Consider the following 54420-nt stretch of genomic DNA (forward strand, 5'->3'; position numbering starts at 1 on the left):
GAAGGAACTGGGATTTGGATGCAAGCAGTCTGGCTCCAAGGAACCTGCTCTTAACCACCACACACTCAGCCAACGTCTGTGAAACTGAACTGCACCTCGGGACTGTGCTGGCCAGAGACACCTCGTGGACCCGCTACCCAGTGGGCCAGCTGCACTCCCATCAGCCTCCCAGAGAGCCCTCCTCACTCGCAGGACACAGGGGTGTACGAGCCCAGTAATTATGTCCTCCCCAGAGAGAAGGGCGAGACTGCGGCGCTGAGGTGGTGCCCTCTTCCCCATGCTAGCGACTAAGACCAGAGGACCAGCTATTTCTAGACCTTTATTTCTCTGTGAAAAGGGAAAAGAAAGGAATAAAATAAAAACGACACAGTTGACACAAAGAAAACCACTGAGGGGAAGGAAGGGAGGTGGAGAAGTAGATGGCGGAGGGGGTCCCCATTACAGCAGCAGAAGCCAGTGACCTGGGATGCTCACATCTCTCCCCGAGTGTGGGCGGCAGTGGCCCCTTCCTCCCAAGGTCTCTGCCCTGTCCCACCTTGTGCTCCCCTCAGCCCCTCGGGAGGTGGATGGTGAGAAGTCGGATTCCCGGGCTGGGGAGGGGAGAATCCGTGCTGGGGGAGGGGCCTGGGGTCAGACCATGCACAGGGAGTGACAGCCAAAGGCCCCCCAATGTCTCCCTGAGGGAGGGACTGGGGGGGGAGGGTGGACACCAGAGGCCGGCGTTGGCTCCTCTTCCAGCATCAGGCAAGAGACAGAACTGGGGGAACAGGAACAGTTGGGAGTCAGAACAGCAGCTAGCCCTCTGCCCACAGCTGCTCCTGCGTCTCCCCGCCTGGAGCGGCTGCTCCCAGGCCTAGCGCCATCCTTGCAGACCACCTTGCTGCCGGGGTCTCGGAGCTCTCAATGCCTTACCAGTCAGAGCCTCCTGGGCAAAGTACTTGACGTCCACGTCCTGGTCCTGGGTCAGCTTCTCTAGGATGGGCTTGACTTCGCTCTGCAGTGTGCTGGGAAGAGAAGAGGAGGGCAAGGGGTCAGCCAGGTGGGGCCGGGGGCACAAGGTGTACACAAACAGACACACAACTGAATTAAGAGTCTCAGGGGCCAGAGAAACAGTTACTTTGAAGGTTGGAAGTCTGACAAACCAGGACAGAGGCCTCTGGGGCCCAGAAGAGGTACAGGGAGGTCAGACAGTGTGGAAAAGTGGAATCCAGAACCCACAAGTCTCTGAGCCTTGGCAGTCGGTACCTTCCATTCATTTAACATACTTATTGAGGCCTACTGCGTATTAGGTGTGAACACAGTGGAAAATCCAACCCTCTTGATTCTCACCCACGTGGAGCTTGGGCTGGGAGGAAGGCACAGACCAAACTGATGATGAGAAACAGAAGAGGCAAGTGCCAAAATGGAGGGACTTGGCCCTACAGGAGCCCAGGGAGGTAAGGGGCCCAGGGAAATGCATCTGCACCGACACTCAGTTGTTTGGGGAAACGAAGGTGGACTTCAGAGAGAAACTAAAGGTATGAAGCTATGTCGTGGACAGAGACAGAAGTCAGAGGTGCAGGTATCACATGTCCCCTTCCAGTTGACAGAGCTCCCCCTCCCCCCCAATATAACCACTATTCTCATTTCCATCACCTACATGCCCCTTTATCCATTTTTGAAGTTGATATGAATGGAATCCCAGGATAGGTTTTCTTGGGCCTGGTTTCTCATGCAGGTGAGTCTCTGAGAGTCACCTAGGTTGCTGCACACAGCAGGAAGGAGTCTTTTTATTGCTAAATACAGTCTCCTACCATATGAATAAACCACAACTTATCCACTATACTGTCGATGGGCACTTGCGCTGTTTCCACTTCATGGCTAATATGAATAAAGCTACCATGAACGTTCTTTTGTTAGAAACAGGCACTCCTTTCTCTCGGATATACACCCGGGAGAGGATATAGCCGGGAGAGAACACGCCAGCTCATGGGGTGTACGTCTAATTAGCTTCACTCAACTCTACCAATTTTCAATGATTAGGCCCATTTATTATTTACAGCCCCACCGGCAAGATATGAGAGTTCCAGCCATCTACCAACACCAGAGTGTTCTTCACCAACACTTGCGCCACTGAGCTTTTTCAGTTTAGTCATTCTGACATAGCGATCCATTTCCCCCACTGAACTGGTACACACGAGGGTCTGTTTCTGTGCCCTCAATTCTGTGCCATTGAGCTATTTGAATATTATTGTGCCAACACCTCACTTTTTAATTACTGTGGCATCGTAGTTAAGTCTTGGTATCTGGTAGGATAAGTCTTCCAACTCTGTTATTCTTTAGGATCAACTTGCTTATTCCAGATCTTTGCATTTTCATGTTAATTCCAGAATCTACTTGTCAACTTTTCAAGAAAGGACCTGCTGAGATTAACTGAGATTATACTAAACTTATGAGTCTGGGGAACCATCCCATCCATGAACATTATGTACGTCTCCTTTAATTTCCCAAAGCAACATTTCATAGTTTTCACTAGAGGTATTATACATCTTTCATTAAATTTATTACTTGGTATTTGATGGTTTTGGTGCAATTGTAAATTACACACACACTTGTTAATTTTACTTTCTAATGATCTGTTGCTATTATACAGAACTGCCACCTTCCCACCCCCTCCCACCATGTGAGGCAGGTCACGTGAATTCTCATTCTACATTTGAAGAAACTAAGACCTCGAGGTCACAGAGCAAGCAAACAGCAGTGCTGGGCCTCAAACCCTAAGCTCTACCTTCAAAAGTCAAAGATTAAGATGCCCAAAACCAGCGCTACTGGTGTGTGAAGGAGTGTCCAGGCCTCACCTGTTGTCCAGGATGGGCCCTATCTTCTGTAGGGACTTGGCCACGTTGAAGCGGACATTGGCGACGGGGTCCCCAGCCATACGCAGCACTGTGGGCAGCATGTGCTTGGTGGTGATGTCCTGCCCGCAGACCTCAGACAGCACCTGGAGGTCAGTGAGTAGCAGAGGGTGACTACCCGAAGTTCATGGCTAACTCCCATTTCTCTCCCTTTCTGACCAAGGCCACTCTGGTGATTGTCAGGCCAGAGGGTGAAGCTGAGCAACAGGGGGAGCTCTGAGCCCAGATTCGCCCACCCTGAGGGTAGTTTATTCTCTGGAAGCTCCCATTTCCCCTAACACCCTCCTAACACCACTGTCTCCCTGCCCTGCAAACTCCCAGCCCACATTGTCCCATCCTGTCTCCCCACCCTCAGACTTCCCTTCATCCTCTTGGGATGGGACTTGATTCCTGACCCCTGGGATCCCTTTCTTAGTACAGTGGTCTCCAAAGTGAGGCATGGGAAGAAATTATCAGAACACTTAGTTATGTTAGTTTTGAAATTCTGTCCTTTAATTTCTAGTTATGTGTATGGCTTAAATATTTAAGTGATTAAATAGAGCTAATATATGGCAGAGCTAGAATTAAAAAGCAGGTCTGATTCTATGAACTGCACATTTAACTATTATATCATAAATAGATATATACAGATTTTGTGGGGAAGGAGAGGGTGCTCAGAAAGGTCTGGTAATCACTGTTCCAAGAGGCCAAGTCTCCCTAGTCCTGGGCCTCCCACAACGCCAGGTCCCCACCCCCAGAGGCCCTGTGACTCTGACTGGGGAGCCCCAACCTCTGGCCTGCAGTTCCCCAAGGACTCACCCCTGCAACCCCAGATCCCATCACTTGCCCACCCCCAAGCCAGGTTTCTCCCGTGCGGACCCTCTGCCACTCCTCCTCTCCCAGGCGCTCCCCCACCCCCCGGGACAGGCCGGAGGCAGGTGGTCGTGCTCAGGCGCTCCCCACCCCCAGGGACAGGCCGGAGGCAGGCGGTCGCGCTCACGTTGATGCAGAAGAGCGTAGTCATGCGGTGCAGGTAGTTGGGGTCCCCAGACATGGCCAAGACCTTGGGGATGATAGTAGCGTGGGCCCACTCCTTCCCAAACTTCTCCACCAGTTTCTTCAGGTTGCTGGTGGCCGCCTCGCGGATGGCATAGACTGCAGAAGGATGAGGGACAGGGGGCGGTGATTCAGAGGTGAAGGACTGACTCGGGTGGGGAGTCACAGTCCCACTCACTACTGCCTACCGAGCAGCCCTAGGTACCAGGCCACATACGAACCAATAAACTCCAAGAGAAAGAAAGGGCTTGCTGTGTGCTAAATGTGGGGTTTTCTTTCCACGCAGTACCTCCTCAAGAGCTCCAAGATACAGACAGGCACACCGAGGCTCTGAGAAGTGATTTGCCCGAGCAAGTGATTTAGTACTTAGTACATGGAATGGAGCCTGCCCGTTACAGAAAAATGTTAACTTTTATTTTTGCCACTCTTAGTGAAAACAATGAGCAGTTCTCACAATGGCCTTGAAAGGCTGGGATGAGAAGTCCCATGTTTCACAGAATGAGCGTGGGCTGAAAGATGGCAAGTGACTTGCTTAAGCTTCGACAGCCAGGAGGTGGGATTCAAACCCAGGCTGTCTGCTTGGTGGCCCTAGGACTCTCTCAACTGTAGCAGGCAGCCCCTGGGTGACCTGTTATGTCCGCCTCCGACCCCTGCGCTTCTCTGGGACTCCAAAAAGCAAGGAGCTGGTCCACGTGAGCATCTGACAGCATGGGAGAGTGACTCTAGCCTCCCCCACTCCCCCCACCTGCCCCAGACAATCCACCCCTGCATCCCTCCTGGAGCCCCAATCTCCTCCCAGAGATACCAGAAGTACTCACCATGATCTACAAGCCAGGCCATGCACAAGGAGTTGAGTTTCTCATCAAAGAACTCCACCCCCTGCAGAAGACAAGGAAGTAAGGGATCACAGGAGACTGGGTAGTTTCCAGCAATCCTAAGGGAAACCACACCCACCCCAAGCAGTGGGGACACTGCTCAGCTTCACCTGAGGGGCTTTTTTTCTCTCCTCTCTCTCATTTAATTCTATCCATCTTATAAAGGCCCTATTTCCTGTGTACCTTCCTCCGACTCCCCGGACAGTCCTCACACCTTCCATTGAGCCCTCACGGCCCCCAGGTCCACCGGCACAGCCCGGGACACACTACACTGTGACTAGACTCCACCGTGCACCTCTCCCAGGGCAGCGTGCCTGGCACCAGGCCTCCGCACTCACCAGCTGTCCAGCCAGCAGAGGCATGTACTCAATGATGGCCAGCCGCACTCGCCACTTGGCATCCTCAGCCAGCTCCACAATGGCGGGAAGCAGGGACTGGGACAGCTGCCGGATGCCGATCACCTCGTTTACGCAGTCCAGGTTGGAGATGATGTTCAGCCGCACCTCCGGGCACTGAGGAGAGGATAGAAGGGTTCTGAGAGAAGGCCAATGCACACAGAACCCAGGGCAGGGCGAAAAGAGCTCAACCACACCAACCTCGTATAATAAACATCTCTGCAGGGCAGACTACCACTGCCCAAGCCCAGCTCCCGGCCCTGGGGACATGTTAAAAGCACACAAAGCAAGCAACATGGATTATTAAATGGGACAGCTTTTCAAATCTCATCACAGAAGCACAAAAAACGTTTAGCCCTTTTGAAGAATTTGCAGGAATCACAGTGCAAAAACATGGTACCCTGGGAAAAACAGACAAGATAATAATCCCAGCTCTGCCGGTTGCTAGCTGGGAGCCCTTTGGCAAGGGACTTAACATTTCTGGATATCAATGTGTGACACAGAAACGTCCATCTAATCCCAAAGGGTGGTTGAGGCTACTGAACTGCCTGACCCACAAAGGGCTTGGCATGTGGGAGTTTATTACTTTTATCATTTCTGTTACTTTTACTCTTTCTGCTAGTCTTTGAGCTCTGTAAGGAGCACGTCTCATATATCCTTAAGTCTCCAGTACCCAGCAGAGTTTCTGGACCATAGTAGGTGCTCAATACATCAGCTGAAAGAAAAAAACGAAGGAATAAAGAAATATTTTTGAACCACTAGGTGACTACCAATATTATGAGCTCTGACTTACAAAATGTGCACATATGCAGGTATCCCCCACTTTTCGAAAGTTCGCTTTACACCACTTTGAGTTTATGAGAGACCTACACTGGTGCCTGCTTTTGCTAACCAAAAGAAACCCAAAGAGGGTTTTTGCTTTTACGAGAGAAAAAAACTGCTTCTTTGCTCTACACCATTTTGACTTATGACAGGTTCATAAGAACGCCTACCTTAGGATAGCAGAGAAATCTGTGCCCCCATCTGCTTCTAAAAACCTTTGAAACAACTTTTAAAAAAAGGCACATAAACACAATTAATTCCTTGTCCAACATCATATATTCCTGGATGGCAGACACCACAGTTAATTTTTTCTACATCTCCCTCTGGGAGCTGCGGGGTAAGGAAGCAAGCACTGAAATGAATCCGTGAACCAAATGAGCAAGTGTGCAGTAAAGGGCTAACTGGACAGGTCTAGGCTGTTCAAACTTGGCACATTCCAAAGGACTGGCCCTTGACCAGCTCCTGGGAGATGATCTCTAAGCACCTGGAATATCCAACCTGATAAAAGGGTCTTTGTTTACCTTGGCCTTGGGCCATGCCAGATAGAGTATGCTAATAATGTGATTTATGGTGAGGACCTTGGGCCATGTGGCATCAACTTGACCTCTACAGGGGCTGGAGACAGAGTAACCTAAGGTCAGCCACACGAACAGCTCCATTCCATGCCTACGTGACCAAACCCCAACAAAAACCCTGGAAACCAAGGCTCGGCGAGCTTCCCTAGCTGGCAGTCTCCTCATTGCTGTCACACGTTGGTGCTGGGAGAATTAAACGCACTACGTATAACTCCACTGGGAGAGGATAACTGGAAACTGGCGCCTGGTCTCATGCACCTTCTTCCTTTGCTGATACTAATCTGTATCCTTTCACTGTAATCAACAGTGACCATGAGTATAACAGCTCTTCTGAGTTCCGAAGGCTGTTCAGGCAAGGGTGACCATGGGGACTAAGACCCAGCAAGCAACGAAGAAGAGCAATGGCAGCCGCTGAAAAGACAAGACAGCCTCAGCTGCTGGCTCCAAAGTGAGATTGCCCAAAAGGCCTCTCCAACAAATCCTTTGAGAAAAGCACCTAAGTCCTGCTTTTCAAAAATAATAGAGTCCCCTTTAGGAATGAAAGACAGCCAATTTCCAACTACCTAGTCTAAGAACTGAAGACGACTCTCACAGCCAACACAACTTCCCCCTCCCCTTCACTGGATTAATGTGTTTCTTCCTAAAGCCAAGGATACTCAGGGAGACAGGGAGAGGGAAGGAATGTCCCAGGGCTCATCAACTTGTTAGTTTTACTCTTTTTCTGTTACATTCCTTTGAATCTTCCTCTAGATATAGCTGCTGCAAATGTTCGTGAAACACTGTTTACATAAATAACATAAATGATTTAAGTTTAAGTTTACTTATCTTTTCTTAAAAGGATATTATATCCAACGATTATAAAAGCCTCAACGGTCATAATTGGCGGAGGGGTGTGCACAGCAGGGGACTCCTATGTGAAGAAATGAACTGCTACAATGTTCCCTCCAACTTCCTAGTGCACCGCATACGTGTGCCCTGTGTGTGTGTGTGTGTGTGTGTGTGTGTGTGTGTGTGGTGTACGCACGTTCGTGTGCATGTGCATGTATGTCAGGGCGAGGCCTCTGCGAACACAGAAGTTACACTAACAGGTCCCACACCAGCCTGTGGTATCACCATCTGCCCAGTCCCCACCAAGGCAAACAGCAGGGGCCCTGCGAGCCCCCAGGCCCCGGCACGGCCCCTCCCTACCTCTGGCCCTCCTACCTCTCCAAACCAGCCGCACCCCCCTCCCAGACTCCAGCAGCAGCCTCCGGACTGGTCTCCCTGCACCTCTTCGGCTGCGGCACTTGCACCTCCCTTCGACACGTCTCAGGGCTCCTTCCCAACACCCAGATCTGCTCCGCCTCCTCCACCCCAGGTTCAAGTCCACACTGCTTCCCTGGCTGTCACCCCTTGGCCTCTCCAGCCATTGCGCGGTGCTCTCTCATCTTTTGTGCTCCAAGCCAAATAAATAGCTAGCTGAGGTTGGTCCCATGACTGGCTCTGGCCAATGGGGTGTGAACAGACAGGATGGATGCCCCCTTTGGGGTCTTACTGTTGAGAGGGCGGGGCCCGCTGCTGGTCAATGCCCTCTCCCTACAGCCACCTCAGACCCACAGAGTGCCAAGGTCAGCAGGGCCAACCCCCCAGTGTAGGTCCACCCCACCTCAGGACTGTTGTGAGAGAAATAATTCTCTACCTTATTTAAGTCGCTGTATTTTGGGGTCTCTATTACAGCATCTTAGCCTGAACTCTGATCATCATGAATGTATCACAGCACCTGTATGATCAGGGCATCATGGGACTGCCCATCTGTCCCTCTCCACTGCCAGTCGCTGAAGGTCCTTGAGGACCAAAAGTGTCTCGTTCTTTTTTTTTTTCTTGGAATCCCTAGTGCCCAGGAAAAAAGGACTAGTACAGAATAAGGGCGTGCAAAACAAATGCCTCATAAACAAATAAGCTAACGTGCAGTCCATCATGCCCACAAACATTCAACTCCTTGGCAACCTGGGTGTTTGTTGAAGATCCTGGCGAACCTGGGAAAGCAGCTGCTCCACCTGTCACAGCCAGAGCACAGAGCCTTCCCGGTGCCCTTACCTCATCCTTCAGCTGAGCCAGGAAGAGGGGCAGGAGGTGCTCGATGGTGTTGTCTTTGCCCAGGATGGGAGAGAGGCCCATGATGACTGAGGCCAGGGCCGACTTGACATGTTGGTTGGCGTCTGACACCAGCTCCTGGGAGGGAGAAGGAATGCGGGAGCCACAGGGTCAGTGGCCAAGAAGACTCCAACTCCTAAGAAGCCCCGAGACACAGCCTACTCTCGCCATCTCAATCCAGGGCAGGCTTAGCGTGCACGGGGAATTGCAGGTCCATACGTGTCCGGCCTGCCTGGAGTTCAACGACCCCTGTTCCCAGCAGCTTTCACCCCAATCCCAAAGCTCTCCGGATGAGGAGATCCAGTGAGCTTCGAGGGGGAAGCACTCCCCGCCTCCACGTCCAGCCCCGAGCCTCAGACTTTGCCTGCACTCAGGGCTCCTACTTGCTCCAAACCCAAGACCGCCTGGCCCTGGAAGGCTGGGAACTCGGTTTGCATCTGGCTGCCCCTAATGCCCAATCTCCATCCCTTCTTTCCAGAAGGCTCAGATCTGCTCTATTCCTCCCACCAAATTCCCTGTTACCTTGATGCAGGGCAAGATCTGGGTCATGATCACATTCTCCCGACAGTCAGCTGAGAGATTTTCACAGAATTCTGTGGGTAGGGAAAGGGAGGTGGTGGGAGGTAAGACCCGATGTCCTAGTTTTGCCTTCAGCCTCCCGGATACCCACCCGCTTACTGTGTCCTGGTTGCCAGCACCAACCTTTGACCTTGTGGGAGGCTGCGGCCCTCACCTCGGCCTCACAGTCTTTCATCAGGTTCTGGAAGGCAGGGACCAGGTCCGTCTTGGTGATCTCAGGCCCCACTGCTTTCTGGAGCTGCAGAAAGGGAAGGTCGGGGGGGTCAAAGGGCTTGGCAGGTATTCTAAATGAATGAGAACAAAATCAAAAATAAAGGCACCAGGAATGGGGTAAAAACAGTCCTTGGAATCACTACTGAGATGTAATGCCAGGGCCATGGGGGTGACCTCAGCCAAGTCTCGGAGCCTCTCTTGAGCCTTGGTTTCCTTGTTGTATGGTGCCGAGTTGGGCTGGGTAGTGCAGTGGTCACGAGCGTGGCTCTGGAGTCCAACTGCCTGGCTCAAATTCTTACTCTTACTTAGCACCTGTGTGACCCTGGATGAGTCCCCTTACGTCTCTGAGCCGCTGTCTCCTCCAACCACGAGGGTACTTACTGCACAGTACTGTTGTCTGCATTAGAAATAACTACAGATCTCCTTCCTGTTCAGGCTATTCAGGGTTGGGTTTTCTGTTACGTGATCCAAAAACAGTCTAATGATGTGTGCTGGCTCTCACTTTTTGATTTAAATATTTTTGTGTTTTCTAAGACTGGTTACCAGAGCCCGTGTGGCTTTTGTAATTAAGATGAAATACTAAGGGTCAAGAGGGAAGCAGGCATGCTAGGCCCTCTGCATCTCATGACACCAGGCAAGAAGAGGCGCACAGGTCCTGCTGGCGTGCCGCTTCTGGAGGCCTGGGGGGAGACAGGGCAGTTCCTGACCAAGGGGAGAGGTGAGGACCCCAGGGGCCTGGTGCCCATCTCTTCAGTGTCCCCTCGCCCCAAAGCCAGTCCCAGATGTCCTTGCTCGTACTTGCCCTCACTGCCCAGTGTCCGCTGCCCACGCCAGACACAGTCCCTACCCCAGCCCTCACCCACTCATCTTCCAGAACCTGTCTCAGTGCTTCCAGGCCCAGGAACACCCGCCAGCCCCGCACCTGTCACACTTTAACATTACATTTCCCTCTGTCTCAGCTGGCCTCCCTCTTCAGGCTGTCTGTTCCCTGAAGGCCAGGGATGTACTGAACTCACCGTACCCCAATGCCCAGCAAAGAGCTGGTGCTCAATAAACCTACTTTTGCTATAAGCAAACTGAGATTTCTGTGGAAAGAGCACTGTCCTGGGACACGCGGCATCTTGTCCCTGTTTTGCCCGCCTGATGGTGTCACTCTGACCAGTCTAACCTCTGGGCTGTGTTATGGGGCTGAACTGTATCTCCCCTGAAATTCATACACTGAAGTCCGAACACACCCCACACCTCCCTGGAACCTCAGAATGTGACTGTACTTGAAGACAGGATCTTTAAAGAGGTCATAAAGTAAAATAAGGTCATTAGGGTAAGCCAATCCAATATGACTAAAGTCCTCATAAGAAGAGGAGATGAGAACACAGACACACAATTAAAGACACGGGGAGAAGACAGCCATCTACAACCAAGGAAAGAAGTCTCAGAAAAACCACCCCTGCTGACACTTTGATTTTGGACTTCTAGCCTCCAGAACGGCGGGGAAATAAAGTACCACCCAGTCTGTGGTACTCTGCCACAGCAGCCCCAGCAAACAGACTGTCTTCCCTTTTGTAAAAGGAGATAAAGTTCGATTAGGTCAGGACCACATACATGCTACCCTTTCTCTGCTCCTGTGGTTCTCTCCCACAGAACCTTAAGTTGGCCTCAGAACCCTTCAATCAGGACTGGCAAGTGAGGTGAGATCCAAAGGGATGATTACCGAGATCTTACCGCTTAAACACCCGACGACTCCCCTGGGCTTCACTAAACCCCAGCTCCTATATGTGGCCCCTCCCCGTTGCCTGAGGCCTCAGTCTCCACATCTGTGAGACGCTGCCAACAGCCCCCTCATGTACCTCTGTGAACTTGTCGGCCACCATGTATCGGACACGCCAGGACTTGTCCTCAGCAGCCTGGCGCAGGGTGGGCATCACCAGGGCCTCCAGATCCTCCTGGGGCAGGAGCTGGGCGATGTTCACACACGCCTCCACCGCTAGCAGCCGCACCGAGTCCTGAGGAGAGGGTGGGAACAAGGAGAGTGCAGCAGAGGCCCCATCAGCCCTGGGACGCCCTTTCAGACTCAGGGTCCACTGGAGGGAGACAGAGGAGAGGGGTGTGGAGCAGACCCCACCTGCTCGTCAGAGGCCAGGTTGGAGAACATGGGGATGATCTCGCTCTTGACGTTGTCCAGCTCCAGCACCTTGGCGAACTCCCCCAGCTTGGAGGCTGCGGCCCGCCGCACCATGGGGGTGTCATCTGAGCACAGGTTCCGGAAGTACCTGGGGGTTGGGATGGGGCTCAGGAGGAGGGATCCCTGGGATCCCAAGGCAGCAGGCAACACCACGAAGGGCGAGCACAGATGCTGTAGTCACGCAGTTCCTGGCTTTGCCTGGGTGACCCTAGGCGAGCGATGGCCTCTGAATCTTCCCAGCCCTATACAATGGAGCTGGTAACGGTACCTACCCTACAGGGTCGTTATGAGTGTTAAATGAGACAATGTGCATGAAACAATCAGCAGCCTTTCTGCAATAAGTCTAGAGTGAATGGTAGGTACTGATCATATTATTATGACCACATAAAATTGCTTGGCTAAGGTGCTGGGCTGAGGCTACTCAAAGACTTTCCCTTCCAGCAGTGACTGCTCCAGTAAGAGATGCACGGGGGCACATGAAGCCCTCTAAGTGCCTGCAGGCAGCTGTAAACCAGTATTCTGGCAGGAGTGATGGCTCAGGGCCTGGGCTTGCTGCTCAATGGTTCATGAAGATGGTGGATGGACGGAAGTCCAGAGGGAGGGGAAACACACATTAATAGAAAATTTTAATCCAATTAAAAATATTTTCACTGGTTCTTCTGGAAGCCAAGTCTTACATGCAAGCAATTCCCTGGAGTATCAAGCCAAAGGGGAGAAGGGTAGTGGAGGAGGAGGCCTGGTTCTTCTGGAAGCCAAGTCTTACATGCAAGCAATTCCCTGGGGTATCAAGCCAAAGGGGAGAAGGGTAGTGGAGGAGGAGGCCTCCTATCTGCCAATCGGAAACAGGCCTAAGATAGCATCACACATCACTTGTCGAGTGCTTCTGTGTACCAGATTCTGTTCTAAGCATTTTGTATGTAGTAATTCTTTTAAATCCTCACAATAACCAATGGGAGGAAGAACCATCATCTCCACTTCCTAAATGACCAAGAGGCAGCACCTGGGTTCACACCCAGCTGTGTCCAGACACCATGTCTCTGAGGGGTGGACAGAGGGGAATGGGGCTGGAAGAGCTCCGGGGCCTTTGGGCCCTGGATGGGCCTAGAGGGGGCCGAGGCTTGAGAGAAGGGGACCAAGCAGAGGGAGGAGGCTGGGTCTTGCCAGGGGACTCACTGTCGAAGTTCCGCCTTGACGGCACTGGACACGCGGGGGTAGCAGACGGAGAAGAGGCCGCAGGCCGACGTGCGGGAGGTGAACCAGTCGCCGCCCGCCAGCCGCTTCACGAGCGGCACGAAGTGGGCCTCAAGGTCGGAGGGCGAGTGCTCGTGCGAGATGGCCCGCAGGGACTCCACCGCCTTGTCCCGCACCACGGTTTCCTCCACCGTGGCCAGCGACTCCAGGGGTGGCTAGGGGGCAGAACACGAGGTCACCGCCCAGCTCCCTCCCCCTGCCCCACACTGCTCAGCTCCTCCAACAGGCCTTCCCTGACCCCCCCCCGCCAAGCCAGCCTGCCTGCCCTGAAGAACCTCTTTCACAGGTCCCTGAAGGCGCTTCAGTGGGGTCCACACACCTCACAATTATACACGTCGCTTTCTGAGGAGAGGGCCGCAACTGTCACCAGCTTCTCAAAGTGCAGGAATCATCACTGATGTCGACTGGAACATCTATTTACTACATGTTCTGAGCAGGGCCACAACTCTAGGGGGGCACTGGTTCTAACTCACTGAATCCTACGAAGCAGGTCCTATGAAGAGGAAACTGAGGCACAGACAGGCTAAGTAACCTGCCCGAGCACAACAGCCACAAGCCAGGATCTAAACCGGGCCAGCTGGCTCCAGAACCTCCAAAGGGCTGACAGGCAATTGCATCAGGATCTCACAATACTGGGGGACTTTGAGGCTCGTGACTCTCACTGGTTTGTTACTGTGAGGCCTAGAGTGATCACGTTCCTTTACGGACATTTGACTGGCTCACCACTGTGTCCCCCGAGCCCAGCAGACCTCTTGGCACAGGGCAGGAACTCGGGAATTACTGACCTAATGAAGGGAGACTCAATTTACCCTAATCTGTTCAAAGATGTGGAGGTCTGTGGTCTGAAGTCCAACCTGCCCTGACAGGTAAAGAAAGTAGAAAGAAATGATAAATGGAAACGCTTCCAGGGCCCATGCAGGAAACAGAATTGAAGCAATGGGCAAAGGTGACAGGTGGGGACAACTGAGGCAGAGACTGTGGCAAACTGGAGAGCATACAGCCTAGGGAGTACAGCTGCTTTCCAGCTCTGTCAGCTGTCACCACAGGGAAACATGGCTGGTAAAAGCAAATCCGGTTTCCCAAAAGCAGCCAAAAGGGGCAGGTTCTTATCTGTGAAAAAAACCGCATTTAACACATGCTCCAACATGGATAAACCTTGAAGACATTATGCTAAATGAAATTAGCCAGTCGCAAAAGACTCCATATTGAATGACTCCTTTACGTGAGGTGTCCAGTGCACAGGCACACCTCGTTTTATCGCGCTTCACTTTACTGCACTTTGCAAATACTGCACTGTTTTAAAAAATGAACGTTTGTGGCGTCTACCAACTCTATCAACATCATTTTTCCAACAGCATCTGCTCACTTCAAGTCTGTGTCACATTCTGGTAATTCTCGCAATATTTCAAACTTTTTCATTATTAATGTATTTGTTATGGTGACCTGCGATCAGTGACCTTTGATGTTACTATGGCAAAAAGACTATAACTCGCTGAAGGCTCAGATAATGGTTAGTATTTTTTAGCAAGAAAGTATTAACTAAGGTCTATGTATCTCTTTGTGACAAAATGCTATCGCACATTTAATAGACTACAGTAAAGTGTAACCATAACTTTTATATGTTCTAGGAAACAAAAAAATTCATGTGACTCGTTTTATTGCAATATTCACTTTACTATGGTAGTCTGGGACCAAACCTACAATATCTCTGAGGTATGTCTGTAGTCAGATTCACAGAGACAGAAAGTGGAATGGTGGTTGCTGGGAGCTGGGGTAAGGAGCTTGGGGGTCACTGGTTAATGAGTACAGAGTTTCTTTGGGGAAGATGAGAAAGTTCTGGAGATGAATGGTAGTGATGGCTGCACCCCAACGTGAATGTACTTAACATCACGGAAGAGTACACTTAAAATGGTAAATATTATTTATAATTTACCATGATAAAAAAAATCAAAAACAGAATTTTTAAAAACTCATTTTAAAAAGGTGACAATGGGGGCTTCCCTGGTGGCACAGTGGTTGAGAATCCGCCTGCCAATACAGGGGACACGGGTTCAAGCCCTGGTCCGGGAAGATCCCACATGCCACGGAGTAACTAAGCCCATGCGCCACAACTACAGCCTGTGCTCTAGAGCTGGTGAGCCACAACTACTGAGCCCATGTGCCACAACTACTGAAGCCCACGAGCCTAGAGCCCGTGCTCCGCAACAGGAGAGGCCACTGCAATGAGAGGCCCGCGCACCACGGCGCAGAGTGGCTCGCGCTCTCCGCAGCTGAAGAGGGCCTCCGTGCAGTGGCGGGGACCCAACACAGCCACGGGAGGGAGGGAGGGGGCAATGATTCACAAGGAAAACGTAATGCCATGCCTGCCTGGGGACCCTCAGTGTGCGGCCTGTGTCACAGGGACACGCTCTCGTAGGGTTCTGGGTGCGGGACTGGCTCACAGAGGTGTGGTTGCAGACGTGGTGTCACAATACTGCAGGGACCGGGTTCCTCTTATTTCCTTGTTTTCCCACTACCCAGGCTAGCACACAGGAGGCACTCAATCTTCCATTTAGAGTCCCTCAGTAAATATTGAGTTAATAATTGATTAATACGTAGCAAGTGACTGTAAGTGGAACTTATGGTAACCTGTCACGGTAACAGAGGCCTGGGGACCAAGGCTAAGCAGTAGTTACATCACCCAAGGGTCTCTGCCCCAGTGGGTTTACTGCAGGGAGAGGTTCTCACAGTGTGGTTCCCAGACCACCCACAGAAGGATCACCCAGGAGGCCTCTCCCAGCACAGACCTAAAGAATCAGACTCTGGGGGCAGGGCCCAGGAAGGTGCACATTGAGGAAACCCCAAATGATGCTTTTGCATAACGAAGACCCATTGCCATGAGGCCTCTGTGCGATGGAGGGTGGGGTTCTCAAACCTGGGGAGGGGGAAAGGCACGAACCTCCTAAAATCATCTCTACTCGTTTGAGGAGAGGGTCTGGAGTTTTTATTTTCATCTAAGGGACCCATGATTCCACAAGGGTTAAGAGCTGCTGATACAGAAATAATCCTCACACTATAGCTACACGGATCTCTGTGAAATTCCATCTCACTCACACCACAGAGAACGAGGGCCGGGATCGGGTCTGACACACCTCTGGGTTCCCGGAGCCCACAGTCCTTGCTCATGTTCATGGAATGAACAGGTTGCAAAAGAGCCACTTCCCGTAACTTGTCAAAATCCACCTCCTCCAGGAGCTCCTCCTCGACAGCTCCCCCATCCCATCTAACCCAGATCAGCCGCCTCTTCTGGGTTCTAAGGGTCCCTGGTTTCCCTTTATTCCAGCTCGGATCAGCCTGTGGGGCAACCAGGAGCCCTCTGAAGACAGTACAGAAGAGTGGTAGTGGCAACGAGTTGGGGGCCTGGGTTCAAATCCTGGCTCTGCCTCTTCCCAGCTTGTGCCTCGGTTTCCTCAGCTGTGAAGGGACACCAGCACGAGCCTCACAGGGTCGCTGCAGGACACGATGGGTTACTGTGCGTAAGGCACTCAGAACACACGCTGCAGGTGCTGAGCGAGCTGAAGCTACTCTGACCTGACTTGCCTGTGGGTTCCCAGTGTTGCCTGGCCCAGAGGATCCTCACGGATACCAGTCCCAGAGGTCACACATGACTGCTCCCCAAAGAGAAGCATGGGATGACAGGGGTTTCCCTCATTGGGAACGATCAGTGGAAGACGCTGACTCGGCAGGGGAAGGAAGCCAGGTTCCAGCCGTTGGTCTGCAGGCCTGTGGCTCTGGTTGAAGCTGTGGGGTACTCAACAGTGTTCTCTGCTCCTGAGTCCTCTGAGAAGCTGCTGAAAGCTATTAATTCTCTCCTCAGAAAGACAGATAAACACCAGGGGCTGCAGACAGTTCCATGGGGTTCAAGGGACCCCTTTCAGGTAGGTCCAGGGGCCTCACCACGCTCCTGGTGTTAAGTAGTCCTGCTCTGTGTAGAATGTATGAAACGAGCTCGTTCACAGACAATTTTCTGTGTGCACATATACCATTATACATGTGCACTCAGATGAGAGACAGGACACCAGAGTCTAATGATAACTGTCACAGCTCCTCAGAGTCAACGCTTAATGCATGTTTGGAAGAAAGCAAATGACCATATTTGCTCGGATCCAAGACCCCAATAAGAAGCACATTATTTCACATACCACTAAAAGGAACGAGGCCTGCTGACAATAACTGTAAAACACCATCAAGTGCATGCCACAGCATGCTAACATGTCTTTAGGAACCATGAAAGAATTATCGGGAGGAAAAAAAGGAGGCAGAGCTGTTCCACGGCTCTGAAGAACAGTGAGCAACCTCCAAGGGTCTTTCAACCCAGGTCACAAGACTGGAGCACTTCCTCCCTTCTCTTCTCCCAAACAGCAGTTGCTATCAGTATCTGACCATCTCTGTCCCCAGACATCACCCGGCACAGGGTCTCACAGGCAGGAAGTGGGTGGGGCCTGGGGGAGAGTCAACCGGACACACCTGGAATCCCAGCTCTGCCACTCACTAGCCGTGCGACCTTCGACACTGAACCTCTCGTTGCTCCAGGTGGCTGTCTCTACCCCAAAGGGTGGACACGACCTCACAACACATGGCATTAATGACAACGGAGCTACGATCCGTGAGTACTTACTACATGCCAAGTACTGTGCTAAGGGCTTCTTGAGTCGATTCTCAAGGTACGTTTTAATGACTCGAGGTTACGTGACTTACAAGTCACACAGCAAGCAGTGGAAGAACCCAGCCTAACTCCAAACTGAAAGCCTCACGCGTCGAGTGCCGGTGGGGCCTGGCGCTGGTCAGGCACGCCCAGTCAACAGTTAGGAAGACACCCGCGTTTTCGTGCTGATGTATTAAATGTCACTGCTGACTTGCCGGATTAAAGTGAATGTCCAAGGCCCAGCTGCTCCGAGAAGATGACCCCAGCCTCTCCTGCACTCTCCCCTCCCCGCCCTGGCTGCCAGGACCATGGGTCTGACCCCGCCAAGGCCAGGCAGGGGCCTTCCCCACCTTCCAGACTCACCAGCAGGCAGTGCACGTACTCAGGGCCTCCGACCAGAGTGGTGAAGGTGCCCAGCTGTTCCGCCAGGGCCAAGAGGACCTCATCCTCATCGTAGATGGTGTCTGTGGGACAAGACAGACTGGGTTACAGTTCCACCCCAAGTATGACCCCACCCTTCAGTAACCCAAGCTGGGAACAAGCAGGCTCCACTCTGCTTCCTCAGACTGGCAGCCACCCTCCACCTGGGTGGGCAGAGATGAAGGCAGAGGCTGGGGGCAGCTGACAGAGTGCCCGTGACTAGGTGTGGGACACTGGGGGAGCGAGACCACCTCGCTGCATCCCAGTCTCCACACCTGTAAAATGGTGCCAATCCCTCCACTGCAGCGACGGCCACAGTGAGGAGCAAATGCGACCATGTGTATGAGCGCAGAGCCTGGTCAACGGGAGCTCTTTTTGCTTCTACCCTCAGCACTGTTCCCTCTGCCAGGAACTCCGCTCTCTTCAGCCTGAGAAAGTCCTCTCTATCCTTCGACACTTGGTTTAGCTACCGCTTCCTGGAAGATTTCCAGGATGCCACCCTGACAGGTCAGGTCCCTTCTCTAGGCTCACTGCCCAACCAGGCCACCCTTATCAGACCTCACGCGGGCTATGACCACCCGAGTCCAGGACTGGCTCCTCTCTGTGCCCCAGCTTCTGCCAGAGATGAGCACAGTGGGCACTCCATCTGCTCAACTTTGCTGAAAGAAGGGACGACTGTGCGCGAAGAGAACTGCTCTGTCCTAACACCTAAATCCAAAGGCCCTTCTCAAGCTCCATCCTCCCTTTGCTGAGGCGATGGGAACGACTATGGCAGAAGATGCTAGCATCCCTGGCGTCTAGGCTGGCATCTCAGCTCCCTGAGTGTACGTGAGGCATATGCCCATCCTGTGGTAGGTTCAAATCCTGCTCTATTGTTGGCTGGGTGTGTGGCAACTCACTTGGCCTGAGACTCTTTTCTCATCCCCCAAATCACAACAACAGCGTTGTTCTGAGACTGAAGGGAAATAACTGCTTTCTGTGAAGAGCTCAGCTTGGGGCCCAGCACGAGTTAGTGCTTTACTAAACTCTGGCCGGCGTGGCTCTGGCGTGTCCTGCTCTCAGGCTCCCTCCCACCTCGGGTTTCGCCGGCTCCCACTGTGGACAGTTCAGATCACCCTCCCTGTTCTGTTCCTTTCCTGGAGACCTTAAGGACATCCTCAACTCATACTCAACTCCACCTCCAGTACAGACTCCTTGGTCAAGCTGCATCCCTGGACGCCAAACATACGGGGAGCTGCCAGCACCATCAGATCTCCACCCTTCCCACCTCCACACAACTGCCCCCCCAGCCTCTCTGGCCCAGACCCGTCAACCTCCACCCTAACGCTGCCCCTGCGTCTCTCCCTGCAGCCCTCACCATGCAAAGCGCCACGTTCAATCCTGGCCCCGTCCGCCCTTCACTCCTGCCGGCTTCCCTCCAGGCAGCCTCCCCGCCAACCTCCACCAAGAAAACTGCCCGCAGCACGTGCCGCGTGGAGCACCGGATCCGCCAGCCATCCTGTGAGTTAGGGCCTGCTTTACCCCCTCTGCAGAGAGGGGAGCTGAAGGCTGGGAGAGGTGGAATGGCTTAGCCAGGTGTGCCCAGCAGGTTGGTGGCACAGCTGGGTTTCAAACCCAGGTCCTTCCAACTCTTTTCTCTACAACTTTTTAGCCACTGCTTTACACTGCCGTACCACACTCCCTGTACCCCTTGCCCCCGAGGCCGTCCGGGTCTCAGTGCTCTAAAGCCTTCAAGTCTCTCCAACAGTTCACCCGTGGAAGCCACTGGTTTGAGGTCATCTGCTCAATGTCACGTGTGCAGATGCCTCCTCCCCATGTGGTGCTCAGAAGCAGATAACCCTGAGCTCCTCAGTCATCAGCTGTGACTGTGGGCAAGTCCCTGCACATCCCCTCAAGCCTCAACTCCCCCAGTGTGAAATGATGAGGGGGTGAGAGTCCCTGCCTCCCTCCCGCCTCCCAGCACCATCATTAGGCCCAAGTGAGAGGATCAGAGATGAAAGAGTTTCACTAGGGACAAAGCACAGCTAACTCTGAGCCTTTACTGGCGATTTTAATTAGTATGAAGTACGAAGTCATAATAAGAATGATGGGAACAGAGGATTTACCATTAACTGGTGATCCAGTCTGTATCAGACATTGTGTCAAGCGCTTTAAGTACACCTTCACAGACAGGAGAGCACAGGAACAGTCTAATCGCTAACACACCTCAGCAAGCACTTACCACATGCTGAGCACTTCACGTGGGATCTTATTTCATCTTCATATTAGGTTGAACTATTAATGCCCATCTCACACATGAAGGATCGGAGGCGGGCAGATATGAAGCATCTCGCCCAAGGTCACACAGCTAGAAAGTGGTAGAGCTAGGATTTGAGCCCAGGTAGTTGGGACCCAAGTCTGTGCTATGAGTCATTAACCAACACTGTCGAGTTTGGAGCCAGCGTGACTTGATAAACATCCCCTCTGGAGCACCTCCTAACTGTAGGACCAAATAAGTTACCTCATCTCTCCATGCCTCGGTTTCCTCATCTACAAAATGGGGGCAGCAGTCTTACCTACCTTAAGGAGTTACTGTGAGATTAACTTGGACAACAATGGTGGTGTACATTTACTGAGCACAGCTCTATGTGAACGAACTCAATCCTCACAAGAAAGAAAGGGTTTAGAACACCACCTGGCACATTAGGTATATATATAGTAACTGTTAGCTGTTATTGCTATTATTTAATGTTCACAACAATGCTACATCACATGTCGGCTATGCCCATTTACACATAACAACTCTATGGAACAGTGAGGTAACTCGCCTAAAGTCACTGGAGCTTCGATTCAAACCTGGCTCTATGTGCCTCCAGAGCGCTTTTCACCAGTCCCTGCCCCAGCCCCAGCCCCAGCCCCCAGCACACGGCACTTACAAACAGCTTGTTAAATCCAGAGGGGCGTCTCTCACCTGGCAGGAACCACCCCCGGGAGCCCCCAATCGACCTGGGCCCCAGGAGGACCTGTACCTGTAAGGAAGGGCAGAAGCTCACTGCGGGTCCTTTCTACCCCGAGGGCCAAGGCGATGGTGGACAGCTTCTTGATGCTGTTGAGGCGAAGCTAATGACAGAACAAGAAAAGGAAGGGAGAATGTTAGCAAGCCCAGGCTTAAGGGAGTCTGACACCTCTGGACCCAGTCAGCCCCTGGAAGCCTTGCTAAGCGTGTGTGGGGTGCTGAGGAATAACTTGGCAAGTCTACCAAGTCACTCTGAGACCCTGAGTCATTAAATCACAATGGCAGCAGCAGCCTCAGCAAAAGCATCCGGCGGGTCGCACTGAGCCAACACCCCTCGTGGCACTTTCGAGGACCACCCTGTCCGACACTGCCCCCGCCCCCCCGCCTCCCCACCGTCCCCACCCTCCTGCTCTTGGCCCCTCCCGCGCTCAGCAAGGCTAACACACTGAGCCTTGCACTCTAAGGGCGGTAGCCACGTTCCCAGCTTACTCTGGGCCCAGTCCCAGCCCAAGCACTCACTTGCACTGTCTCATTTAACTCTCACAAGCAGAGGGTTACAAGCCCTGCCCCAGAGAAGAGGAAACGGGCTCAGGGAATGAAAGTCCCTCCCAAGGGTCACACAGCTCAGACGGTGTAGAGTGGGACTGTAACCAGGACTGTTGGCTAACGGTGATAACAGAACAAACAACACTATAATGGCGGGCAGCCACCAGAAGCTTGGGGAGACAGCTCTTCTCACAGCCTCTCGAAGGAACCAACACTACTGACACCTTGATCTCAGACTTCTGGCCTCCAGAACTGAGAGAGAACACTCGTGGCTGTTTGAAGCCACCGAAGATGTGATGCTTTGCTGTGGTGACCCTCGGAATCTCACACACTCCGCTGACACACAGCGGGTCCCAGGCTCAGCCTGTTGGTGTTAGGACCGCATTTGATCCTCTCGTCCCCGGGGGCATGACTAGCCACCTTTCCACCACCGTGGAGGCGCAGAAAGCTGCCTGAGTGAGCACTGAGACCCAGCCCCCAGCTGCTGCCATCTGACTGGGAAACCTCTCTTCCTGTGTCTCCATCCTGACAACAGGGCCGCTCGGCTGTGGCCGGAAGGCAGTGAGCTCGTGCGTGTGAGTGGAAGGCGACGCCCTCAAGGGTGAGTAAGTCGCGCCAGGCCAAGCAGGAATCCTCCTCCCGGAAGGAAGGAAGGAATAAGGAGGGACCAGGTCAAGGAGAGCAGCAAGGGATCCCCCAGCCTATTCTTTCCCAGGCCCCATGCAGCTGCGAACAGGTCTGCAAGTGACTGGCATCCTGCATCCCCTCTGGTTTAAGGGGTTTAAGACTCTCTTTGGGAATCACAATGATGAGAACCTCAAGAAATGCTATGGTGGCCTCACCTCAGAAAAACACACACACCGCACTTTTCATACCACGTCACTGGGTTTTTGGACCACCTGGGCTTGAGGTAGTCCAAGCACTCACCATCCTGGTAGTAAAAGGATCTTCAAGGCCTGCATCTTATTTTTAGCCCAAAATTAAATGTATATAAAGACAGACCTACAGAAACAGATAAACGACTAAATATGGTTAACACGAACACTCACTGAATCTGAGTGGTAAGCACACAGGTGCTCACTGGACCGGTCTAGAGGTGCGCAGACTTTCTGTAAATTGCCAGGAAGTATTTTCAGCTTTGCAGGCCACTCGGTCTCTATCTCAACCACTCAACTGTGTCTCTGCAGCACAAAAACATCCAAAGACCCTGACAATATGTGGGCATGACTGCATTCCAATAAAACTACACCTGCAAGGCTGCGGGGCAGAATCTGGCCCACACGCTGTAGTCTTCTGGCCCTTGTACTAGTCCTTCGATGTTCTGTACGTTTGAAATTGTCCTCGAGAATGTATCAGAGTAAGTGCTGACTTAGCTGCCTGTTTCTCTGTCACCAAGTTGAATCTGTGTTCTTCTCTCAGCTGGGCTACACGGAAAAGCACGCGTGGCCCAGAGCACAGGATGCTGGCAGGGGACAATCACAATGACAGTAACAACAGCTGCTAACATTTACTGACTGCTTACTATGTGCTTGGCATGGATAACGAATACATTCACTCCTTAGAACTGTGCTCTGAGGTGGGTGCTGTTACTAGAATCCTCCCTTTCAAAGGTAAGCACACTGATGTGCAGAGAAGCTGTCACCTGGTGGAAAGGTGCAGAGCCGTGTCCAGAAGCCAGATGCCCTGCCTCTTATTAATCTCAACATCACACTGTCATTTAGGAGAGATGATGGTGGACAGCCCCCTTCCTTCCACTGCCGTCTCTGGAGATTCTGCTTTTGGTTTTAAGAATAGCTGCTGGTTTCTTTGGCATATATGGCACCGTGAACGCTTAAGAAAGGCAGCAACAGGGCGGGCTTTAGATACACTATCTGGGTTCAAGGCTAAGCTGCTTTTCACATTAGCTGTGGGACCTTGGGCCACTCTTCGTACCTTTTTGAGTCTCAATTTTCTCCTCTGTGAAATGCGGGACTGTAATAATACCTATCCTTTGTACTTTGTGAGTACAAAGCGACATGATACTGGGAGCAGCCTCGCACCAGAGGAAGATGAGTAATGGCAGCTATGGCAACCTTGCTCGGTTGACGGCACCCTGATTTTCGTCCACGTATCAAGGACATGAGCAGCAGCTGGCTAGCTGCCCACCGACATCTCTTTTCCCTTCTCTCACAGTGACAGAGTAATAATTACAGACATTTCCTTGGTATTCACTATGCGCCAGGCAGTGTTCTAGGTGCCAATGTTTTCACTCATTTGATCCTCACAACTGTGAGGTAAACACAGGATCACCCATTTTGGGGCAGAGAAAACAAAACCTCACACAGCTCTCAGGTGGCAAGATTTGAACCCCAGCCACTTGGCTCTGAGCCAATACCATCAATTCGTATTTCTGTTTTCTGGTGTTTTTCAGTTGGGGGGGTGCACTACGAACCCCTTAGCAGGTTTTAAATGATCACAATTTTGAAACAGAGGTGAGCATAAACAGCCCTAGAAGCACCTGCGACAGCTGAAATGAGCTCTAAAGAGTCATGATGACCACTGGTGACAGTCATAGGTTTTGCTAACACTATTTATAATACGCTATAACATACTAGTATGTATAAATGTAATTCATAATAGAAGTTAAATTTGAGTTAGGGATTGGTGAAAATAAAGATGTTATTTTTCTCATCCAAATTCTTGGACCTGAATGCCAGATGGGCCCCAGGTTAAGAGCTCCTGCACTGGGCTATACTGCCACTCATAACCTCTGGTTTTCACCTGTGACATGAACCCTCGGCAAAGATATTTCTGAATCACCTGTGCATTTGGATATGACCATGAGACTAATGTCTGGCCAGTGGGAATGGTGTGTGTGACTCCTAGAAGTGTCCTTATGGGGAGATGGGGTCATATCCTTCATCCTTACTTCCTGTTTAGAATGGGGCTATGATGGCTGGGGCTTCAGCAGCCATCTTGGGGTCTTGAGATAACCTGAGAATGGGGAGGGCAGGATAGAGGCCAAACAGAGAACAATGTCTAAGAGCCTGGGACCCTAACACCTAGAGTGTCACACCAGCTTGGATTGCCACCAGACTTTTTGACTGTGAGTCAGAAATAAACTTCAAGCTCATTTAAGTCTCACATATTTATAGAATTTTCCTGTTATTTACAGCCAACCTTAATCCCAACTAACCCAGTCAATGACCTAGTTCTGGACACAAAGACATAAGGACAAATTGGCCAAGGAGCTTCCAGGAAAGATTTTCCTCTTTGACAAAAGGGAGGAGGACAAGAACCGGCTCCTTGCCCTAGTCGGCCCCTGCTTTCAGTGTGGTTCCACGAGGACGTAAGACAGCAGCTGATGCAGCAATCTCGTGACCACACGAAGTAGGTCAAAAGAACTGCACGCTCTAACCCAATTCTGTGATATCCTTGAGCTGCTGAACTTGTTACATGAGGCAAAAGTGAACCCTTATTTAAATGACTGTTGGTTGAGTTCTCTGGAACATTCCTGAGAGAGCAGCTATTAAAATCAGTAAGAAACCTTTACCGTCCCTTCATCCAGTTGTAGCCATAAGAGTTCACTGTGCACTGTCCCCAAGCATGTCCCCACCAAGACCTACCACACTGGTCATCTATGGTTCCATGGCCACGCTTATCACCATGGGCTGGGGATGCCTGCATCCCCAGCAGTCCTCAGGCTAGTACATGAGACACAATAAATAATAAATAAAATCTCCCTTCCCACCACTACATCCACATAGAAACACTACTCACTTTTTAAAACCCACGTCACGTTCAAGCCATGGAGCTTCCCTGACATGACCACGTACAGTATGAGCCCACAGGTAGTACACATTCCCTCCACAAGCCGAGTAAAGCCCGAAGGCCCTCCTATGGACTACAAGGCCCAACATGACGTGGTCCCTGTCCACGGATCCACTCTCACTTCCCACGCCCTCCTCTTGCTCCCTGGGTTCCTGTCACAGTGGTTCCCTTGACAGTAACTAAAATGCAAACGTATTGTCAGCCCAGGTCTTCACACTTGCTGACTTGCTGCTTCCTCAGCCTGAGACACCCTTCCCCCCAGACAGCCCAGGGCCCTCTCACTGCATTCACGCCCCTGCTTAATCCTCACCAGTGACTACCCTGGGTAAACCAGCATGCCCCCGTCCCTCTCTATACATCTTAACTCATCACTTCCGACATATGCAGCCGATCCTTGAACATGAGGGTTAGGGGTGCCCACCCTCTCCGCAGTTGAAAACCTGAGTATAACTTATAGTGGTACCTCCGTATCTGACGTTTCCCATCCGTGGATTCAACCAAGTGTAGATCACGTAGCACTGTAGTATCTACTACTGAAAACGACCCACATAAGTGGACCTGCACAGTTCAAATCCGTGTTGTTCAAGGGTCAACTGTTCTTCTTTGTTCACTGTTTATCCTTCCCCACTAGAATGTGGGCTTCACAAGGGCAGGGACTCTGTCTTCTGCACTCTGTGCCCCAAAATCCCAGGAGAGCGCCTGGCAAAGAGTAAGAGTCCAAAAGAATCTGGAGGAATATGCTCCGAACTGTTACTGTTTGGTAGAGCTGGTGGCTGATAATGAGCAGTGTGGAGGGGTCTGCAACATGGGTGCTTTAACAGTGACCCTAAGCCTGGGAAAATGCTCAGTGGGCCACACAAGTGCCTCTTCACCTCCTATCAAGTCCTAAACATCGGGACTTCCCTGGTGGCGCAGCGGTTAAGAATCCGCCTGCCAATGCAAAGGACACGGGTTCGATCCCTGGTCCGGGAAGATCCTACATGCTGCGGAGCAACTAAGCCTGTGTGCCACAACTACTGAGCCTGCGCTCTAGAGGCCACGCGCCTAGAGCCCGTGCTCTGCAACGAGAAGCCAGCGCAATAAAAAGCTCATGCACCGCAACAAAGAGTAGCCCCCGCTGGCCACAACTAGAGAAAGGCTGCACGCAGCAGTGAAGACCCAACAGAGTCAAAAAAAACCAAAAGTCCTAAACATCCTTCCACCTCATTCCACGAAGAATCATGTTTTTCAATGAACATAATGTGTGTGGGTATGTGTGGGTGGATGGGTGTGAAAAGTTCTGCATCACCCAAGAGTGAAGTGGGCCCCACAATCTCTTTCTGCAGCTTTTTTTTTCTTTTTTAAAGTAACGAATGAGCCAGTACTCTGGTTTCACCAATCAGCTAAGGGTCTCCAGATAAATCCCAGGCACCTCAAAGCTTGAGTTTCCTCACTGTAAGACGGTTATTACAACAATGCCTGCCTCACAGGATTGCTGGGATAATCAAATAAGGAAGACACAAAGACAGAGCCCGGCACGTAGCAAGCACCCAAGTGTTAACCATCATTCTCATCGTTATTTCTCACGTATTTGTATTTCTTGAGCAGGGTAAAGAAACAGGTAAATTGAAACAGAAAAAGTAATCTCACCACCTCCTTGGAAACTGCAGCACAAACAAATACTTCCCTAGCAGTTTGCCTGGTGTTATGATTATTTATGGATGTGCCTGTTCCCCCTTTTGGAAGGTGACTTGCCTCTGGGATGAAGAAGGGACACGACTATTACCAACTGGTGATTCCTGAACCTAGTACTGGGCTGGGCACATCAAAAAGCAAAAATATAAATATTTTTCAAGTTTTTAAAAATGCAGGTTCCCCAGTGAAGGCATGGCAGAGCCTGAAACTTGAACCCATGTTCTTCACCATCACCCTATACCAACTTCTTTTTAAACTCTCAGAGGGCAGCCTTATTCCTAAGTTCTGCTTCAAATCCCCATGTACTCCTTGAAAAGAAGTCGGAGCCTGTGCTGTCATATTTCTAAGATGAGGACACAGGGGCATGCTGCCATGATGTCTTTGACCATGGTGAATACCTGCTATCTTTACATTTTATCTCACTTAATCCTCACAACAGCCCTGCCAGGTGTGTCTTCCACCCTTTTCCTCATTTAACAAGAAAATCAAGGCCCAGAAGAGTTGAGTAACTCGTAAAGTGGCCAGTCCAGGATCTGAAACCCTGGAATGCGTCCAACCATGGCACTGCCTCCTCTGTGTCTCCTCTGGGCCTACACGCTGTGCCCACAGGGGCCCAGCTCGGTGGTGAAGAGTGCTGCCCTGAAACCCAGTGCCCTTGGCTAAGTCCTAGTTTCAGTACTTACTGGGTGGTGTGACAATGACTGAGTAGCCTTATGTAAAAAATGGGAAGAGGGCTTCCCTGGTGGCGCAGTGGTTGAGAATCTGCCTGCTAATGCAGGGGACACGCGTTCGAGCCCTGGTCTGGGAAGATCCCACATGCCGCGGAGCAACTGGGCCCGTGAGCCACAATTACTGAGCCTGCGCATCTGGAGCCTGTGGTCCGCAACAAGAGAGGCTGCGATAGTGAGAGGCCCGTGCACCGCGATGAAGAGTGGCCCCCGCTTGCCACAACTAGAGAAAGCCCTCGCACAGAAATGAAGACCCAACACAGCCAAAATTAAATAAATAAGCCAAGCATTTCAAGCCCTTTTAAAAAAAAAAAAAAAAGAGAAGAATTTCAGAATGAAGATTCATAGCCACATTCAGAATCTGATTTAAACAAGCTAACTGTAAAAGAACATTTCTGGAATCAGAGAAATCTGGTTATGAACCGACTACTAGATGATACCAAAGAATCACTGTAAAAACTTTGTTAGCTAACCACCACGGCACTGTGGTTATTAAATGTCTGTTGTTTTATAGGTGCATAACGAAATACGTAGGAGAAAATATCTGGGGCCTGGGATTTATTTTTAAAATACTCAGCAAAAAAAAAAGGGGGGGATGGGCTTCCCTGGTGGCGCAGTGGTTGAGAGTCCGCCTGCCGATGCAGGGGACACGGGTTTGTGCCCTGGTCCGGGAAAATCCCACATGCCGCGGAGCGGCTGGGCCTGTGAGCCATGGCCGCTGAGCCTGAGCGTCTGGCGCGTGTGCTCCGCAATGGGAGAGGCCACAACAGTGAGAGGCCCGCGTACCGGAGGAAAAAAAAAAAAAAGGGGGGGGGGGTGGGGGAGGATGAGGGACAGGTGAAAAAATGTGGTAAAACTTTAAAAAAACTGCTGAATCTGGATTTGGTACTATTTTCTCTATTGTTTGACATTTGACAATCAAAAAACATTTATGGAAAGAAAACTAGCACCTATCTCAGATGTGTTTTGTTAAGACTCAACGAATGCACACAAAACACTTAGCAGGCTGGCATACAGCAGGGTTTCTCAACCTTGGCACCACTGACCCCTGGGGCTGGGCCATCCTCTGCGGTGGGGAAGGGCCTGGGCAGCGCGGGATGTCGGACAGCATCCCTGGTCTCTCCCCCACTAGCTGCCTGTAGCACTCGCTCCACCAGTCATGACAACCAAAAATATCCCCAGACATTTGTCCCCTGGTAAGAACTGCTGCTCTAGAGTAACCATTAGAATAGCTTTTAAAATGCCTGTAGCACCTCACCTCAGACAATTGAGGCCCTTGTTATTTCACCACCACCACCAGCAGACATTTAATGAAAACTTAAAATACATCAAGCACTGTTCTAAGCGTTTTCCACGTACTAACCTATTTAATCCTCGCAACACCCCTCTAAACTGCTAAATTAAAACTTATTCCCATTTTTTTCCTTTTCTCTTTTTTTTTTGCCAAGCCGCGCAGCTTGAAGGATCCTGGTTCCCCAAGTAGGGACTGAACCCTGGACCCACAGCAGTGAAAGTGTCGAGTCCCAACCACTGGACCGACAGGGAATTCCCTATTCCCTTTTATAGATGAGAAAACTGAGGCAGAGACAGTATTAATAACATAGAAACCTGGCCTCTCAACCGGTGGACCACATTTTAAGAAACATGGTGCCCCAAACACCCCTGAGATGATGCAATCCAGCCACCGCCTCTTACTGGCTGGGGAGGTGATCTCTTTGCAGCTTACTTTCCCAAGTATAAAACCACAAGCTACCACGATAACTGAACAAGGTCATCACTTACTGAACGCCTTCTCTGAGGCAGCCACTTAACATGCCAATTCCACTGCAACTTCTCAACCAGGTAGCTGCTGCTTCCTCATCATTATTCCTTATAGATGAGGAATCTGGACCCCAAAAAGGGGAAGGCACTGGTGCAGGGCATAAAGGGAGCAAACCGGTAGAGCTGGGATTCAAATCTCAGTCATCCTTGACTTCTCCTTCCACATCACTCACCACCGTGCATCCAATCCATCAGCAAATCTCAACAACCCTCCTTTTCAAGATACCCCCAATCTCACCACTTCCCCCCACCTGCCTGCCAGCGCTGGTCCTGGCTGCTCTGCAATGGCATCCTGGTAAGTCTATCTGCTCCTGCCCGGCCCCTACTCGGCAGTCAGAAGTCAGAACATGTCATTTCTCTACGCAAAGCCTTGAACTGGCTCCCCCACCTCACCAGAGCCTTTGCCCTACTGGTCCACAGGCCTCACCTGATCTAGCCCGGGATTAGTCCTCACCTGCCACCACTCTGCCAGTCACTGTGCTGCGGCTACCACGCTGGCCTTATTCTCTGAACTCACTGAGCACGCTCCCATCTCAGGGAGCCAGCAGGCACCTGGCACTCCTTACGTATTTCCTGAATAAATAATTCCCCTTCAGCCTTCAGTGCAATAAAAGTAACAAATAAACAAAAAGAAAAATTAAATTACTTGAAAATGTTTAAAAAAAAAAAAGGGCACTTCACCACCATCCTCAGGCTCCTACCACTTTTCCCTCTCGATCTCTACCTTGCAACCCAGCGACTATGGTATGCAGAATAATGGCCTCCCAAAGATGTCCATATCTTGAGCCCTAGAAGCTGTATGTCACTTTACATGGCAACAGGGACTTGGCAGGTGTGATCAAGGTTAAGGACCCTGAGATGGGGAGAGAATCCTGGATTACTCAGGTGGGCCCAATCTCATCACATGGATCCTTAAAATCAGAGACCCTCTCCCGGCTGGTCAGAAGGAGATGTGACTACAGTAGAACGGTCACAGAGACGCAACGCTGCTGGCTTTAGAGATGGACAAAGGGGCCACAAGCCAAGAAATGCAGGCAGCCTCCAGAACCTGGAAAATGGTAAGGACACAGATTCTCCTCTAGAGCCTCCAGAAAGGACTATAATCCTGACAACACTGTGACTTTAGCCCAGTGAGACCTGTGTCAGACTACTGACCTCCAGAACTGTAAGATAATAAATCTGTGTTCTTTTAAACCACTACATTTACCTCAGGACTTTCCCATAGAGGGCTTCTCGCAATCTCATCACGATGGACAGTTTGGGTGGATGATCCTTTGCTGTGGAGGCGGTCCTATGCATTGTACGTTTAGCAAATCCCTGACCTCTATCCACTAGATGCCAGTAGCACTTCCCCAGTTGTGACAGGCAAAAATGTCTCCAGATGTTGCCAATGTCCCCTCGTGGGCAAAAATCACCCTGGGTTGAGAGCTAGTGCCATTATTTGTTTCCTCTCTCTTCCTGGAAGGCTCTTCCCCATCTTCTTTTGGGAGCTGACTCCTTCTTCTGGTCTTAAACTCTACATCCTCGGAGGGGTTTTTCCCTGACTGACCGTCTTAAAATGAATCTTCCCCACCCCACTCTGTGCTTGCTGGGTACTCTGCCCGGAAAGCCTCAAGGCTCCTTCCCCTGCCCCCTTCAGATCTTTGCTCAGACACCACCTTCTCGGCAAGGCCTTCAATGACCACTCTGAATCCGCATCCTCCACCCGCTTCCTTTATTTTTTCTATAGTACTTATCCCCATCTAACATAATACGTCTTTTCCTTATTGTCTTGTTTATTGTCTTTTTCCCCTCACTACAAGGTAAGCTCCACAAGGCCAGATTTTGTCTGACTTTTTCCCTGTTGTATACCTGTGCCTACAACAGTGCCCAACACAGAGCAGAGGCCCAATAATTTTTACTGACTCAGTATCACAACATCCTGCTGTTTCCTGTCCACCACGTCTCATACGTGTGAACAATGTATTCGGTTCCGATTCACATCGGTCTCTTGTACAACAACTGGCATCACCATGAATCACATCCTCATCACCACAGCTGATATGTGGCAGGTGTCTATTGAACCAACGAATTCCTACAACAGCCCTATGAGTTAGACAATCACCTCTATTTGACAGAAGAAGAAACCGAGGCTTGGAGAGATTAACTTGCCCATGTCAATCAGCAAGAAGTGGAAGAGCCAGGAGCTCACCCTCTGCCTGTCTGACTACTGAACTAGAGTCACAGAGCCGGGACCTCAGAGGCTGGGGGCTGCGCCAGTGCAACCCGCTCAATTTTATAAACGGGGAAATTGAGGCCCAGATGCGAACTCTTCAGTCACCACTCCCCATAACTACAGCTAGCATTTACCGGATCCTTACAACAGACCAGGCGCCATTCTACCTGACTCGTATTATTAACTCGTTCAGTCCCTCACAACCACCCAATGAGACCGGGACTATTATTAGACCAGTTTACGGAAAACAGAGGCCCAGATCCGTGAGGTAATCGGCACAAGGTCACTCGGCGGGTGAGAGGCGGGGCTGGGATGGGCAAACCCTAGAACCCTACCTCTTCTCAATCCCTCGCCGGCTGGCCTCAGGGCCCTGAGCCCCCTCCCCCCTCACCAGAAATGTTAGCCCGTTTAGTACACTGCCCACCCCCCCCACGCAATGGGAGGCTCCCAGAAGGGGGGCGACTTTCCACCTCGTAATTTGCTGCTGAATTTAGCTAGTTGCTCCCTTGGGAATGGGCTTCCGCCTCCCTCTCCCCTTCGGGGGTCTACACCACAAACGGAGGCGGGTGGGAGAGCAGGAATTAGGAAGTCAGCTTTCACATCTCAGTGCCCATTTGGAGGGTATACCCCACAGCGCTGAGCCCCAACAGGGAGAAAACCTACCCGGGTCCCCATCAACCAGGCGGCCCTTCCCCAACTCGGAGCAAGTCACGCGCCCACCCCATCCCCAAGGGGCCATGCAAGGGCCGCCGCCAATCACCGAGCCCTCCCCTCGCCTCTCCCCGACCCAGTCGTCCAAGCCCCTGCTGGGTCGCGGCCCCCAAGGCCCGGGACCCTCCAAGCTTGCCCTCGCCCCCGCGCGCCGCTGGGCCGACACCCAATCCCGGGCGCCGTCTCACTGAGTCCGGGGACCGAGAGAGATGAGAGTGGAATGCTGATTGGCCGCCGCCCCCTTCCGCCACTCTCGGCGAACACTGAACCCTCTCCGCGAGGGACGCCCGTGCTCCCAGGTCCCCCTTCCCGTCTTCCCCAAGTCCCCCGTTGCCTCCGGACCTGAACATCCTCGTTGCGTAGCTCGTCTATGAGCACCGCGATGGGGTAGAGCGAGTCGTCGCCGTCGGCCGCCGCCATCTTGGCTCCGTCCCGTTCCTGTCAGACTGCGGCCAGCGCCTTACTAAAACGGGGGTAGGCAGGGCCTGGGCTGTGAGGAGGAAAAGAGGGCGTGGGGACGCCCGAGCCACTTTACAGGGGCTGCCCCACAATTATTGCCCAATGACCGGGCCAAGCCTGCGTTTCTTTGGTCCGAACAAATGAAGTCCCGCCTACCGCCTATTTGCCATTGGCCGAAGGGACATTAAGTTTGCCAGAGCCTCGAAGAGGGGGAGGAGGAAACGGAAGTACGTAGTATCTTAGCGACAAAGATTGTGCCCGCCTACGTCGCCGCTAACAACGGCCTAGACGAGCAGTTGTTTCTAGCCAATGAGGGGCAGGATTGGGAGGTGGCGAAGCCCGTTCTCCGAGTCCCGGAGAAAGCTTCTGCTAGTGCGTCGCTAGGAGTGCTTGACGTCATGATCTGGGGTGGGGGGGGGAACCAGTACAGTCTGCAGGTTTCGGCTTGGGAGGCAGTGGCCCCCTCCGGCTGGCAGGCGGACTCCCAGCGCCTTTGTGCGGGAGGAGGAGTGAGTCTTTCATTTCTGCCTTATTATGCCGAGGCCCAGAGAAGGGTGGCGACTTGCCTTACTCTCTGGACAAAACTCACCCCCCTCAGGTTGGTATGTGGATCTGCTTACCGAACGCACGTCTCCCACCTCCCCTTTTTACTCTTCAGCGGTTCTGGAAAATTAGCTACCTGAGCATATCATGCTTTTTCATGCCAACAAGTCTTTGTCCAAACCGTACGTTCTATTTGGAGAGCAGTTCCTAGTAAATTGTCCGATCTCTACGTAAATATCTCCCTTTCCCTTCCTCTCTTTAGGCTTGGTCCTCAAGCCCCAGAGCCACATAATCAATCTCGCTCGTTCGCTCGCTCTCTCAAAATTCCTTTCCCTTGGCTGGGGCTGTGACCATACACTGGAGTCTGTCGCCTCCCACAGCGTGAGAGCAGCGTTGGGGCTGACGAATCTCTGTTCCTCGCCTCACTCAACACAGCCCCTCACCCGCAATTTTAGAACCACGCTAACAGAGTTGGGGGATGGGGAGGCCTGGCATGCACCTTCCCCCTTATCGTGTCACTTCAAGGGCACAGCTGAGCTAGGACTCCAGGACAGGTCCAGGCATCTTTTCCAAAGACCCCTTACCCACTCCAGTTAGGAAACTACTCCCTATAAAAGGGGGTGGGGTGGGGGGAGACGTTGCCTATTTCAATCCTTGCCCTCCTTATTCCAAGGATCTTTCCCCCAACCCAACCCTGCTAGCCCACTGAGACTACAGGTTCCTTAGCTAAGGATGCACTTTAAATACCTTAGAATTTTATTTGTCAGTTATACGTCAGTAAAGCTCCCCCCCGCAAAAAAAAAAAAGTCCCAAGTGTGCTTGCAGAGATAGTCTCTGCATTGGACAGATGCAGTCAGCAGCTTGATTCTGGTCAGACTCCAAAGAGCAGGCCCTGACCGTGAGCATCTAAATGAGTGACCCAGACAGTTCTCTCAGCACTGCAATTTGTTTCTACAGTTCACATCCTAAAAGAGGGATGTCCAAGTGGCACAGTAAACACCTGTGTGCCACGTGGACACAGTGGCAGCAGTCCAGGTCCCTGGCCAGTGATGAGAACAATCACATCTGCTTTCTATTCTTGCAGAGTTCGCACTAAGACTAACCAGCCACAGGGGCCCAGGGGACACCTTTAGGTTTCAGCTTACTTAAACCATCCGTATAGTCAGACCATGCATTTAGGGAAGAGTCTCAGAGAACTGAGGGTTGGTAGTGCCAGTGGCTTTGGGTACAGTGTAGAGCTTAAAATTTCCCCCAAAGGGATAGGTACCACTTATTCTTGTAAAGCCAGGATGTTGCTGGAGCCAGTCTGGGTTCATTCTTGAATAAGTGCGTTGCATGAGATGCAGGACTTTGGGGGCCCTTCCTACCTTGCTGGTAGTGGAGTCCAAGCTGATTCATCCCCAGATTTGGAATATCAAGCCAGAGAGTCACAAGGCTTCTACAGATCAGGCTTCAGTTTTGAGGCGCATATACTAGCAAGCTAATTACTGCTTTTTAAAAGCAGCGCACCTGTTAGTAGTGTCAGAGTGGCCCTGAGTTCATAAAGCAATGGGGACTTTTAGGTGGAGGCTGCATCCCTTTGCCAGAGGCTGTAACCGACAAAATCATCAGGACATTATCTCCCATGTCCCAGGAGTCTAGTAAGGGCTGAGCCTCCTTTGGATAACGGGGAGTCAAAGACAACAGTTTTTCCTTCACTGCTGGAAGGATTGAGCATTGTAATCTGAGTCCCACTGAGTCCCATTAAACTTTCGCTGGAAAACAGGACTTGAATTTGGTCAGGTTATATCAGCTGCCCCTACTGGCAGAGACGTGATGACAAGTCAGACAGGGCTGTGGAGACTGGGGCCTCTCGCTTGCCAACAAAGAGAATATCATTTATATAATGAAAACTTTGTACATCAGAGGTTAGTGGCACTTGATTGAAATCCTCACCCACCCTCTGTTACCTCTGGTGACAAGTAAAAAGGTAGTTTGTCTCACTAACACTTGTCTACCAGCATCTCACCCTTCCTGGAATACTCACCTCTGGCCCTTGTGGGATAGGGAAACACAAGCATGTAACACAACAATTCCTGATATATTCTGATGTGGAATGTTGAATTTTTCCAAAGGATCCTGCTGTGGTCTATTTGTATGCACTCAAAATTCAAATATTGAAACCTAACCCCCAAGGTGATGGTATGAGGAGATGGAGCCTTTGCCAGGTGATTAGGTCATTGAGGGCAGAGCCCTCATGAATGGGATTATAATGACCTTTCAAAAGAGGCCTGAGAGAGCCTTGCCCCCTTATGCCTTGTGAAGATACAACAAGAAGTCTGCAACCCAGAAGAGGGCCCTCACCTGACCATGCTGACACCTTCATCTCAGAATTCCAGCCTCCAGGAGATATAAATTGATCTTTATGAGCCACCCAGTCTGTGGACTTTTTTTTTTAATAGCAGCCCAAACAGACTGAGATAGACCCCCAACTACCTCATCGCTTTAGCTTCCCTCTGCAATTGTGATAACGCACTAAGGTTGTTCGTTGTATGGCTCAGTCACTACCCTATCCTCATTGCCAAGACTTCCAAGAAACGTAAAGGGTGTAAGATTTTACCCCATTTGCAAACCAAGTTACTTGCCAGTTTCACAGATGCTGGCACAAGACGTGAGACGCCTGGGACTGAGACAGAATATTATTATTTGTGGCCCAACAGGCAGCAAGAGCTTCAAGTTCACACCTGTTCCCACTGCTCCCTCAAGCCCCGTGGGGGCCATGCAAAGAGGTCCCAGTGGATGCTGCACACAAAGTGGGGTTTCGTGTCACAGATGGATAACATTATGCTTAAGAAATCCTTATCTTTTAATGTGGATTATTAAGTACACCAACCAACCTTTCCCTCTGAGGAAGGCATTCTCCTTATTAGTTAGGTAATGAATCTGCCCTTGCCCCCAAGACAGACACGACTGCTATCTTCCAAGGCTGTTATACAAAAATCCTTTCAAAATAGTCCAGAACAGAAGCTGATATAAGACATGAAAAAAAAAAACAAAAAACTGAGAGGCTCATGGAGAACTGTCTCCCGTTAAGGTACACCTTCCCCTTCAACTTTTGGGAAGAAGTGAGTAAAAAGATTCATTGAAGATTTCTGATACCAAGACTGACCTTGGTTGTGTGGTGCTGTGCGATTGTTAAAAGACTGGACAAGTAAGAAAGAGACAGATTTATCAGGAGACTTTGTGGACGAGGTGACATTAACCTGGGTGAGCAGTGAGAGGTGAGAGCAAATGAAAGAATAATGTCACATATTCTGAATAAACTGAAATTTGCTGCCTTATCAGAAGAATGTATGATTCACTGTCCACACATACAACAAGTCAGTTCTGGATGGATTGCTGATCTAAGTTTTAAAGCTAAATAAAATTTTTAAAGTAAAACAAAGGCAAACATCTCTTGTCATCTTGGAATGGGGAAATATTTCTTAAACAGAATAATAAACATTATAAAGGAGGAAATACTAAGTTACATTAAAATTAAGGCTTTCTCCTCTTTGACACACACACACACGCACACAGGAAGACAGAGAGAACATGAGATAAAGGAAATCAAGAACGTCATCGTGTCCAGCAGTTATATAGAACTACTACAAATCAATAAGAAGAAGGCAACACAATAGAAAAAAATGGATAAACTAAGCTAAAACATACATTTCAAAGAGGTTTCCCAGTAAAGAGAAATAAATATGTGAAAATATGCTCAACTTCCATAACAGTGAAGGAAATAAAATTACTACTTGATCCCATCACATACCAATCAGAAGTCCAAAATCAAAATGAAAATAAAAAATTGGAAGTGTTGACAACGATGTGGGTAAACCAAGAATCTCCTACACTGCTGGTGAGTGTGGAAATTGGGCCATTTTCCAAACCTCTTTGGCACTGTCCCTAAAAGGTAAAGATGTAAATCTGTCACCCAACAATTCTGTTATTACATATATAGCCAACAGAAATTAGTATGCGCCTCATCAAAACATGTTCTCAATTTACATAGCAGCACTATTCCTAATAGTCCCAAACTGAAAACAACCCATATGCCAACTAACAGTGGAATGATTAAAGTAATTGTTTTATATTCACATGAGAGAATCCTACACAGCAATGCAAACGAATGATCAATAACAACACCCAGCAGTAAATTCACAAACAGCATGAGAAATGACAAAAGCCAAATACAAAAAAAGTTTATGCTTCGTCACTTGTTTTACATAAAATTCAAACAATCTAAAGTGATGTATACTGTTGGATGTCAGAGCAGTGGTTACCCTGAGGAATAGTGAATAGGAAGGAAGAGCAGAGAGCTTCTGGGAGCCTGACAATATTCGATTTACAGATCTAGGTACTGAGTACCAAAATGTCTTCACTCTGAATTTTCATTGAGCTCTGCACGTATAAACTGTGCATGTGTCTTTACATTTTTAAAATACATATTGCCAATCAAAAAGATAGGATACACTGTCAGAATGACTATCATCAAAAAGATCACTCCTGGGCTTCCCTGGTGGCACAGTGGTTAAGAATTCGCCTGCCAATGCAGGGGACATGGGTTCGAGTCCTAGTCCGGGAAGATCCCACATGCCGCAGAGCAACTAAGTCGTGTGCCACAATTACTGAGCCCGTGTGCTGCAACTACTGAAGCCCCCAGGCCTAGAGCCCGCACTCCACAAGGGAAGCCACCGCAGTGAGGAGCCCGCACACCACAACGAAGAGTAGCACCTGCTTGCCGTAACTAGAGAAAGCCTGTGGGCAGCAACGAAGACCCAACGCAGCCAAAAATAAATAAATAAATAATATTTATTAAAAAAAAAAAATCACTCCTGGGTACGTATCTGAGGAAAACGAAAACACTAATTCAAAAAGATATATGCACCTCGATGTTCGTAGCAGCATTATTTAAATAGCCAAGGTACGGAAGCAAATTGAATTACCAACAGATGAATGGATAAAGAATATTGTGATATATAGAGAGACATATATGTACACACACACAATGGAATACTACTCAGCAGTAAAAAATAATGAAATTTTGCCATTTGCAACAACATGGATGCACTTGGAGAGTATTATGCTTAGTAAATATGTCAGACAGAGAAAAAGAAATACTACATGATATAACTTATATGTGGAATCTAAAAAACAGAACAAACTAGTGAATATAACAAAAAAAAACAGGGACTTCCCTAGTGGCGCAGTGCTTAAGAATCTGCCTGTCAATGCAAGGGACACAGGTTCGAGCCCTGGTCTGGGAAGATCCCACATGCCATGGAGCAACTAAGCCCGTGCACCACAATTACTGAGCCTGAGCTCTAGAGCCTGCAAGCCACCACTACTGAGCCCAAGTGCCACAACTACTGAAGCCCAAGCGCCACAACTACTGAAGCCCACACGCCTAGAGCCCATGCTCCACAACAAGAGAAGCCACCACAAGGAGAAGCCCGGGCACCATAACAAAGAGGAGCCCCCGCTCACCACCACTAGAGAAAGACTATGAGCAGTAACAAAGACCCAACGCAGCCAAAAATAAAACAAACAAATAGATTAAAAAAAAAAAAAAGAAACAGAGGGAAAGATACAGAGGTTACCAGTGAGGAGAGGTAAAGGGGCAGAGGGTAGGGGATTAAGAGTTGCAAACCACTATGTATAAAATAAATAAGGTACAGGGATATATTGTACAGCACAGGAAATACAGCCAATATTTTATACTAACAATAACAGGAGTATAAATTTTAAATACAGTGAATCATTATGTTGTAGATCTGAAACTTATACAATATCATAAATATTACAGAATATACCTCAATTTAAAAAAAACTAAATTAAAAAAATAAGTGGAAACAACAGTTAATAAGTAAATAAACAAGTAAACAAATAAATTCCTCTTTGGAGCCTTCTGAAAAAAAAGATGAGATATAGAAAATAGATTATTGTTGCAACATCCTCATATTGTAAAAATGGCACTGTGATTAGCTTCTAAATATATGCTGTAATTTCGGGGTAAAGCTAACAAATAATGAGTATACAACTTTTCAAAGAAAAGATACGGATTATAATGTAGAATTATATTTAAAAATTAATAGAAAAGAAGTTAGCATAGATAAACTAAGAAAATACCCTAAGGGGGACTTCCCTGGTGGTACAGTGGTAGAAAATCTGCCTTCCAATGCAGGGGACGTGGGTTCGATCCCTGGTCAGTGAACTAAGATCCCACATGCTGCAGGGCAACTAAGCCCGCGCGCCACAACTACTGAACTCGCGAGCCTCAACTAGAGCCTGTGTGCTGCAAACTACAGAGTCCACATGCCCTGGAACCTGCGTGCCACAACTAGAGAAGAGAAAACCCGCAGGCCACAACTAGAGAGAAGCTCGTGCACCGCAACAAAGGTCCCGCATGCGGCAACTGAGACCCAACACAGCCAAAAATAAATAAGATAAATTAATTTGAAAGAATACTCTAGGGCTTCCCTGGTGGCACAGTGGTTGAGAGTCCGCCTGCCAATGCAGGGGACACGGGTTCGTGCCCCGGTCCGGGAAGATCCCACACGCCGTGGAGCGGCTAGGCCCGTGAGCCATGGCCGCTGAGCCTACGCCTCCGGAGCCTGTGCTCCGCAACGGGAGAGGCCACAGCAGCGAGAGGCCCGGGTACCGCAAAAAAAAAAAAAAAAAAAAAAAAAAAGAATACTCTATTATTATACTATCAATTATAGTATTAAATTTACATAAATTAATTTTAAATTTTTATTATTTATTTTATTTATTTATTTTTGGCTGCACTGGGTCTTCGTTGCTACGTGCGGTCTTTCTCTAGTTGCGGCAAGCCGGGGCTACTCTTCGTTGCGGTGCGCAAGCTTCTCATGTGGTGGCTTCTCTTGTTGTGGAGCTCGGGCTCTAGGCATGTGGGCTTCAGTAGTTTTGGCTCGCGGGCTCAGTAGTTGTGGCTCATGGGCTCTAGAGCGCAGGCTCAGTAGCTGTGGCGCACGGACTTAGTTGCTCCGCGGCATGTGGGATCTTCCCGGACCAGGGCTTGAACCCGTGTCCCCTGCATTGGCAGGCGGATTCTTAACCACTGTGCCACCAAGGAAGCCCAGCATAAACTAATTTTTTAATCAAAAATTAGTATTATATTCTTGAATGTTTTTTTGAGATATGGCCAAATAATAGAATTAAAGTAGGAAAATGAAAAAACATTTCCTGGAGTGTTAAGAAGCAACTAGCATGGCAATATACTCCTCAGATAACATACACTTTGAGATTTGTCATTGTAATTAGTACTATTTTAAATTTTTCTTAATGTACAACTTTCCAATATACTGACTGATGGATAACAAACATGACTGACTTTATATGTGTATATATGTGTGTGTATATATATATACACACACATACATACATATATATACGTGGATCACAGACCCATATATACACATTTGTAGGTATGTGTCTACCTATATATTTTTCTTCTTCCTTTGTGATCTAGTTTCTGGTAAATATTTAAGTGTCTCATGTGAAATAAAAATACTGATTTCTCTCTGTGATACAAGGTTCAATCTATATATCAATTTGGTCAAAATAACTCTTTTGCTTTTCAACCTGTTGAATTCTCAATACTGTCATTGGCTTCAGAATATCAATACAGAGAAAACCATATAAAAATCTCTCCTAATTTTGAGGCAATATCCACATTGCTCATTTAAAATCAAGGAGCCCCAGGGAATTCCGTGGCAGTCCCATGGTAAGGACTCTGCGTGTCCGCTGCAGGGAACCCGGGTTTGATCCCTGGTCGGGAAACTAAGATCCCACAAACTGAGTGGCGGGGCAAGAAAAAAATAATCAAGGAACCCCAAACTACAAATTCCACATACACAAAATGGATCCATGTCTTTCCCTTTCAAATGGCTCTTCCTGCAATGCTCTGAATTTAATGGAAGTCTCCAGCAGAAACTAATTTCATCACTTTAGGGACACGAGCAATACCTATAAACCTCCTTCTTGACAACTTGCCCAAGTCATCTTCACAAAAGAGAAAAATGTGCCTTCTACAGATCCCAATTCCCTGCTATTCACATCTTTTTTAATTGTCACAATCACCTGATATTACTTCAAAATATGGTAAAATGCGATTTTATGCTCTCCTTTGCTGACTCCAGTTCAATCTGGTCATTTCTACCTGAGAATGTTTAAACATGCTCACCTCCCTATATAACGTATCATTTCAAATACATAACTGCCGTCTCTCTAAGGACATAATGGACAAAAACTCATGACCGGCTCCCAGAAGCTTGACTCAAGGACTGAATTTCCCCTCCAGCACTATTGTCTTCAGTTTCAGTAATGATCTGCCACACGCTCTTCCATTTTCACAGACGTTTTCTTATTATTCCGTGTCTACTACATTTTTCAGAAATGTGCTGTGATACATTTAAGTTACATACGCTCCTACACTTCTCCAAAAGATCCAGATTGTTTCAGGACCTGAGGTTTATTATTGCATAAATTCTGAGCTCCTCCAGTAAAAGTACCAGGAAAACTTCCATAAGTATTTACATGATAATTATATATTTAATTACAATTACTATTATAACATTGTTTACTTTGAAGAAGATGCTCCCATGTCCTGTTTACCATCCTCTGGTAAGCCACTCACAATGTCACTAAGGACTCTGAGAGGAGTGAATTACCAAAGGAATACAGTCCAAACACACACAGTTTTACATTTTTCTCATAGGATTAGGAGAATTTTTATTCCTTACCCCAGCAAAGCAGAGCCTGGACATTTTGGAGTCACAGCTCATGAGCTGAAAAGGGCTGACAGCTGGGAAACATGAACTATTTATTGCAGAGGTTTTCAAAAAGAAAAACTCAATACTGTTAAAAGAAAAGACAAAATAATATTATCGATGAAGGAAAGGGTGTTGAAATAGGTAAGGTGCTCACCAGCAGAAGGACAGTTTTGGTGGCTCTGGACTCAAGGGAGGATACGGAGGAGACACTGATCCTGTGAATGTTTTGGACCCTCTGCTTATGCCTGTACAGGATGAAAACCGTGGAGCCACTGGCCAGGATCATGAGCACGAAACGTAAGACGTCAGGGAAGGATAGCAATGCTGCAAACAACGCATCTCTGGTTTGCTCGTGACAAACAGCAGAACAGTGTCTGAAACTTTTTCTGTTCGTGATGCTCTGGTTTCTCCATATCCTACTCATGTACATAGGATAAATGACATTTACCGACATGTTCAGGATCCGGCACAGGATAACTGGAGGAACAAAGCACCTGAGAGCGTTCACTTTAAGCTTTGCCCACCTGGAGGTCCGGGGACTGATCTGATGGCCTGGAAGACACTCAAGAGGCAGGTGGTGCCCATGGACACTCCCCTGCCCGCCGCACGGACGTACGGGAAAACTCTGCAAGTAAAATCACTGTCCATGTGGTGCCACCCAAAATTTCTCACTGTGGGATCCAGCAGAAAACAGAACGAAGATGTTGGCTGTTATCACATTCCTGACAATAAAATCTATGGTCCTCAGCCTATACCCAGTGCAATAAAGCAAGAAATAATGGTAAAGAATACAGAAATTCCCCAGGATTCCAAATATAGTCTGTAATAAAAAGGTCGTTCCTACTGCCAAATCCCTCGCAGCCACGCTGTCAGGTCTCAACAACTGATGCTTGTCTTCTGAGCTAGAGGATCCTGAATGAAAATATGAGGCGTGGACCACAGGTACCAGGACAACTGAAATCCAACATTCTCCACTTACCAATAATTCTTACTTTGAAGTAATTACTTAAGTTTTCCTGTCATGTCAATGCTTCCAAGGGTTGAACGTATATCCATTAAAGAACGCTTGCAATGTACAGATCACTAGGATGAAACCACACATGCGTTAACTTCTTTATTCCTCACAAATTCACGAGTCAGACGCTATTTATTATATTCCTTATACAGATGAGGCAAACTTCGGCACTGAAAGGTGAAGTGTGTCCTCTAAATTCACTCAGTGGTTAGGGGCAGATGGTTAGTGGGGGATTTGACCCTGGCTGGGGTGCACTGAATCCAGAATACACTCAAATACTGGTCACCTGCGTTCTTCCAATAAGCCAGATATAAATTTAGCTTTGCTTTTGCACCTTGTCATTTCAATTTATGTTGGTGGCATTTTATTTTAAAATGTTGGTAGTGACATGTTTCCACGTATTGAAAAAGACTTACTCTATATGTAAATACAAACTCTGAAAAAAGCTTTCGAGATTCAACTAAATGTAAATGTACTGACTGCAGTGTAACTGCAGGAACCTGCCCCCATGACAAGGTGGATTTAATGAACACAAGAACGGCTCAATATTAGGATGGAAACTGAAAGACTCATTTACTTTCATTCCTGGACGAAAGTACAATGGCACAAGTCACAGGAACTATGGGAAAGGAAACACTGATACCTGATAAATAAGTGCATGGTAGAAATTAATTATCATTAATTTCAGATATGTATATATATTAATTTATATTTATATTTATTAATTTGACCTGAGTCAAATTAAAATATTAGCAGTACGGCAAGATTTGTGAAAGATATGAAACTACAAGACACATGCAAAATCGAATGTTATGGTGAGCCACTTGTGTACTGGATAAATGACATACATTTTTTTGATCGGTATTATAATATTTAAAAGCAGCATAAATATCACAAGATATTTCAGAGCCTAAAACTGGTATCTGAAACATATAAAGTTCCACTTCTCTTAAATTCTGCTTCCCTAACTTTACGTGGGAAGAGCCTCTCCATAATTAACAGAGACACAATTATTAAACCTACTCAGCACTTCATACAGCAGTAGTTAGAGAAAACGTTTATAATATATTACAGCAACGGCTGCTAAACACATTGTTTTTGCAGAGGATCAGATGATTCCTACAGATTCATCCTACTCTTTGTTACAAGTCTAGAGTACTATGGCCGTACTTCTCAACCTAAAAACTATGTCTATGATTCCTGAAAAGTAGACTGAAACAGCAGATGGACTGGGGAAATACAGTCCTTAAGCACATGAAAAATCAGATGTCATTATCACTTGGATTAAACCACAAAAATCAGTTAGTGAGGATTACATACATTACATTAGGAGCCACCAGGGATTGGTGAAGGTCTAGGACACCGTCTCCTTTTACTATCTCAGTTCACACCTCAGGATTTATCCCACTTTCCTGCATGGCTTTGGTGCTGGACCAGGTTCATACACAGGACATTCCCTTTGTCCAATATGTTCACTTACCAGATTCCTGATACAAATCCTTCCTTTATAGATGCTACTTCTCATACGAGAAGTACAGAGAAAACTATCAACTTCTTCCTGCTGCCTGGATGGTGGGCTCAGTGCGAAGGTCAAAGCAATCAGTATACATGCAAGAGGGGTAGCTCCACCCTGAGATGAGTTTGTGATCCTGTGACCTCCCCTCCCCTCAGAACTGCAGTTACCACTTCACCTGGAGCAGTACTGGCAGGAACAGGCTTGGGAGCTGTGATTATTTTTGAAAACAGTTTCCCAGTTGCTAATTACCAAGGACAATTATAAGTTTCTAGCCACTATGTCTTAAGAGGCTGTTGGAGGATTTGTGACAAGCCACTTACTTTCCATGATCTCTGGAGGCAGACAGGGCGCACATGTAGGGAGCAGGAAGTACTTAGGTAAGAGACTGGCTGCAAGTATGTGTCTCAATGGAGGTTCTGCTTCACTGAGAAATTCTGCCCAAGAGAGTTCTTTCCTAATTTCATACAACTGAGCTAGCTGCACCACCAATTAACATATCAGCAAAGAAATGGAATTTGTCCAAATATCTGAGAAGGTTTTCAAAACAGATACGAGTAAAAAAAAAAAAAAAAACCAGATACAAGTAACAAGAAGCACGATGCCAACACTCTACATTAGATATCACTGCACTTATTTGCACAACTCAATATCAGTGAATATGTAAATTGTTAGGAAAATAAACTTCACTGATATTGAACTACAGTAGTTTTAGAAGCAGAAGTAGATAATATCCATAGAAGAAAGAGAGAAGGTTCCAGAAGAGACCCTTGCAAATAAAAGCACCAGCATCAGATGGTTTACCAGGGAGATTCCACTATTCCCATAACTGTCAGATAAGCCAATGCTACTCCCTTAATTCAAGACCATCAAGAGGTCAATATGGTCCTCTACACTCACTGTTGTGCAAAATTTTCATTAGGGAATTGTGATTGCTTTTTTAATTAAGAAATACATTCCCGGACTTCCCTGGTGGTGCAGTGGTTAAGAATCCACCTGCCAATGCAGGGAACACGGGTTCGAGCCCTGGTCCGGAAGATCCCACGTGCCGCGGAGCAACTAAGCCCGTGCGCCACAACTCCTGAGCCTGCGCTCTAGAGCCTGCGAGCCACAACTACTGAAGACGGTGCGCCTAGAGCCCGTGCTCAGCAACAAGAGAAGCCACCTCAATGAAAAGCCCTCACACCTCAACGAAGAGTAACCCCCGCTCACCGCAAGTAGAGAAAGCCTGCGCGCAGCAACGAAGACACAATGCAGCCGTAAATAAATAAATAAATGTATTTTTTTTTAAGTTAAAAAAAAAAAAGAAATACATTCTGGAAGGATCAAGGAAAAAATATTTATATGAGTTGAATTTAATTCTTTAGGTTTTACCTACACACAAGTCAACTCTTTGATCCAGGGTCACTATACATTCACTGCCAATTGTTAAGTCAGTTGTTACAGCCATAATGGTGGACAACCCACCCTACACGCACACGCACACAAATTCATTTACACGCACATGCAGGGTCATTCACACACTCCAACATATAGTCACACACGTTCACACACGCACAGACACAATCACTCACGTCCTCACAGTTTCAACTGCACATTCACAAGCATTAACGCACACACTGAACGCATGAAAATTCCCTCTCACGTGTACAGATACTCATAAATATAAACACACACACAGAAACCCAGAATTATACTCTTTCACAAAAGCACAGTCAACATGCACGTGTGTGTGTGAATGACGTGATCTTACATAGAAAAATACTTGTATCTCCAAACTTCTGGATGCCTGAAAGGGGGAGCCGTCCTACAATTTACATTTCTTCCAACCCCGCAACAATCACAAGGACAATATTTACTATAATACACAGCACCTAAAATGTGCAGTGAACATTGCCACCTAATGTCAAGACACACTCCGGGAAACGTGGAGTCTTTGGGGGAGTGACTGTGTGAGGGTATGTGATAGAGTGGAGTATGAACAGGCCACAGGGGAAAGGAGCCATGAGGATAAGGGGGTGGTGAAGAGAGCCTGGGGGCAGGGGGTTATAGAGAGGGCAGGGGAAGAGAGAAAGCAGAGAGAAAAAAAGCAGAGTTTTTAATGTTGGTTAAGTATTAAAGTGCAAGGCCAGGGATTAAAATAGAAGTGGGCAAAGTGGGCAAGGAAGTTAAGATACTGGGAATATGGGGACCTGCGGGATAAGGGGTACAGAGTCATGGGAACAAAAGTTCCAATGGGGATGAGAAGTTAATGGGCAAAAGTGAGCAAAGGTCAGTTGTGGGATGGGTTTCAAAAACACGGTGTAGGGAGATGACTTCAGATGGGGTAGGCAGGTCCTGGTAGAAGCTAACAGTCCCAGTGAGATAGAGTGTGGGAAAGGGGATGGAGCCCAGGGGAAATAAGGGGCACAGGACATGAGACAACTGGATGGACAGTGGGCATTGAGTGAACCGAGGAGTCCAGGACAAAGGGTCAGGGACTACAGGGCTGAGGACAAAGGATGCAGCATGTGGACTGGGTCCATGGGGGTGATGATGAGAGGTGAGGGCCAAGGCAAACGAGAGTGCAGGCGCACAGAATGCACAGGGCATGGGATGAGATCTCTGAACTGGCTGCAGATGGACAGCAAGAGGCGGGAGGGCACGGACGATGGACTTTGCTGGGGTGATGCAGCTGAGGAGGGTTAGACTGAGGTCCCTAGAATAGTGGTCATGGAGGGGTGGACATTGAAAAGGTCCCAGAACTTAGGTAGAGAGTGCAATACGGAACCCTAAAGGAGGTGGATGGAGGTCGGAGAGCAGGAGGAAGTTGAGTGGAGGCCTAAACGTCACAGGGTAGAGATGAAGGATGTAGCAGGGGGAAGACAGGTAGGGTGAGAGGATGGATGAGACAGGAGTGATGTAGGTGGCCGAGGGAGACTGGAGGCCTCTAACTGATCATGCCTTCCATCTAGTCCCTCATTTATGATCAAATCACAGCAGTCATCTATGGTTCCTTTTTTGTTTTTTTAATTTATTTTTGGTTGTGTTGGGTCTTCATTGCTGCGCACGGGCTTTCTCTAGTTGCGGTGAGCAGGGGCTACTCTTCGTTGTGGTGCGCAGGCTTCTCATTGCGGTGGCTTCTCTTGTGGCGGAGCACGGGTTCTAGGCACACAGACTTCAGTAGTTGTGGCTCTTGGGCTCAGTAGTTGTGGCACGTGGGCTTAGTTACTCAGCAGCATGTGGGATCTTCCCGGACCAGGGCTCGAACCCCTGTCCCCTGCATTGGCAGGCGGATCCTTAACCACTGCGTCACCAGGGAAGTCCTGGTTCCTTGTTTTAGTGACCTATATTTGACACATAACACTGTGTAAAGTTAAGGTGTACAATGTGTTGACTTCATGTCTTTATAAATTGTAATCTAATCCCCACTGAGCGACAGCACCTGTATCACATCATGATCACTTCCTTTAGGTCATTAGAATGATTACATTGGATGAGTAAGACACAAGATTGCGGACTAGGCTCACTATGCTGTGTGCTGGATCTCCAGGCCCTAGTCGCCTACTAATTTCAACTTTGTACCCTTAGACAACAACTCCCCTATTCTCCCACCTCCCACCCCTGGTAGCCACCATTTTACTGTTTTTATGAGTGTGGCTTCTTTAGATTCCACATATAAATGACATCACACAGTGTTTGTCTTTCTCTGTCTGAATAATCTCACTTAGCGTGTCCTCAAGATCCATCCTCGTTGTCTCGAACGGCAGGTTTTCCTTCTTTGTCATGACTGAATAATATTCCATTCTGTGTGTATATTATACAAATACATATTCAGTCATTCATTGCCAGACATTTAGGTTGTTTCCACGTCTTGGAGGTGGTGAAAATGATGTAATAAACAAGGGCTTGCAGATACCTCTTCAATAAGCTGTTTTCGTTTCTTATGGTTTTTAATTTCAGCTCATGGGCAAAAACCTTGCTCAGATAAAATGCCCCTCAGTACCCTTCAATGGAATCTACAAGAGAGGACAGCATCTAAAATTGTGGGTGAAAAACACTCAACAGTATTTCCTCTTTTCTTTCAGGGCACCGTGTATCAGATCAAACACGGTGGGTCTGACAGGACAGGCAGGGTGACGGAGGAAACGGGGGCGTGCGTGGCTCAAGGGAACTAGATATCCTTTTGAGGTTATGACAACGTTCTGGAACGAGGCAGTGGTGATGGTTGTGCAATACTGCCAATGTGCGCTAGGTCACTGAATTGTACCCCTGGGAATGGTGAACTGCACGGTGTGTGTATTTTAACTCAATAATAATTTTTACAAAAATATCCTGACAGGGTACAGCCAGGCTGAAGAATCTCCCAGTGGAAAAACCTGGGAAAATCTGAGCACCAAAAAGGAAAATTACAGTAATATGATATCACTTCAAATGAAAAGGAATCCCTGAATCCACTATCAAAAGGTAAAAGAAAAACCTCTTCATTACCGAGCAGTGGCAATTAATATACATATGAGATGGGAGAATGTTAAAAAATGATTGGCAATCATCGTCTGACGATGCATTCAGATGAAGTCTCTACAGTGGATGCTACAATAATCTGGTCAAAGTATTTAAGCTGTTCAGGCAACTTCAAGGTACCACTCCAGGGATCATTCTCACTTATACAGGGAAAAGTCACCTCTAAAAAAAGTAAACCTAGTAGGCAGTCATAACCAAATAATCGAACCCATCACCAATAACAGAAAATATTCCTAATCTGTGCCTCCAAGGCGATGCAACAAGAAGGTTCCACCGTCATCTGGGTGTAGAAGTTTTACTCAAATGTTAAACCTGAGTCTCAAGAGGAGGCACACGATCAGAGAAATCTACACTGAAGGATGTTCTGCAAAACAGCGAGCGTGTATCCTTCAAAAGTGTGTCACTGAAGAAAAAAAGAGCTGCAAGTATTCTAGATTAAAGAAACTAAAGAATCAAGACAATGGAATGCAATCCTCGTACCATGACTGGATCCCAGATTTATGAGAGCGGATAGAAGACACACCATTGTCTCCCTGCGGGAAATCTGTTTATGGACTAGCTATTCAATGATGGTGTCACAATAGCGTTGATTTGTTAAGCATGATGGTTCTATCGTGTTAGATAAGAGAATGACCTCGAAATAAGGAGGTAAATATTCAGATATCAAGAGGCAAATTGTCAAAATGTGTACAAATTATCCGCACACGAAACAGCAAAAACAAACAGGTGAAAAAACTTGTGATAACAGTTATGTCTGCAAACAATAGTAATGTTTGGTGAATCTAGATTGAGTATGCGGTAGGTTCAACGTTCTGTAGGTCTGTATTTCCTGCTGTATTTTTTAATTTCCACATGTTTAAAAATTTCAAAATGAAAAGTGATAATTAAATGAAAGGTGGGGGCTTCCCTGGTGGCGCGGTGGTTGAGAGTCCACCTGCTGATGCAGGGGACACGAGTTCGTGCCCCGGTCCGGGAAGATCCCACATGCCGCGGAGCGGCTGCGCCCGTGAGCCATGGCCGCTGAGCCTGCGCGTCCGGAGCCTGTGCTCCGCAACGGGAGAGGCCACGACAGTGAGAGGCCCACGTACCGCAAAAAAAAAAAAAAAAAAAAAAAAAAAAAAAAAAAAGAAAGGTGCGAGTATGTGGGTAAACAGATGGTAGGGTATTACGTTTTACAGCCAGTTGCAAGAGCAGTTCAGCAATTATGCACCCACAGTGAGACTGTGAATCATGGTGGTGAAGCAGTCCCATCCCTCAGAACCACTGAGATAATCCACGTGTGTACAAGGCAACAGGGCCAACTATCCACATCCCATGATATGTCAGCTGACATTCAACTCTTTAAACGTATAAACAGGGAGTGTTTTGACAGAGATGTCTCATTAATAATCTCCACTGAGAAAAGAGGAATCTCCAACACCGTTGGTGGGAATGTAAACTGGTGCAGCCACTATGGAAGACAGTATGGATGAGCCTTAAAAAATTAAAAATAGAGCTACCATAGGATCCAGCAATCCCACTCATAAGCGTATATCCAGAAAAAATGAAAACTCTAATTAGAAAGGATACATGCACCCAAATGTACACAGCAGCACTATTTGTAACAGCCAAGACATGGAAGCAACCCAAGTTTCCATCAACAGACGACCAGCTTAAGAAGATGTGGTGGGCTTCCGTGGTGGCACAGTGGTTAAGAATCCGCCTGCCAACGCAGGGGGACACGGGTTCGAGCCCTGGTCCAGGAAGATCCCACATGCCGCAGAGCAACTAAGCCCGTGCGCCACAACTACTGAGCCTGTGAGCCACAACTACTGAAGCCCGTGCGCCTAGAGCCTGTGCTCTGCCAACAAGAGAAGCATCGCAACGAGAAGCCTGCGTACTGCAACAAAGAGTAGCCCCCGCTTGTCGCAGCTAGAGAAAGCCCATGTGCAGCAATGAAGACCCAACACAGCCAAAAATAAATTAAAAAAAAAATTTTTTTTAAAGATGTGGCATATATACAATGGAACATTACTCAGGCATAAAAAAGAGTGAATTATTGCCATTTGCAGCAACACGGATGGACTCACAGAATATCATACTAAGTGAAGTAAGTCAGACAGAGAAAGACAAATATTATATGATATCACTTATATGTGGAATCTAAAAATAATACAAATGAATCTATATATTAAACAAAAAGACTCACAGACTTAGAAAACAGATTTATGATTACCAAAGGGGAAAGTGGGGAGATGGATAAATTAGGAGTATGGGATTAACAGACAAACTATTATACATAAAATAGATAAGCAACAACGATTTACTGTATGGCACAGGGAACTAAATCCAATATCTTGTAATAAATGACAATGACAAATAATCTGAAAAAATATACCTATATACATAACTGAATCACTTTGCTGTACACCTGAAACTAACACATTTTAAATCAACCAAACTTCAATTAAAAAATAAAAATTAAATTGAAAAATAATCTCCATTGAGTAAATCGTGATGTTTCAGACAATATTGTAGATCTACTTATATTGGACTAAAAATATCTTCATCATAGATCAGTGACTGAGGAGAGCAATTGGAAAATAAGTCCAGTGTGACAATATATGTGTAAACACTGATCAAAACAGAATACTTTAAAAAATTCATTTTTATGCCATTTTAGATATAATATTAAGTATACTCTAAAACTACATTTAAAAAAAAGTAAACATAAAACTGAAGAAAACGGTTACACTTGAAGATCAAAATGGCATCAGTTGTGGGAGAATAAATGGGAATTTTACTTAACTTTATTTATTTATTTTTTTTTTAATTTATATATATATATTTTGGTACGTGGGCCTCTCACTGTTGTGGCCTCTCCCATTGTGGAACACAGGCTCCGGACGCGCAGGCTCAGTGGCCATGGCTCATGAGCCCAGCCGCTCCGCGGCATGTGGGATCTTCCCGGACCGGGGCACGAACCCATGTCCCCTGCATCGGCAGGCAGACTCTCAACCACTGCGCCACCAGGGAAGCCCTATTGTTTATTTTATTATTGCGTTGCTATGCGGACTGGATTTCTACTGTTGCTGAAACAAATTCCCATGATATTAGCAGCCCCAAACAACACTCATTCATTTTCTCACAGGTCAGTAAGACAGAAGGCCAAAATCAAGTTGTCCGCTCTCCTGGGCTCTTAACGGGAGCCTCTGGGGGAGAATTCCTTCCAGGCTGATTCACGACTTTGGCAGAATTCTTCACAATCTCTATGCGGCTCCCTCTGTCTTGAAAGCCAGCGTCCGCACACTGACTCCCCCTCCTGTTTTCGATCTGTTCCTCTTCAGGTGCATCTAACGGGCCTTTCTCTTCTTTAGGGTCATGTGACTACGCATGGCCTACCCAGATAATGCTCCCTATTTTAAAGTCAGTTGACTAGTAAACTTAGGTACTTCTGCAAAGTCCCTTTTGCCTGTAATGTAATATAAACCACTAAGGGGTAACACCAGGGGATGCAGATCTGCCTACACCACTAGGATTTTTTTCAATGAAAAGCATTTTTCATTGTGATCATATCCATAAAACTATTGCCAGCGGTTTCACTTTAAGCTCTGCCCACCTAGAAGTCCTGGGACTGAACGTGATGGCCTGGAAGATACTCAAGAAGCAGGTGGTGGCAGTGGACACACCCCTGCCCACTCTGCGAACATAGGGGAACATTTTGCATGCAAAAATCACTGTCCGTGTGGTGCCACCCATAATTTCTCACTGTACTGTGAAATCCATCAGAGAACAGAACCAAGATTTTGGCTACAATCAGGTTCTTGACAATCAAACCTATGGTCCTCAGCCTATACCCAGTGCAATAAGGGAAGAGATAACAGTAAAAAAGAGAAATTCTCTCCAAAGAAGATATACAGACTGCCAACAAACAAATGAAAGGATGCTCAACACCACTAATCATTAGAGAAATGCAAATCAAAACTGCAATGAGGAATCACCTCACACTGGTCAGAATGGCCATCATCAAAAAATCTAGAAACAATAAATGCTGGAGAGGGTGTGGAGAAAAGGGAACCCTCTTGCACTGTTGGTGGGAATGTAACTTGATACAGCCACTATGGAGAACAGTATGGAGGTTCCTTAAAACACTAAAAATAGAACTACCATATGATCCAGCAATCCCATTACTGGGCATATACCCTGAGCAAACCATAATTCAAAAACAGTCATGTACCACAATGTTCATTGCAGCACTATTTACAATAGTCAGGACATGGAGGCAACCTAAGTGTCCATCGACAGATGAATGGAAAAAGAAGATGTGGCACATATATACAATGGAATATTACTCAGCCATAAAAAGAAATGAAATTGAGTTATTTGTAGTGAGGTGGATGGACCTAGAGTCTGTCATACAGAGTGAAGTAAGTCAGAAAGAGAAAAACAAATACCATATGCTAACACATATATATGGAATCTAAAAAAAAAAAAAAAGTCTGAAGAACCTAGCGGCAGGACAGGAATAAAGACGTAGATGTAGAGAATGGACTTGAGTACACAGGGAGGGGGAAGGGTAAGCTGGGACAAACTGAGAGAGTGGCATTGACATATATACACTACCAAATGTAAAATAGATAGCTAGTGGGAAGCAGCCGTGCTTTATGACCACCTAGAGGGGTGGGATAGGGAGGGTGGGAGGGAGATGCAAGAGGGAGGGGATATGGGGATTATATGTATACGTATAGCTGATTCATTTTGTTATACAGCAGAAACTAACACAATAATGTAAAGCAATTATACTCCAATAAAGATGTTTAAAAAAAAGAGAGAGAGAGAGAGAGAGGGAAATTCCCCAGCATTCCAAATACTGTCGGTAATAATAAGATCGATCCTGCTGCCAAATCCCTGGCAGCCACGTTATCAGGTCTCACTGACTGACGCTTGTCTTCTGAGCTAGAAGATCCTGAATGCGAAAATGAAGCATGGACCACATGTACCAGGTCAACTGAAATCCAACATTCGGCACTTAAC

The 54420-nt window shown here is 48.1% G+C and overlaps 1 protein-coding gene across 2 annotated transcripts; it reads right to left on the reverse strand.

Annotated features, from left to right (window-relative positions):
• Positions 1 to 302: 302 nt before the first annotated feature.
• PPP2R1A (protein phosphatase 2 scaffold subunit Aalpha) lies at positions 303 to 33070 on the reverse strand. 2 transcript variants are annotated; one of them, XM_032612723.1, is made up of 15 exons: positions 32901 to 33069; positions 21067 to 21157; positions 18002 to 18102; positions 12877 to 13109; positions 11644 to 11791; positions 11369 to 11524; positions 9432 to 9546; positions 9252 to 9322; positions 8673 to 8807; positions 5143 to 5316; positions 4748 to 4808; positions 3874 to 4028; positions 2838 to 2980; positions 913 to 1004; positions 303 to 757 (listed from the first exon to the last, which is right to left on the reverse strand). In XM_032612723.1, exons 1-15 carry the CDS (start codon positions 32976 to 32978, stop codon positions 741 to 743), a joined length of 1770 nt encoding a protein of 589 aa, XP_032468614.1. In that variant the 5' UTR covers positions 32979 to 33069; the 3' UTR covers positions 303 to 740. The 2 variants fall into 2 exon arrangements, with proteins under 2 accessions (XP_032468614.1, XP_032468613.1); XM_032612722.1 differs by having other exon boundaries at positions 303 to 1004; positions 32901 to 33070.
• Between the last annotated feature and the right edge of the window lie 21350 nt (positions 33071 to 54420).

Source organism: Phocoena sinus, chromosome 19 (genome assembly GCF_008692025.1).
Source record: "Phocoena sinus isolate mPhoSin1 chromosome 19, mPhoSin1.pri, whole genome shotgun sequence".
Classification (NCBI taxonomy): Eukaryota; Metazoa; Chordata; class Mammalia; order Artiodactyla; family Phocoenidae; genus Phocoena; species Phocoena sinus.

Bases quoted from the DNA above. Each gene is read 5' to 3' on its own strand.
- PPP2R1A (XM_032612722.1), bottom strand. From the start codon at position 32,978: ATGGCGGCGGCCGACGGCGACGACTCGCTCTACCCCATCGCGGTGCTC. The intron at 13,110-18,001 runs GTGAGTCTGGAA...TCTGCCCCCTAG, and splicing joins AGTACGTGCACTGCCTGCTG to CCACCCCTGGAGTCGCTGGC. The intron at 9,323-9,431 runs GTTGGTGCTGGC...CCCTACCCACAG, and splicing joins AGCCTCCCACAAGGTCAAAG to AATTCTGTGAAAATCTCTCA.